This window comes from Neltuma alba, unplaced genomic scaffold (assembly GCF_004799145.2).
Source record: "Neltuma alba isolate B1F8T4 unplaced genomic scaffold, ASM479914v2 tig00011574_pilon, whole genome shotgun sequence".
Taxonomy (NCBI): Eukaryota; Viridiplantae; Streptophyta; class Magnoliopsida; order Fabales; family Fabaceae; genus Neltuma; species Neltuma alba.
Genome location: NW_021636228.1, coordinates 179,454 through 251,542, shown reverse-complemented (window position 1 = coordinate 251,542; position 72,089 = coordinate 179,454). Strand labels below are relative to the sequence as shown.

At 32.9% G+C, this 72,089-nt stretch overlaps 3 protein-coding genes and 1 pseudogene across 4 annotated transcripts; 3 read left to right on the top strand and 1 right to left on the bottom strand.

Annotated features, from left to right (window-relative positions):
• The first annotated feature begins 19,484 nt into the window (after window positions 1–19,484).
• On the top strand, window positions 19,485–28,228 carry LOC114715081 (probable disease resistance protein At4g27220). The gene is made up of 7 exons (XM_028899889.1): window positions 19,485–19,540; window positions 19,630–19,722; window positions 22,165–24,627; window positions 25,259–26,008; window positions 26,644–27,354; window positions 27,921–28,049; window positions 28,181–28,228. Exons 3-7 carry the CDS (start codon window positions 22,177–22,179, stop codon window positions 28,226–28,228), a joined length of 4,089 nt encoding a protein of 1,362 aa, XP_028755722.1. The 5' UTR covers window positions 19,485–19,540; window positions 19,630–19,722; window positions 22,165–22,176.
• LOC114715062 (probable disease resistance protein At1g61300) lies at window positions 28,159–31,403 on the top strand. Of its 2 annotated transcripts, XR_003737519.1 has the most exons (5): window positions 28,159–28,628; window positions 29,342–29,935; window positions 30,039–30,148; window positions 30,324–30,376; window positions 31,113–31,403. XR_003737519.1 is itself a non-coding variant. In XM_028899874.1 (4 exons), the coding sequence occupies exons 1-3, from the start codon at window positions 28,311–28,313 to the stop codon at window positions 30,336–30,338; spliced, it is 1,140 nt and encodes a 379-aa protein (XP_028755707.1). In that variant the 5' UTR covers window positions 28,160–28,310; the 3' UTR covers window positions 30,339–30,376; window positions 31,113–31,403. The 2 variants fall into 2 exon arrangements, 1 of the variants encoding a protein (XP_028755707.1); XM_028899874.1 differs by having other exon boundaries at window positions 28,160–28,628; window positions 29,342–30,148.
• Window positions 31,404–52,311: 20,908 nt separating this feature from the next.
• Window positions 52,312–62,785, top strand: LOC114715080 (uncharacterized). The gene is made up of 7 exons (XM_028899887.1): window positions 52,312–54,756; window positions 55,494–56,240; window positions 56,934–57,629; window positions 58,448–58,969; window positions 60,351–61,055; window positions 61,799–62,611; window positions 62,768–62,785. Exons 1-7 carry the CDS (start codon window positions 52,312–52,314, stop codon window positions 62,783–62,785), a joined length of 5,946 nt encoding a protein of 1,981 aa, XP_028755720.1.
• A 1,909-nt stretch (window positions 62,786–64,694) lies between these two features.
• On the bottom strand, window positions 64,695–67,563 carry LOC114715106 (SAP30-binding protein-like; annotated as a pseudogene).
• Between the last annotated feature and the right edge of the window lie 4,526 nt (window positions 67,564–72,089).

Sequence of the window (72,089 nt, the reverse complement as noted above, 5' to 3'; positions counted from 1 at the left end):
TTAAGCCCTCGAACACAAACTTGGTCATTATGCAATCACGGAGGGGTTCAAGAAATGAATTGCTGTAAAATGCTCAAATTGCAAATCATAATTTACTTCTTAAAACATCCGCAAATATGAACAACATTGGAATAATTTGTCTTGAATTGACGTTTATATCTAAAAATCTTGAATTGACTAGTGATTGAAGCATCAAACTGTTGAGAGTCTTCCTTTGCTTGAACAAAAAAAATGAAAATGGTTGCTGTCAAACATATACTGCCGGGCTTTTGTTATTAGAATGACATTGTTGTTATTTCTCAATGAAAACTTGTCATTAATAACTAAATTGTGAAAATTAGCATTAACTTATGTTTTAGTAAAAATTGGCATTATTTTCACAATTCAATTGCTATTGACAAGTCTAACATGAAAAATAATAAGTATTGAAAAGATATTCACAATAATTTACATTTTAACAGAAATGAACATTATTTTCACAATTTAATTGCCAATAACAACAAATCAAATATGAAAAATAACAAGTATTGAAAAACTATTCATAACAATTTAAGTTTAGCAGAAATTAATATTATCTCCATAATTTAATTATAAATCACAAGTTTAGCATGAGAAATAATAAATCTATTAAAAATTAAATACTAACTTAAGTTATTCACTAAGTTGCAAACTACCTTATGTGAATGTGAATGACACCTACTCATAGTTTAACTAATAAATTTATGTTATTTAGGACAAATTTGAGGTTTTTTTAATAATTAATCTAGAAATTTGTTCAATTGACAATTATGTCAGCAAAACTGATAAGGCCAAAGTTTGGCAAGATGCCAAAACTTGGTTATGATAATAAATTTGATTTGACGACTTCGAGATCATATGGAAGGCTATGGCTAAATCACAACTTAGTGAACAGCTTAAATTGATATTTAATTTTTAATTAAATTTATTATTTCTCATATTAAACTTATTATTTGTAATTAAATTATGAAAATGTTGTTAATTTTTGTTAAAACATAAGTTATTATAGATAACTTTTCAAACAAGTATTATTTTTCATACTATATTTATTATTTTTGAAGAATTTTTTAACATGAAATATCCTTCTTTTTTTTTTTAACACCTACCAAGGGCTCATGACAGGTGCAACTCGTCCTTGAGAACACTCAGATGGGTTCAGAAATCAGCACTGTACTTATTTTGTCTTTTCCCTTTATGCCCTCGCATGTGATATTTAATTATATAGCATGTGTTTTGCTCCTTTTTGAGAGAATTATTTAATGATAAATTTTAAGGTAAGAAAATATATCTGAAACTTGTTTTATAATTAATTTTTTAGGATTTTATTATAATTATTTTTTATTATTATTTCCTATTGCTTGTGTATTTTTTTTATTAATACATAAAAGACGACCACTTAAATTGATATTGGATTGATATCTATGCAAAATTTGAATTTAAATTTTCATAATTAGGTAGCATTATTTGATTTAAGAATTTTATGGTATTTCTAATTTAAATATATTCTATCAAATATAATTTTTCTGCTATTATGATAATATAAAATTATTATATTTGTAAATTTATATTTTAATCATTTTTTGTTATTTAATAAAAGTCATACTCATCTTGGTCATACAAACTAAACTTATTTATTCAACCATAATCTAAACAACTTTTCTACTTTATAAACTAATTCTTATAAAATTCAATCTAAACATAAATCACTTTACCCAATCTATTTTTTTAAAAAATTAGACTGAAAATAAGTTACTATTTCTACTGCTGATTTAAATAGAACCATCAAAAAAAGCTAAGCGTTAAATGTGAATTCGAAGGGGATTATAGATTTTTTTTTTTAAATTTAATTCACAGTAAAGAAAGGGGGCTATGAAGTTTACTTAAAGGGTTTTTTTTTTTTAATTTTAATATATGGATGTAATTTTAATATGAAATAATAAAAATTTTAAATATTAGGAAAAGATGAGTGATCCATTTACAAGTTCTTGAAATCAATATTCTTCAAGATTTAAAAAACCAGACCGAACACTAAACCAGTTGAGGTAGTGGTTTAAGGGTTGGTAGGTCAGACTGTCGTCAAAACAGAATTAAACCGTTAATTATTAAAATAATATAATTTAATTAAAATATATAAAACATTCATATTTAAATCTAAAAAAATAATATTTAACCTTGTTTAAGACATACTTTTTCAATCTTAAATATAATACCTATTTTATAGTGTAAAAGAACCAGAGGAAGTATAATATAAATTCTTTCTTCTTTTGACCTTTTTCCTATCTCCTTCACATGACCCACCCTTATTTTTTTTGGCCTCTTTTCATTTTCTCTTTTACTTTATGGCTTGAGTCTTTAACACTCTACAGGCGACACAACCTATTGTCCCAGACTTTTCTTCCTCCAGCATAGGGGTGTTCATGGGACGAGACAAGACGTCCCGTTTCCTCCTCTTTTTTTTTTAAAAAAATATAATTTTTATATGAATTTTTTTATGTTATAATGCTTATTTTTCATTGGACTTCTAAAGATAGAAACATTATTAAAATAAAGCATTATATAGAAAGCTCAATTATATAGTATAAAAAAGTGTCAAAATAATACCGTTAAAAAACACTATATAGTAGCTTTATGAATTATTTTATTGAGAAAGGAGATTTTGTTAATATTTTGATGTAATTTACTGCTTAATTCACTGGTTCCCTATCTAAACCGATCTGGTTTGGTTCGTTTTTTTTAACATTGATATTCTTGATGTAATTTACTAAGTCACCTGCTCATTATGGTAATTGTTTTATTAATTATAATTTTATAGGTAATTTTTGCAAGCAAAAGCATGGCTTTAAATGTGGAGATTATCACAGTGATAAGGAATGTTTTTCCAAAAGTGAGAAATCTTTATGTAGAAGGCTTTCAGAATCAAAGAATAACCTTTCCCTATAACTCTCTAGGAAGATTTCCCAAGCTGAAAAGGCTTCATGTGAAACATTGTCCCTTTGAGGAGATATTTCCCTCACGTGACCATATTCTTGATTTTAGGGTGAAAATCCCATCATTTTAGGAATCACGCATTGCCTATTTGGACCGTCTCAAGAGCATATGGAAAGATGATTCTCAGCTACCACCAATTCATCAAAATCTGACATACATGGACGTCAAAAGTTGTTGTAATAATTTGGTCAAGTTGACACCATCTTTTGCTTCATTTCAAAAATTGAGAATGTTGCTCGTATCCATATGTGATTGACTCATCCATTTAGTGACAAGTTCGACTGTTAAAAGTTTGGTGAGTCTTGTATTTTTGAAGACAAATGATTGCAAAAAGAAGGAAGAAATTGCTATGAATGAGACCGGTAAAGATTTAGAAGGTGGAATCACAATCAGCCAACTATAGAGAATCGAACTTACTGATATGGCAAGCTCGAAGATGTTTTTATTCACAAAGTTGCACCTTTGAATTTCCATAATTAAAAGCGATGCAAATAATTAGATGTCCTGAAATCAAGCTTTGTCCAGAAGTGTTGGAAACAACAAAATTGTCTAAAGTGAAAATAGAAGAGCATGAGATGGAATGAAAGGATAAAGGAGATCTTAACAAAACGGTAGAAATGCTATCCGCAATGAACGTATGATATATCCACACTAACGAATATTGTTTCAAAAAAATTTTATTTAGTTATTAAGGAAATAGATAATTGATTATATTGTGCTTATGCCAATGTCGTCTTTCTTCAAAATTACATCTATTTAGGCTAACCGATACTATGATTTGGTATTGCAGGATAGTGTTAATATGTGGAAGGTTGAGTCCATTATCCCTGTTATCATTTTCAGGTTGGTTAGTTTTATGATTTTTTTTTTTTGCTTATTGTCTATGTTTTTCTCTAGTAGTTATTATGAAATCAATAAAGCCTCATATATGAAGGGAGAGAGCACAAAAAAACTGGCATCTTTTTTTTTTCAATTATTTGTATCTTTTTGCTATATTTGTCTGTGCTTTTCTATCACTAAAAATTTTTTTTTTCACTATTTAATCCAATTTTTTCACTAATATGCTGCATATCTGCAGACTAGAATCATAAAAAACATAAAGTCTTTTTGACACATTGGCTACAATATGATTATGCTGCTATATATAATGACATGGATATACTCAAAATATAAACTTGCCTTTTTACTTTCCTTGCTTGATTAATGCAGGTATACGCTGTGGGCAGTGATGTTGACATTTGATGAAGAATGTGGACAGATGTTTGTGCAATGATGCTTTTGTTAAATTCTCAAATGATATATGTTTTAGCAGTTATATATGTTCAATTATATTTGATAATAAATGAGACTTTGCTTTTGTCATAAACAATATTCCAATAAATTGGGTGATCAACGGTTTAGACTTTGAGGGGTGTTTGGGAAACTCAAAACCATGGTTTCAGAAGCACTTTTCCGTAAAACGAGGTAATCTCTTCCACATATTTACTTTGTAATCTGTAAAAGCACTTATGAAACCATGAAATCTCCCCCTAAAGCGCGGTTGTAAAAAATATAATAAATGAAGTTTTTATTCAACAACTGTGTTGTTTCCATTAAATAATTGTCTAAGGTGCTTCCAGTTTGTATACTTGTATTCTTATTATTATTATTTTGGGTTTATATTAAATTTCACATTTGCCAAAATTAAGTTGTTAATCATAGATGAAGTATTGATGCCACTATATGTTAAAGGTTGATATGTTTTGCTGGCTACGCACGGAGGAAATTATGTTCAAGGACCAAAGTAACAAAATTTTTATCCCTTAATAATCATTATGAAGGGACATGGCCTTGTTTGTAAAATTAAGTAATGTATGAAGATCAAATCCTTGTGTTAAAAAATGGAAGTGTTGTATGTGTGCGCGCTTGTGTGTGTGTGTGAATTCTTGACGAAGTACGAGTGTTAAATAATGAAAGCTGTAATTATATTTTTTGTTTTTACAGTGTTAAATAATAGGATTGGTATGCTTGCCATTTTCCCTCAAAGTTAAATAATAGCGTTAGAATCTGATGAAGTGTGAAGCATGACCCGTTACCCTCTCCTCCGATTACTCACTGCGAATCCTCTACAAGAGAGAGCAAGGAGAAACACACACACACGCACATAACAACTTCTCACTTACTTAGGAGCAAGATTCACAAGATGAATTCTAAGCAATCAAAATGCTCTGTTTCTGAATGGAAAAACAGAGAAGAGCAGAGTAGGTAACTTCCTAGAGATGATGATCACTGATAAGAGGCTTGTTATGAATGGAAGTATTATTGCATTTGTACCTACAAAATAAAAGTATGGGGACCAAATTAAAAATCGAGGTAAAGTGCAAAGATTAAAATATTAATCTTCCAGAAACACAAACCGTACGAGAAAGTTGCTTCCCATTATTATGTTTAGAATAAGGTAGTCCAGGATTGCTCCGCCCACTCAGACTCTTTAGCTCATTTGGTTAATGTACATACTGAACACACACTTAAAGCTAGGAATATTTTGGATTTATTATTAGAGAACAGGTGATGTTTTTTTGGTAGTTACCTGTTACTTTTGTAAAGTTTCTTGATTGATTAATATATTCTTCCTTCCAAAAAAAAAACACAAAGGAAAGTCTCTTTAAAAAAAAAAAAAAAGGTAGTCCAAGTCAGTAGTAATTAAGCGTAGGTGGCAATCTTTATTTTAATTTATTAAAAAAAAACGTAATCTTTATTTTAGATTTATACGCATAGCAATAACTTAGTTTCCTGACTAATCGGCATTCAACACATATAAATCCAAGTCATCCCAATAATTTAAAATATTTTGAGACCCATCGTTGGCGCTCTGATCTTTCTGATTCGTTAGACTCAGAAGGTATGTGCCGTAGAAAGTAATTCTAGTTTGAGTAGTTAGTGCTGAGAATTTATGCGAAGTCTAACCAGAATCTCAAAATGAATTGGAAGTACTAATTCTAAGACTTAATGGAAGAACTCATTTTATTTTTATTTTGATTTTAAATATAAAATTTCAATTTATTTTTCTATCATATTTATCTTTTTTTAAAGATATTTAATGTAATAATAATAGTTATGACCAATACATTTGATTAGTAAGAATATTTTTGAAAAAACATTATTTATTTATTACAAATGACTAATATAACCAATTTTTTTAATACACTCAAATTAGTCATCTAACTCTTATACTAAGAACCAGACGTAATATATTCTAATATTTGTTTTAGGCTTAGGGGGTGTTTGGATAAGATCAAAATCATGGTTTCAGAAGTGCTTTTACGGTGTATGAAGCAAATATGTGGAGGAGATTGTCTCGATTTGTGAAAAAGTACTTCTGAAAAGTGATTTTAAGGGCATCCAAACACCCCCTACATGCACAAGCACAGTGACTACTTCTTTCTTTGACTAATAATCAGCATTCAACATGTATAGTACTACCTTCCATCTTTAATATAAGAGCTAGTTAGTTAATTTGAGTACGTAAATTGAAAAGGTTTGTTAAATTAGTTATTTATAATAAATAAGCATTGTCTTTGTTAAAGTGCCCTTACTAATCTAGTGTTAGCTTTAACATTTGCTGAAACTTTTAACATATATAATTATTATAAGGATTATTGTGGGGGGGAAAAAGGGACAAACTGGATTGAGGTTTTATATTTATGATCAAATTAAAAGTCAAACTAACTCTTATATTAAAGATCGGAGTAATAATAATTATGGTATTTTGAAGAGAATTGCAACGATGTTCTTCTTAAACATGGATAATTCAACTTTAATTTGGCGAAGATAGTCAAGAGAGCGGAGAATGTTCCAAACTATAGTATTTTTCAGGTACATGAATATCAAAAGGACAGAAATATTAATGTTGGGTCTTTATTTTGCTTTTCTAATTATTATTCATTCTACAATTATTGAATAACCGATGCATAAATATGATTTCAGAGGGTTTGGATTAGGTTTTTAAACGTTATTTTATGGTGTATAAACTATAAAGTAAGTATGTGAGATCAATTTTGTTTTGACTTATATGATTTTTTTTTTGTCAAAATGATTTTGGGGTTACCGAACTCCTCCTTATGCAGGAAGAGATAGAGATATCGATTTTCTCATGCAAAAGAGAAGAAAAATGGTAATCCTATGGACAGAGACGGGAAACAACAAAGAACAGCATGAAATCCAGGACATTCTAGGACAGCGAAGAAATCCATCCCATGGATCCCAATTGAAGGATCATATATGCCTCAAGATAGAACAAGGTTAGCCAACTGATTAGGCCCATGCGGTGTCAAACTTTACAGACATAAATGCTGCTAACAAACATGATCACTCAAACAATAGTAACATATTTATCGATGCTCCCTGCCAAAACAAATGCATCACAAAATTGGGGAAAAAAAAAGTAGCAAAATATACAAACCAATCAAAAAACTGGAAACAAATATCGATTATCCTGATAAAGGAACGATGCAATACACAAGACATCAAAATTGCTCCATCATTTCGCCTGATGGCGTGAAGATATATAATTAAAGTGAAGTTAGTTTCCCAATCATAACATAGGACATATTTTTCAAAATTCATTATTTGATACTTGGACCCAGATAATTATAACGTATACTTGATTCCACGATCAATATGTGAGATATTTATTATTATTATTATTATTATTATTATTATTATTATTATTATTATTATTATTATTATTATTTTGTAGATACTTAATTAGGAAATTAATAAAATACCCTAACCGTAGCTTGTAGTTATAGGGTAATTAATTTCAGTTTGTAAATTGTAATTTCTCTGATAGTGAGAAACACAATTAAGTCAATTGAAAACAGTCAAGAAGAAGAGAAACTCTATTTACTCTCATTTGTGATTCTTTGACGGTAATAGCTAATCTCAGTTGTTATCACTGTGCTTTTTGCCAGTCAAAAGAAGAGACTTGAACAATTACTTTCTTTTGACTCTTGTCCTATTTTGCAGTTCTTATCCCTTATCTCAGATCCCAAGATAACTTAGTCAAAGTTATGGCTAGAAGTATTTATGAAGTTTTCCACTGTATTCTTATAAGGGGTTCATATCGTTATCATCTGGATCAATTGCTTGTTTATATGAATCTATCTTACATTGAAGACCAAACCCGAAACATCCAGTTTCACTGAAGTTTCTTCACAGTAAGTCATGCTCCTTCACCATCAACCCAGGCCACTCTCTAGAAGTTACATCGCTTGTCAACCCTAAAGGTGACATGGCAAGAAATCTTTTCATTACGCCTGACTCCAAATTATCTCACTGTAATGCATAAACACAATAGTTTAATGCCAAACTAAACTAGATCGATCATAAGGATCTTAGTAAGCTTACGTTTCGAGAATACTGGGTTCGTCCAATTAGTTGCTTCAGCACCTAAGCATAATATTGAAAAAAATGAGCGATTACAGAATAAATGAGGCACACATTTCTCAATTTCATTTATTAGCCATCAAAGTTACACGCAGCATACTGAATTATACTCTTATTCATTGAGAAAAAAATCATAATACATCAATGGGCCTTGTCCATATATATAGACCTACACACCAAATGGGCTCAACTAAGTAGCTCCTAGGCCCAAACCGAAATAAACCAAACACTATAACAACTTAATACTCCCCCTCAAGTTTGGGGCTGAAAACATTGGAAGCTCCTAACTTGCTAAGCAACCGTATTGAGTCTCTTTTCCTACTGGCTTTGTTAATATGTCTGCTTCCTGATCAGCAGAACAAACATGCTGAAGCTTTACTATTCCTTCTGTCACTTTCTCACGAATAAAATGGCAATCGATCTCTATATGTTTTGTTCTCTCGTGGAACACTAGATTTGTGGCAATATGGATGGCTGATTGGCTGTCACAATATACATCAACTGGACCTTCTATAGGAATCCTTAAATCAGATAACAAACCTCTAACCCAAACAACTTCTGACACAGCTGAACCAAGGGCCCTATACTCAGCTTCAGCCGAGGACCTTGAGACTATTGCCTACTTCTTGGTTTTCCAGACAATGAGAGTGTCTCCTAACTTGAGAAGATAACCAGTGATCGACCTACGCATGGTCTCACACGATCCCCAATCTGAATCACAGAAGCATCTCAAGTTCAGGTCCCGTGTTGAACTTAGCTTAATCCCAAGTCCTGGTGACTGTTTGAGATATCTTAGGACTCCCACAGCTACTGCCCAGTGTGATTTCATTGGCTGCTGCATGAACTGACTCAAGACCTGCACAGGAAAAGAAATATCAGGTCTTGTCATTGTCAAGTAAATCAATTTACCAATCAGCCTCCTATACTTCCCTGGTTCATTGAGCAAATCTTCCTTTCGATGCCTCCCTTCTTCATAGGCCACTAACTTTAAATGTTGTGGCATGGGCAAAGTGAGTGGCTTACAACCACTCATTCCTGTTTCAGCAAGGAGATCTAGTATATATTTCCGTTGTGACAGCAAAATTCCCTTCTTGGACCTTGCTACTTCAATGCCCAAGAAGTATTTCATAACACCTAGATCCTTAATTCTGAAGTGACCATGTAAAAACTCTTTAACTTGATTAATTCTTTGTTCAGAATTCCCAGTGATTAATAAATCATCCACATATACTAGAATGATCACAAAACCATCATCATAATGTTTCATATACAAGGAGTAATCATACTTACTTTGCAGAAAACCCCCATTAAGCAAGGACAGTGATAACTTTTGGTTCCACTGTCTTGAGGCTTGTTTGAGCCCATACAAGGATTTTCTCAATTTACACACCACATCTCCCCCTTGGTTCTTAAAACCTTGGGGTATGGTCATGTAAACCTCTTCATCTAAGTCTCCCTGCAAGAAAGCATTATTCACATCCATTTGATACAAGGACCAATTGTTTACAGCAGCTAGTTTTAAAATAATTCTGACAGTGACCATCTTTACCACTGGTGAAAAAGTCTCATTATAATCTACTCCTTCGGTTTGATTATATCCCTTAGCAACCAATCTAGCCTTATATTTGTCAATAGTTCCATCAGGTTTATATTTCACTTTATAAACCTATTTACAACCAATTGGCTTCTTACCTTTAGGTAAAGGAACTATGTCCCAAGTCTTATTTTCTTCCAATGCATCAATTTCAGATTTATGCATCAATTTCAGATTTCATAGCATTAACCCAGTTATTGTCAGTTACAGCATCATCATAAGTAGTTGGCTCAATAACAGCATCAATGGAACAAAGATAACACATGTATGATGGAGAAATATTATCATAGGATATATAATTTTCAATGGGATATTTGCAATCAAATTTCTTATTTGTGAATTTTGACTGAGTCAAATTACAAACATAGTCTTTAGCCCAAATAGGTGGCCTCCTTTCCCTAATAGAATGCTTGCTAAACTGTGCTGAATCTCCATTTTCATTTCCTAAAGCCTGATCATTTGTGTTTAGTCTATTAGTGTTTTCAACACTGTGATGCTCTTCTTGGTGAGGTTCCCTCACAATCTGTGGAATCTGTAGAGAAGTATCACTATGGTCATCAAAATAAAACATTTGTTTGAAATATGCAGATACTCCCGCTTGATCACATCCACTCTTATTTTTAAAAGGAAAGACATCCTCAAGAAACCTCACATGTCTACTAACAAAAAGACTATTGTCCTTAAGACTTAATAAGGTAAAACCCTTTTTATTATCAGGATAGCCTAAGAAAACGCAGGGTATAAATCTGGGTTGCAGTTTATCTCTGTTAATAAGATCACTAGCATATCCCAAACAGCCAAAAATTCTCAAGTTCTCATAATCAGGTTGATGTCCATAAACTATTTCATATGGGGTTTGAAAACGTAAGACTCTACTAGGAGTTCTGTTAATAAGATAGGTGGCCATTTTCACACATTCCCCCCAATATTGAATTGGAATACCAGACTGTATTATTAATCCTCTAGAAACTTGCATCAGTATTCTATGCTTTCTTTCCACAATACCATTCTGTTCAGGTGTATAGGGGCAAGTAGTTTCATGTAGGATTCCCTTTTCCCTAAAGAAATCTCTTAATTCAAAATTAACAAATTCAGTTCCATTGTCACTCCTTACCCTCTTGACTGAAACACCAAAATGATTCAAAACATAAGCAAGAAAGCCTTTAACATGATACCTAGTTTCCGATTTATGTTTCATTAAAAATGTCCACGTAGCCCTTGAGAAATCATCTACCACAGTGAGAAAATACTGAAAACCTGAATGTGTGGGTACTCTATATGTAACATCCCATTTTTTTTTCTTTATCTTATTATAGGATTTAAGTTATATGGTTATGAGATTAGTTAATATTATTAGAATTAAATCTTATTGAATAACTTGAAAATTATAATTTCAGTAATATATAAATTATATATATAAGAAAAAAAAATATACATATTATATTATATTTTATTATTATATATAATATATTATATTATAAAAGTGGGTGGCACGTGGCCACCCACTGTTCGGTTGAAGGAAAGGGAGGGTTGATCCCATGCCCTTTCCCTTAATCTTAAAAAAAAAAAAAAAAGAGGTGGGAATTTGGAGTGAAATAGTGGGTCACGTGACCCACTATTTGAATGTGTTTTCCTCCGCCTCACCGTTTCATTTGAAGAGTCGCGCACGCCCACTTCCTTTTTCCTCCTCCCCTTTTTTTTTTTCTTTCGCTTCGTTCGCGACTCCTGGCTCGTCTTTCTTCCTCCGCCGCCGCGCAAGAGTGAGTGAGTGTGTGAGGGAGTTTGAGGGTGTGAGAAAGAAAGGGGTTTTACTTGGACACATATAAGATATCTAAGTAAGTCATCTTCATCCTAATTTTATTATTTAGCTCATTCTTTTTATTTTCTAAGTTATGGCAGAATGAATATTTTTAGGGCTTGTTAGATTTTTAATTTTTAAGGCTTCTAATTTAGTATAAGATATTTATAGAGCTTATGTGGTTAGAATAAGAGTGTTATGACTTAGATTTTAGTTGGATGGTTGATTTGAGGCAATGTAAATTAGGGATTGGTTGGGAAATGGTGATTTGTATTAATGATGATATTAATTTCAAAATTTATCTCTTAGTTGAGTTCATTTGAGGTTATATTGAGGACCCAATACTGAAACTTTGAGGATTGTTGTTGAAATAGTAATGTTGATGATTCTTGGAGAGACTTTAAGTAGTGGAAGTTGGGTGTTTAGAGTAAATTAAGGAAAATATTATAAGTTATTGATTCTAATGAATGGGAAATGATTAATGGAAGAAGGGAATAGAATTTTAATAATGATTGAAGACATAGTTGATATATGGTTATTTTTCTAAGAGTTAAAGTAAGCACTTTTTGGAGATTTTTGGATGATTTGAAGGAAATATTCTTATTAATGATGTGAAGGAGAGAAATAGAGTTGGGAAGTATTAGGAATTGTCACTTGGAGGAATAGATGAATTATTATTTTTCTAAAGATATTTTTTTTAAGCAAGCCAATTATGGGGATTTAGTTAATAAACTATTCTGATGCTATATTAATTAGTCTTTTTATATTAATATATGTTTATCAATTTATTATTGTAGAGTGAGCTTAGTTTGGGCTTTTGGGTTTGAATCCTCCTACTTTTAGTTCTTGTGTCAAGAACTTGAGGTAACCACTTTCTAATTTACCTTGTATGCTTGTTGATGTGATTATAAGCATGTTTGATATTATAAATGTTCTCAATATGTGTTATGGTGGTTTTTGTAGAAAAGTAATTTATATATCTATATCAAGATTTATGTTTTGATAAATTTATTAGTTAAGTGGGCATGAATTATTTCATCTTATGAATATCTTGTTGATGTTGAACAAATTTGATTATTGAATATGAGAATACTTTATGGATATGAAATTGTATGGAATTGGATGGTTGGATTGGGCTGTGTTGGTTGTGCTGAAATGTAGTTGTGGGAGGTCTGATTATTTATACCACGTGGTATAGCCGCCACTTGGCGCCCAGTGGTTGGCATTAACATTCTTAGGGCCCTCGGTATCACCCTTCCTTTGGCCGGGTCAAGGTCAGCCCAAGGGACATGACACCTTTCCATATTCCAAGGAAAGGGAACCCATGGTCCGATATGAGCTCTGTAACTTTTGGCCGAGTTACACCTCATTATTGGAGAGCTTGGTGCAGTCTTATAAAAGAGACGAATCCTGTTATGTGTGAATAGCCCATGGGTTCTGTCAGATGTTACAAGGAGGTTATAAGGATGGTTGATGAAGTTCTATGCATGCAAGTTACTTTTTGAATTATTATATATTGTTTTCTGTAAAGATGTTTAACTTATATGTTATTTGAAATTGTACTTTGCCCGCTTAACTATCTTGTAATCACTCCCTGGATACTTGTTGAATTGGAATTGTGGTTACTGGGTCAATTTGACCCACCCCGTGGTTATTTAACATTTTTCAGACGAGGGTTCAGGTGTTGGTCCCAAGGGGAAGGTGTCCGAGGTTTGAGTTTTCCTTTCCACTCAGTATAGCCTCTATTTTGATATACATGATTTGACTGATGTATATTGCCAAACTTTAAGGCCTTTTTGTTTTAGTTAACATTATCATAGCCTTTCCGCTACATTCTAGACTTGTACTATTGGACGGAGCCCTTTTTGGACATATGTGATTGTTATTTTGATTGCACTTGATAATGGGCAGTAATGGTAGTTGTTTTGGTGGACTTCAAATGCCCTAGCCCATTTACAATTGGTCTTAATTGTATTTGAGATTTCAGAGTATTGCTGATGGATTTGATATATACATAAAAAATCAAATGTTGATCCTTTCTTATTTGATTAACTATCTTTACCATTCTGGAACAGTAACTACTATTCTATTAAAGATTTGGTTTGTTATTGACTACGGTAGATTTCTATTTGATTAGGTTTGTCCTTCCTACCATGGTTAGCCTTTTAAAGCAATTATCCTTTTGAAAAGGTTTATTTACCATGAATTACGGGGGTTGTTACACTACAAGGCTCGCACACATCCATGTGTAATAGATCAAAACATTTATCAGTTTTAATACAACTGGAAGGGAAAGGCAGTTTAGTTTGTTTGGACTGAAAACAAATATCACATCCTTTATTGAAATGCATTGATTTATCTTTGACAATATCTAAATGTCTCATTACATTCACAGGAGCATGTCCCAATCGCTTATGTAAAAGCCACAGATCAGCATGTGTAGCAGAACAACACACATCACTAGTAATGTTCACACAAACATAATCTTTCTCTAATTCCAACAAATATAGTCCATGTACTACTCTATCAATCCCCCTCATCCTGCCATCCTGAAGGTCTTGCAACATGCATTTATCAGGGTAAAAGGACACAACACAGAACAATTCTTTGGTAATTCTGGATACTGAAATCAAATTGAATTGGAGCTCTGCAGCATATAGGACATCTTTTAATTCAATACCATTAGGAAACTTAATATCAGCTATGTGGGTCACAGAAAACCTATCTCCATTCGGGATTTTTATGTTTTTAATTGGTCCATTATAAACTTTGTAATTATCTAGTAACATTAAATCACTAACCATGTGAGTGGTAGCTCCTGAATCTAAAACCCATTTACTATGATTTATATCAGAGGAGACAAGAATGGGCAAACCTGTACCGCTGAGAGCATATGCACTTGATGCAGAGTCTTTCTTCAGAAGCTCCAGCAGGCGTTTGTATTGTTCAAGTGTAAAGCTGGGGGAAACAGTCGACACGTTTGTGAGAGCCTCTGCCTCCCGGTTCACTCCACTTTGTCTTCCCTTTGCTTCTGAATTCTGTTTTCCTTTAAACCCTTTGTAGTCAGCTGGGAATCCCACTATTTCCCAGCAATTCTCTTTAACGTGGCCCTTCTTGCCACAGTGCTCACATTCTGGTGGAGGGGCTCCTCTACCCCTTCCTCTTCCCCTTCCTCTGCCTCTAGCTGTCATCGCCATTCCTTCCATGGGGTTACCTCTCTCCATGTTTGCAATGTTCCTCTGTGACTCCACTTCAAGAATCATCGCGTAGGACTGGTTGACAGTCGGAAGGGGTTCCATTAGGAGTATTTGACTCCTTGAATTATCATAAACCTCATTCAGGCCCATCAGAAATTGTAACATTTTTTGCCTTTGCACAGCTTCACTATACAGTATAGAAGTATTGCACGTACAGGAGGGAATTGCTATAAGGTTACTCTGCTCTTCCCACAGCTCTTTGAGATGCGAATAATATGTAGATACCGAGAGATTGCCTTGACGCAAGGAATTAATCTCACGGTGTAAAGAAAATATTCTTGACCCAGATACCTTGTCGAATCGCTCTCGCAAGTCCTCCCAAGCCGTCTGTGCATCTTGTAGATATATGAGACTGTTCGCAAGGTCCTTGGAAACTGAGTTTAAAATCCAAGAAAACACCACGGCATTACACCTCTCCCAGTGTTCCTTGAGACGTGAATCTTGTTCAATCCTTTTGCACGATCCATCTATGAAGCCGGTCTTGTTCTTACCTCGAAGTGCAATTAACATTGCCTTGCTCCAAATCACATAATTCTCACTTCCCGTCAACACTTGAGTAATGATCGACGCGCCTTGCGTATCCGAAGGATGGAGGTAGAGCGGGCTCCCGAAATCGATTGTTCCTTCATCGGAGCCTTTTGCTTCTCCCACGGTTCTCGTCATCGTCAAATCAGAATTCATGGGACTCTAAACGCGATATGATTCTTGAATCAGGGATGATTGAAAGATTGCGTAGGTGTCTTCATCAATGGTTTACCAGTTCATTCTTGAATCGCAGTCAAAGATGAGGGATTTGGAAGAATACGGGTTCCGGTTGCTGGGCCCTTCTCAACCGGTATTAACGAATCTTGACTGACCCGAGCTCTGATACCATATTAGCTATCAGAGTTACACGCAGCATACTGAATTATACTCTTATTCATTGAGAAAAAATCATAATACATCAACGGGCCTTGTCCATATATATAGACCTACACACCAAATGGGCTCAACTAAGTAGCTCCTAGGCCCAAACTGAAATAAACCAAACACTATAACAACTTATTATCACTACTGGCAACATCGTCTTAATTAGATTTTTAAGATATAGATATTTTTCAATCATGTCCCTCCCAAAGAGAAATATAAATAATAGTCCATCACATAATGTGTACATCTGAAATTGATAGGAAAAACAGATATTCGATGATAAATAGATTTACTTAAAGAAACTAAATTGAGAAATAATCAGAATTGAGAAACACATTATGCATGAGATGAGAACTGAATTGAAAAATAAATAGGGAGGTGGATATTACATAGTGAATATATAATAGCAGCAATCTTGTACCATTGGACAATAACTTGCTTCTAGGTTGCTTCATTTATCGTAGGAACTAGAAGAGACATGAACTCGTAGAAGCAGTATGATTTCTAAAAACCCAATATTCATTTGAACCCAACCAGAAATAGGAAGTGGGTACAGAGCCAATCTTAGCAGCTAACACTAGTAAGAAGTTCACTACTTTCACCAACAGAGATGTTGAGGGCGAGTTTCTAGAATTTGCTTTCCCTTATTGGGTTCAAACACTTCTTTTCCAAAGCCTACATAAACATTCATATAACCATATTCACAAATCAGTCGATTTACAAGAGAAGTGTACCATTACAACGATGACGCAGAGGAAAGCACATATGAACATAAGGAAGGTTGAAATCGAAAGTGATATGGCGGAGTGCCGTGAATCTCACAAAAAGACTATAATGCCCCTGTTTTATGTTTGTACCTAAGGCTATTCATACCGGGAGAGGACAAAATGCAGGACAGCCTTGTTCTATCCTGGGACATACATTCATATTTTTTTAAAAAATTTTGTTATAGATTATTTTTGTTTATCTATTCTAACAACAACAAAAAATAAATATTAAGCATAAAAAAGTAAATAGAAGTCACATAAAAAATTAAAGTCAAAATGGTAATACAATTTTTTTCATTGAAAATTAAAAAAAAAAATCTCGCGAGACATTTCAGTCCCGTCCGATCTTGATTAGAACCTGGACAGCTTTGGGACAATATGAGACATGGGACGGGATTGTCCTGATGCCGTGCTATCCCGTGAGCATCCCTATTGATAGCTGAAAGTGTGAAATACAAACGAGACACGGGTCAAGAGCGTCTAAATTTCATCCTGTCCGGTGAACATTTCTATTAATAGTTGAAAGTGTGAAATACAGAAAACAAAAACTTTCCACTGCCGAGAATCAAAGTCTCTTGGGTGAGAGCCAAGTATCCTAATCAGCTAGACTACAACGGATTGAAGGTATAAACAATAGATAACTAAATTCTGATTATGATTACAAAGCATGTAAGTGGCTGGCCCATGCTAATGTGAGTCCAAGTTGTGCAATAGGAAGTCTTCTCCTAAACCTTATCCCTAACGTTTGGCTAACCCACACACTACTTTTGTCACTTTCAGTCTCCATAGTCCACGCGCCATTCTTTACTTCTTCTCTCAGAAAAGCCAAACTGAATGGAGGGAATGACAATAAAAAAGAATGAAGTCTTAACCTGAAGCTCTAGAGTCTTTGAGGTAAAAGTGGCTTCAGGATAAAAATATATTCAATCTTAATAATATTTATTATTTCAGAATTATTAAAACATAATCTTATAAGAAATCATTAGTAGGTAAAACTATGTTGTTAATCCTTGAACTTTATATAAATTTAAGTATGATCTCTTAACTTTGAAAATTATACTTTTAGTTTTTTAATTCTAAAATTGTTAACATAAAAATAATAACAATTAAAATAATCTTTCATATTGTATTAAGTTTAATTTTTAAAACAATCATAATTGTTAATGAAACACATCATTTAAGCCTAAAAATTTTAAGATTAAAAGACTAAATGCACACTTTTATCAACCCATATATGTTACCATAAACTTGGGTTAGCATATGTTAATATCATTAATTACTTGGTGGGGGGCCCAATAAATAAAAATCTACGACCAAATGAATTCATATATAATTAATTGACAATGGGATGACAGTGAAAACGAGGGTCGTGATCATCATCCTGCTCCCTTTTCAATCAATATTGTAATTTTTTGGGCCACTTCAATAATTCTCTTCGGCTACAATTCAAAGTTGGTCCCCCGCACAGCTAATTGGATCAATAAGAATTATATTATTATTATTATATGATATGATTAACACGTGGCTCGTTGTGGTCCTTCATACTTAAAAATATCTGCAATTCCCTCAGGAGGGTCTGAAGCTGCGTGGAAACCGTACAACAAGGTAGGGCCTCAAGCTTACTCTTCTTTTTTTTTTTAGTTTTTTTTTTGCCTTTAACTGATTTTTTAAATTTTACAAGTTTTCTGATTTTCTATCATTAAATTATGTTCCTGATCTCATAAAGGCATTCTTAGTTTTCTTTAATTTATCAGAACCTTGGCCGTTATATATAATTTTACAAATCAGACGTACTAAGTTAGTTGCTTCTCATTTTTCCCTTGATAAGTATATCAAGAGGTCACCATATAGAATGGCAATAGTTCATAAAAAGTTAATGTTAAAAGGAGATTTTTTTTAAAAACAAATAAGTACTAAATATGAGGAATCTAAACATGAGGAGTTTGAAAATTTGAGTAGCCATATTAACTTGTTGTATAAGGTTATAAATTGTCATGCATTATCCCAATAATGGAAACCCCACAGCATTGACCCAATTACATAGACTTGAATCCTATCTAAACCAGCGACTTTGCAGCCACTCCTCCCAACTAAAGCTTCAGATCTGCTTCTTCTTCTTTTCTTCTCCATCATTTCACATATCTCCTACTTTCTCCCTTCTGCTAATTTCTACTGCTTTCCCAGTTTTTTTTTCCACTTCATCATCCCTGCAGTTTCCTCTGTGTTATATATTCGTCTTTCTGATTCCCTTTTTTCTTTGTCTTTTCTCGAAAAAACAAAAAAAAATCCTAAATTTTTTGCTTTTTGCATTTTTTGTGCTGGCACTTCAATTCTCAGCTGTTGTGATATTTTTAACTTTATTTTGCTAGTTTTGTGATCTTTCTTCAAGGAGAAAAAGTCCCAAAAATAATTTTTTAAAAAAAGTGTTCTTTCAATTTGTGACGGCTCATATCTCCAAAAAAAAAAAACTCGTTATTCCCGATGATTTTATTTTTGGTGAGTTCGACTTTTTCATGTATTTTTATTGCTTCGTTAATGTTGTTTTTCCTGTTTGATTTCACAAATTCATCGTCTTTCTTGGAAAACTTTCAGATTTTATAGTTGTCTTGGATTTTGTGAAGCATCAGTTTCTTAAAGTTGTCCAAAGCACCGTTAAAAAAAAAAAAACAGAGAAATCTCTCATGCTTGATCTCCATATTGGAACACTGGGGGAAGCTGATTACTGTTGGGAATCTAAGGATTATATAGCTTGAAACTGCAAAGTTTCACATCGGCCACTACTGTAAGTTTGAAAATATGGATTTATGCTAAATCAGTCTCTGTTTAATTGATCTGCGTTTACAAAGTTTAATTGTATTTCAACTTTTGCAGCATATTTATGCGTTTCTGAATACAGGGAGCAGCAGCAAGAAGAAGAGCAAGAAGAAGAAGAAACGGGTTCCAGCCATAGTAAAGATACCTAAGGTGTGGCTCCCTCATTTGAATATTTGAATTTTTTTTCCCTCAAAGTTCTCATTGAATATAGGTGTGGCTCCCTCAGGTTTACATGTTGAAGATACTCTCTTGTGTGCTTTGTTTAAGCAAAATATAATGGGCTTTCTAACCAAAAATATATAAGGCTTTCCTTCTAAATATATATATATATAGGCTAAAGTATATATTTGATCCTTTAACTTCATGTAAGGTTTCATTTTGATCCTTTGACTTAAAAAGTATATTTTTAGTCCTTTAATCCTAAAATTGTTAATTTTAAATGGTGATATTTTTAAAACTCATGGTGGTTTTAAAAATTAAACTTAATATATTAATATTTAGTAATATTTTATCAATATTTAAGAGCTCAATATCATTATTTTTTGTTACCAATTTTAATGTTAGAGGACTAGAAATTTACTTTTTAAAGTTAAAAGACCAAAATGAAAAATTATGTAAAGTAAAATGACTAAAAATATACATAGGACTAAATAATTAATTTTTCGTAAAAAGTATCATTTTACTTCTTGGTTCCATTTTTAACACTGTTAAAAATATTTCCATAAAAATTCGATGGTTTTCATTAAAGAGAAATATTGTGGTCCAAAATGTGTAATTAATATTGTGGTGTGCAAAAATGTAATCTTAAAAATATAAAGACGGTTTGTTTTGCACAAATTTTAATTTTATAAGTTTATAAATTGTTTAAAAATAAAAACAATTCTTTCTAATTAAATGTAAAATAAATGGGACGTCATTACATTTTATTTTTCCTTTAAATACTTTCGTAAGTTTGTTTCGTGTTCGCTTAATGAATTCGTCTTAAGAAAACAATATATTAATTGCAAGTTATAAACACATCATCTCGTACTTAAATCAGGATTTCTTTTAACAGTTTCAACAAAATCCTTGAAATGTTTTATGAATTGGGAGCGTAAAATGGATTTCATGAAATTCTGATGAAAAATGTAGACGACATTATGAAATAGATGAGAACGAGAATTCAAGATTTAAATTTTGAAGATGAGAACTTGAGGATATGCCAGGGGAAGTCGAGAGATTAGAAAAGAGAGGTAACGGAAAACGGGAAAAGAAGATCAAGAGATAAATTGGAAAAAAAAAGAAAAACAAAGAATATAATTAAGATAATGAGAGAGAAAGATAAGAGATACGGGAAAGCGCTTTATTTTTATTTTTTTGGGCTAACGAAAAGCGGGGTTTAATGCTTACAAAGATTTTAATATTTTAAAAAATTTCATATAACCTTCTGTCTGCTTTTTTTTTGGCCAATAATTTCATAGGTTCCTAAAATTGCAATGCTGTTTTACAAAATATATAGTTTTAGCCAAAAAGAGCAGCTAGTGATTATACTTTTGGATTTCTCATTTTTATTCCCCAACACTCTGAGATCAGAAAAAAGATTGATTCCTCCAACGTTTTAGCCCAATTTTTCGACCTGAAGCACCAAGTAAAAAGTACGATCACTTACGCATAAGTTGCAATCAGTGTTTAGAGTATTTTTTCTAGGAAAACAATTGAAAAACAAATTTCAGAGGTTGTCACTCTCACTATAATACTTGTTATTATAGGCTGTTGAAATTGTTATTAGGACTTTTTGGTAATTATTTCTCTTCTGTGGGACTTGATTGTAATTCCTCTTTTTTCCTATTGTATCTTAAAATAATTTTTTATGCAATTTGACGATTAAAATATTTTCTTAATAGCACTCAACACCTCAAGGCAATTTTTAGTGTAATTTTATTCCTAAACTTGGTTTGGATAGAGAGGGGAAAAAAAAAGAAAAGAAAAAAAATGAGGGGAGATTACCTGATTAAACTATTTTTGTACTAACATGTATCTTAAAATAATTTTTTTAATGCAATTATTGTACAAGATATAAGCTATGTTGTAATTTTTTTTCAATATAAATAATTAAAATGAATCACATTTTAAGAAAGTTAGCATGTGTAACCGACTCACCTACTTTTTTTAATCCATGCGAATCATCTTAAAAACAATGTAGTCCTGACCCTGTGGGTTACTGATATGCTTGTGCCCAAATCCTCGAGCGTCTGGCCACTGTCTTGCGCCTCAAATCAATCTTTGAAAACATGCCTTTACTGAACTTATTACTCCTTTTATTGGCACTTTTTATTAATATCTGTTTTATTTTCATTTGTTCTCGTTGTCTTAGCTTCTTTCATAATTTCACAGCATTCCTTGCTTCTTCTGTGTTTCTTGATTTCTCAACTTGTTATTTTGTGTTGGAACACTAGGGAAAGCTTCTTACTGTTGGGATATCGGAGGTTTATAGACATTCAGATTGCAGAATTTCAAATTGGTTATTGTTAGTTCAATATATACATATTTATTCCGATACTTCTGCATGAACAACACAAGATTAATTGAGTTTTGGCTATATCTTTTTAACAGAGCACAAATGAAATGGATATTACTTGCGGAACATTGAGCAGTTTTGTTGACAAGTTCTGGGACCTAGTGCTGGACCCAACTTGCGAGCAGTTTCATCATCTGTTTTACTATCACAGAAACATTAAGCAGCTCAATGAACGACTTGTGGAACTCGTCGATGAAAGAAGCTCCATACAACATCAAATAGATGAGGCTACAAACAATGCAGAACAAATTGAAGACAAGGTTCTTCATTGGTTGTGCAAAGTAGATGAGATTTCAGAGCAAATTCAAAAGTTTCATGTAGAAGAGAGTCAGGCAAAAACAGAGTGTAGCGTAACTTCATGTCCCAACCCGTGGCTACGCTATAAATTAAGCAAAAGAGCAAAGGCAATGGCACAAGAAGTTGTTGAAATTTGTAGAAAGGGAAATTTCAATACAGTTTCATATCGCGTTCTTCCCCCGTCCATGCCAGAATTAGTCAACAGAGAAAGCAATGAAGGAATTGGTTCAAGAGTGCAGCTTGTGAATCGAATTATGGAGGAATTACGGAATCCAAGTGTTAATATGATCGGATTGTGTGGGCCTGGTGGTGTTGGCAAGACCACTATAGCTAAAGAGGTAGCAAAGAGCCAAAAGATGTTTTCAAAGGTGATCATGGCGACTGTTTCTGATGAGTTGAACGTTGAGAAGATTCAAGGCCAGATTGCTGAGAAGCTGGGTATGCAACTCAATGAAAAAACTGAAGAAGTAAGAGCTTGTCGTCTCTGTGAGAGGTTAAAGCTAGAGAAGAATATGCTCCTCATATTGGACGATCTTTGGGAGGAACTTGATTTGGGAAGCGTTGGAATTCCCTTTGTTGATGTTGAAAATTATAGCAAAAAGGACGGAGGTTGCAAAATTTTACTAACTTCAAGGAATGAAACGCTACTGTCACACCGCATGAAATGTCAAAAACTTATCAAAATAGGTGTTTTGTTAGAGAATGAAGCATTGGAGTTGTTCAAGAGGATTGCTGAACTTTCTGCTGATTCAAGCAATCTTGAGCTGATATCTATAGCCTCTGAGATTGTTCAAAAGTGTGGACGCTTGCCGCTAGCGATTGCTACAGCTGCTAAGGCATTGAGGGGAAAAAATCTGGATGAGTGGAAAGATTACCTTGCACGATGGAGAAATCATTTGAGGAGAAACAACACAGGAATTAAAGAGGTGGATTCTTCTTTGAAGTTGAGCTACGATCCTCTAAGCTTGGAGAATAAAACTATTTTCTTGCTCTCTGCCATGTTGTCCCATGATCCCTCAATTGATGACCTGCTCATGTACTCTCTGGGATTAGATATTCTTGAAGGCATAGAAAACATAGAAGAAGCCCACGTTGGAATATGTGCTATTGTAAGTAAGCTAAAATCATCAAACTTATTTCTTGATAGCTTTTCTGGTCGTCGTGTTACAATACATGACGTCTTTCGAGATGTTGCATTATCAATTGCTTCCAATGAATTAAATGTTTTCATTGTGAGGCATAGAAGCTTGAAAGAATGGCCAGACAAAAATAAGCTAGAAGGCTACAAGGGAATTTGCTTACAAGAGAGTGACATCAGTGAGCTTCCAGAAGAGCTGCATGGTCCAAGATTAGAATTTTTTCTACTAGACAGCACAAAGCGTGATTTGACCATATCCAACATGTTGTTCAAATCTTCAAGGGAGATGAAAGTGTTGGCTTTTACCAATGTGCATTTTTCATCACTACCATCACTTAGTTTCTTACAAAAACTAAAAACATTGTGTCTACACTCTTGCTTACTAGAAGATATAGCTGAGGTTAGAAGCTTGAAGAATTTAAAAGTCCTGAGTCTTGCCTACTCTGAAATTCAACGACTACCAGCTGAATTGGCACAACTGTCTTCTTTACAAATGCTGAATTTGGCCCACTGCTCTGAACTCAAAGTGATTCCCCCAAAGCTCCTATCTAGCTTGAAAAAATTGGAAGTTTTGTACATGGGAAATAGCTTTAATCGATGGAAAGTTGAAGGATCCAGTGAAGCTATTGAAAATGCAAGTCTTGAAGAGTTAAAGGATTTGCCGATCTCTTCACTAGATGTTCATATTCCTAATGTCTCTATGTTGCCGGAGAACTTGTTCTTAGATGTGCATTTGAAGAGATACAGAATACTCATTGGACAGCATTGGGAATGGCAAGGCAATTATGAAAGTTCAAAGATATTGAAAATTGAGCTTGAGAGTAGCATCCATTTGAACACTGGGGTTCGAAAGTTAATGAGGGGAGCTGAAGATTTGTATTTATATGGATCTAATGGGCTTGAAAATGTTCTTCGTGGTCATGATGGAAGAGCATTTCCACATTTAAGGCATCTTCAGATTGAAAGTAATGATACCGTTAGATACATTGTTTTGAACTCGGCACATCATGAAGCTGCAAAAAATAACGTATCTAATAAAATGTCGAAGTTACTTCTCAACCAGGTATGTTCAGATTATTTTATCTTCTTACAAAACTTCAAAATTATATGCAAAAGTCATTTTGACTTGAATTACTTGCTTTTCTCTTAGGCAATTATGGAAGTTTGCAATCAGCTAATAGAAGAGAAAAGCTAACTTCAAGTATTAAAATAAATAATGAAGCCTCAAATTATTTGTTTTACATCCTAAAAACACGTCAACTTGATATTTTTGAGTATTTTAAATATGAATTGTTTCTGTTACTGAAATAGTATTTATGAGCATTTTAGATGCTCTGAATAACGACCTTATTGGACAGGCATGCTAGAACTATCTGCTTTGCTCGTGTGTTTGCCGGATTGTTTTTCTTATTTTGATATAATTTTTTTAGAAATGAAATCTACAAAAATTACATTCACTGGAATTACTTCCTTTGGTATTAGGCTAGTTACTATAGCATTTTGCCGTTCTTTCACTTTTTTAATTACTTAATTTTGTATTTTGTGACCGTAAAATTTTGAGTTGAACTTTCAGCACCCGCTTGAAAAATATTGTGGTAGATAAGATTTTTATTTAGACATTTAAACAAACTTTCATGAAAAGTAAGCCTATGGATTATAAGTTATTTGTGTTTAATCATATTTTCTTTGAACAGGTGTTGCTTCCAAAATTAGAGAGGTTGGAATTGTCCAATTCAATCAATTTGATTCCAACGATATGGGACGACCAACTTTCACACACCTCATTTAGCAATTTGAAAACATTGATTGTGAAAAACTGTGGCTTTGTGAAATTAGTGCCCCTTTGTGTGCTAAAATCTTTATACAATTTGGAAGAACTGGAAGTCAGGAATTGTCACATGTTGGAGATGGTGCTTGATTTTGAAGATTTGAACGAATATAGAGAGACGGTGTCATCATCAACCCAGGTTGTGCCACTGAAGAAGTTAAAGCTATGTGGATTGCCAAAATTGAAGAATGTGTGGAGCAATCACTACCAAGGAAATGTCTTCTTCCCATGTCTAAGGAATGTCAATGTTTTTAGATGTGAAAGTCTCACAAGTATATTTCCTGCATCCATAGCCAAAGGCATGCTTTGTGATCTTGAAGAGCTTCGAATATATCATTGCGGTGCGGATGTAATTGTTGCAAAAGACCAAGTTTCAGAATCTGCTGTTGCTGCATTTGAGTTTCCTAGGCTGACTTCCCTTCAGCTTTATTCGCTTGAAAATTTGAAGAACTTTTATCCACAGAGACACACATTAGAATGGCCAAAACTTCAACGATTATCTATTAGGTATTGCGATGAGTTAGAGATATTTGAAAAGGAAGCCTCAAATTCATTTGAAATACATGAGGAAGGAAGCACACTAGACTCAAAATATCATCTACTATCCTATCACAAGGTACGTTTCTAAATTAGCTATTCATGTCTTCTTTGTTTTAAAAATAAGCTAATAAAAGAGCAAAACTAACTTGAAGCATTAAAATAAATAATGAAACATCAAATTATTTTGTTTTAGAACGTAAAAACACTTGAATTTGATATTTTTGAGTATACAAATATGTGAATTACTCCAATTACCAAAATATTTATTAGAATATAGTGCTGTTTAGCATTTTATGATTGGCTTTTAAAAAAAAATTCATTATAATTATTTTAATTAATAGATTTTGTAAATAATGTTCTGTTCTTTCTTTTTCAAAGAGGCGTGTCGTTGAATGAACGGAGGGGATAATATGGTCCCCCCCTCCCCTTAGACATTATAAGCTTTAATATAATATTTTATTTTCTAAAAAGAAGGGAGGTATAACGTCCGTATGTCATCATAACCAATTATCGTAATTCCAGATACTGAAAATTTATATTATTTATTTTAATTTATTATAGTTCATATTTGAAGTTCATAAAATATACGTATGTGAAAATTGTGGATGCATCAAATTTTAATTTGAGGACACCCTCATGAAAATCGCATATGGTTTTTGACGTACGTTTTAATTAATTGGTACAGTTAGTTACTATTTATGTATTGTGCAGGATATTCGTAATTTGGAGCAGTTGAGATTAGGCGGTAAAGGGGCTGAGATGATAGGGAGTGGCCAGTTTCCAACGTACCCCTTCCCCAAAGTAAAACTGCTTCATCTCTCTGTAAAGAAAGCCACAACTATATCGTACAAATCATTGTTGAAGAGCTTTTCAAAATTAGAGGAGTTAGTGTTGGGTGGTGACATTAAGGAGGCCTTTGGAGGGGACGAAGTTCCCTTTCCAATAAAATTGACTCTTCAGAATCTTTACAAGATGAAAAGCCTGGCACCATCCTTAGTTTCTTTACCAAATCTCACACATCTTACAGTGACAATTTCTTTTCAGTTGACCACTTTGATGACGTCATCAACTGCTCGAAGCTTGGCCCATCTCACACATCTCTCAATTGATCAGTGCTTTGAAACAAAGGAAATCATATCGAAGCAGGAAGGAGAGGATGATGAGGATAAGGAAATCTGTTTCAACAAATTGCAGTACTTGCAATTTCAAAGATGTCCAAGATTGAAGAGATTTTGCAGCCATAATTATACTTTCAGGTTTCCATTATTGGATACTCTAATCATAACCAAATGTCCAATATTTAAAATATTCTGTCCAGGAGTCATTGATACGCCATCTCTTAAAAACATTCAACTGTCACATGACTGGGGAAATCATCATGAAATTTGGGACACCAACCTTAACAAAACAATCAACCAACAGGTGCGTCCACCAGCTTGCTTAATTCTTTCTATTTCCATATTTTGCAGAAATGCTCATCTATAAAAGTTCCGTGTTTATGATATTTAATATAAACCTCCCTATGCATATTTTAGTTTAATTAAAGATTCTGCTAAACTTGTGACTATAATCTTTTTGCATCACTTCAATTACAAATTAAGCACCACAAAAAATTTGGTCATAATTAATAATTAATGGGATATATAGCAGAGTGTTTTAGTATTATATATTATTCTTTTTTTCCGTAGTTGAAATCGTTATTTCTCTTCCAATATTAATTATAAAAATTAATGAACTCAAAAATGTGTGACAATTGTTTGATTAGGAAGATAATGGGCAACAAAATTATTCGTAGTTTTCTTTCTTCTAGCGTATTTGACTTTGGGACTCAATAAAAAAATAAATTATTATTGCTACGCTACTGATTCAATATGAAGTTACGTGATATAAAAATAGGACATTGTTATTTATAAACATTTCTCAGTACAAAATATTAAATTATGTAGTTATAATTGAATAATATATCTTTGCCTATAATCGTTTTACAGCGATTTGTCGGTACAAGAAAGCTGGTGTTAGATGAGGATGATGTCAGCATGATAAGTAATGACCAATTTCCAGCGGACCGTTTCTCTCACGTGGAAATTCTTCGCATAGAAGGATTTGTTGGTGAAGGGGTAACATTTCCATACACATTGCTCGGAAGATTTCCGAAACTGAGTGAACTTCATGTGAAGGATAGTTTTTTTGAGGAGGTATTCCCATCACATAATGCACGCATTAGTGTTGATCAAATTCCACCGTTCAGGGAACTCTGCCTTGCCAATTTGACGGTGCTCAAGGTGTCCCAGTGTAATCGGCTCGTCTATTTAATAACAAATTCAACTGCCAAAAGCTTGGTGAATCTTGAAACATTGGAGATAAGTTTCTGCTATAAGATGGAAGAAATTGTAATGAAGCAGGACGGAGAAGATGATGAGGACAAGGAAATCTTTTTTAGCAAACTGAAGCTTTTGGAACTTGACTATTTACCAAGATTGAAGAGATTTAGTGGCCACAGTTGCACTTTCAGGTTCCCATTATTAGAATGTGTAACTATAGCACGGTGTCCTCGACTCACAATGTTCTGTCCAGGAGCCATTTATGCCCCGCGTCTGCAAAGCATTCGAGTATGTAGACACAAACATGATCATCATAAAGATATTTGGATGACCGATCTTAACAACACCATCCAACATCGGTTTATGACTCAGGAGGTACATCCAACATTTTGGCATTCTTATTTTCTACTTTTTAAATAATTCCTCATTATCTGCAAAATTTAGGATGAGGTAACTATTTAATACAAACATTGAAGTTGCTCTGTCGTCTCCCATAAATTATAAACTTTTCATGTTACAAGACTCTAATTGCAAGCAAATGGTGATAAATGAATGTCGTATCCTGCAAATAGTGTTGCAAGTTTGGTACTTTTTTACTAGAAAGAAAGGGAGCTATAAAATGATTCAGAGACTTTTTTATCTTATTTTAAAATATGGATGTGATTTTAGAGGGAAAATCAACAACAACAAACCTTCATATAAATATTAGAAAAAATTGACCGATTGTTTAAGAAAGACTTTATATACAATAAAAACGCAAAATTAGTATTTTAAAAAATATCTTGACCTAATTTATTACACTACCGTCTTATAGTAGTAATTTTATCAATAATCGTTTTATATGTAATGTTCACTGTCAAAAGCCTAGAGCAAAATGAGAATTCGAAGGCAATGATAGTTTTTTTTTTCTTTTCAAATTTAATTTAGAGGCAAAAAGAGTGCAAGAAAATTAATCTAAATTTTTTTCTAATTTTGATGTATGGATGTGATTTTTGAGGAAAATGATGAAGAATATAAATATTATTCGAAAACAATATCTTGATTTAATTTACTAAATAGCATACTAATTATTAATTTTCATTTTATAGGTAACTTCCATAACCCAAGACATGGTGTTAAATGCGGAGAATATCACAATGATAAGTGATGTCTTTCCTAAAGTGAGAAGTCTTTGTGTAGAAAGCTTCCAAGATGGAGTACTCTTTCCCTATAGATCCCTTGAAAAATTTCCCCAGTTGGATTATCTTGAGGTGGAGCAAAGTTCATTTGAGGAGATATTCCCCTCACAGGACCAGATTATTGATTTTATGGGGAAAATTCCTCCATTTGAGGGATTACGCATTTCCAATTTGGATAAGCTCAAGAGTATATGGAAGGACGATTCTCAACTACCACCAATTCGTCAAAACTTGACATACCTCGTGGTCAAAAATTGTTGTAACTTGGTCAAGTTGACACCATTCTCTGCTTCATTTGAAAATTTGAGAAACCTATCCGTATCTGAGTGCCATCAGCTCATTCATTTAGTGGCAAGTTCAATTGCCAAAAGCTTTGTGAGTCTTGAATGGTTGGTCATACATGATTGCAAAAAGATGGAGGAAATTGTAATGAATGACACCAATGAAGACGTAGAAGGTGGAATCATATTCAACCGATTGCATCGGATCGAACTTGTTGATATGGTAAGCTTGAAGATGTTTTCTTCACAAAGTCACACCTTGGAATTCCCAAAATTAGAAGAGATAAAAATAACTGGATGTCCTCAAATGAAGAAGTTTGGTCTAGGAGTGTTGAAAACACCAAAGTTGTCTAAAGTGAAAATAGAAGGACATGATATGGAATGGGAGGATGAAGGAGACGTTAACAAAACAATACAAATGCTATGCTCAGCAAAGGTATGATATATACACACCAACAAATGTTGTCTCCAAACATGTATAGTTAATGACCAAGCGCGACTAGAAAACTCACTATATCGTACTTTATGCCAATTACATTTCTTTTTTATTCTTTTCAGTGATAAAATTACATTTTTTTAAGACAAACTAATATTATGTCTCGGTATTGCAGGACAGCGTTAATTGATAGAAGGATAAGTCCATCATCCATGTTATCATTTTCAGGTTCGCGAGTTTTATGATTTTTCTTGCTTATTATATCGTACTGTCAATGATTTTATCTAGTAGCTATTATGATATCAATAAAAGCTCATATATGAAGGAATGAAGCATTAAAAAAAACTTGCATCTATTTTTGCCCCTACACGTCAATTTTTCTTTCCTTAAACTATTGGCATCTTTTTTGCTACATTTGTCTGTGCTTTCCTCTCACTAGAAATTAGAGTTGCTTGTTAAAATTTATTTCAATATTTTTTTCCAATAGTAATTACTATAATAATATCAAAAGCTGCTACATATATTAATTAGGGGTGCAACAGAGGATCCATCTTTGCGTGTGTGTGTGTGTGTGTTTTAATTTCTTTTACATGTCAATTTTCATTTGTTTGTGCACATTCCCTCTCTATTGTATTGGTTGATTTAGTGAACAACTTTTGCTTATTCTAAAGAGATTGACTATGATTGAGGAGAAAAGAAACAGCTGATATATTTAAAAAAGAAGAAGAAGATGATGATTTTGGTTATTTGATTCCCCCAACAGTTTTAACCCAATTTTCCCGCTAAAAGTGATATATGTTTACAGAATACTATCATTAAAAACATATTCACAAAAAAAAAACGTAATTTTTTATGCATTGACTACAAAATGATTTATATCTGATATTGATAACATGGATATACATAGAATATAAACATATATAACCTCAATAGTCTTTTAATTTTCCTTGCTTGATTAATGTAGGTGCCTTTGGTGATGATGTTGACATTTAATGATGAATGTGGACGGATGTTTGTGCATTGATGCTTTTGTTGAATTCTCTGTTATTTGATAAATGAGACTCTGTTTTTATCATAAGCAATATTCATACCAATAAATTGGGTGACGAATGACTTGACCCTGCAGGTCAAAACTCTACCCTTAAAGAGTGGTTTGTTTCATTGTGTATTATAACTCTAATAGATGGAAGACTCAGAAATTGGTGCGCTGTGATTGTGAAGCTTTCATTCAACAACCGTGTGGTTTGTTTCAATAAGATTGCTCATGATTGACCCTGGAGTTCTTGATAGATGCATGCAACAATATTCATTTTTGTGATCTGTATGTAAAGGTATAGAAGAACAATAATTGAAATAAAATGTATAGTTTATGTATATAATTTAAAATGAGTAATTAACTACGAGCAAGCTAGATAAGAGATAATTTATTTTTTACATCAATTTAGAGATAAGATTTAAATCACACCAATTCATTACGGTCCAAATTTTAAAAGTTAATGGTAAGAAATGAAGATAGGTTAATGTTGAGCTGTTAGCCAGAATGAATGAAATGCCCAGCACTTAAATTGATGCTAAAATCAGAAATCATGCACCATATTTTCTCACCTATTGACTCTCGATATTAGTTAACAAAATTAATCTTGATGCCCTTATTTTATCTTTCGGTGTTCATTTTGAAACCTTTATTAATATAATAGGGAGACTCTATTAAAAAAATTATTTGGTTGGAAAAAAGAAGCAGGCAGGGGAGGAGCTTCCCAAAAGAACAGAGAATTCTCAAAAAACACTACCACCTCTGTAACCACATGGGACTCCTCGTATCCAGGTATGCCACTTTGTGCCAACCAGTACGCAACTAAAATGCTACAAGTTAGTAGTGGTTTGTCCTGTATCCAACACAAAGCCCTCTGTTCAAATGAAAACCTTCAGGGACATCATTTTCAACGAAAATGTCGCTTATTATCATGTTGAGCGATTTATATACAAAAATGTCTATCATAAAGAAATATGCTGTCTCATATGTATTAAGAATTATCAAAAAAACAAAAACTAAAAACTAAAAAAAGTCTATGCATAGACCATTATAAAGAAAATCAATGGTGCATTTTGCACTGCCACAAGTATCTGGAATGCAGGTCCTAAGTTGAAATCTTGATTTAGTGTCCAACATTACAATAATGGTCATAGTATTAAACACATCTCATTATTTAGAATACATAAAGAAGCTCAAAGTTCTTCGTAATCTTACGCAAAATGCATGTATCTTGCCCCATAAAAGGCAGATGATTTTTCCAATCATCATCCATCTAAACAGGATTATTGTTATTCACTAAATTCTTGTGAGCAAAGATAAAAATATCAAGCAAGTTGCACATGTTGGTGCATTTGTTTAAATGAATACCTTGTCCCACTTAGTTTACATGCATGCAGAATCACTAAACGAGACATGAAGTCATAAGAGATTTGAGTGTAATATTACATTACACCTCCTCCAAAGCATCGCCAAATTGATTTAATCATATTCAATAACTATAATATGAAAATAACAAAATTAATGGGTAAGAAGAAGAAGCTTCAGAATTTAGAGAGCTCCAGCAAATTAAAAGCGGAGCTCTAGCGTGGGTAAAAGCAGAAAGGGAAAAATACATCAAACTACACAAGCAAAAAGGCTGTATTTTCTATTAGGGGAAGCGGAGCAAAACACACCAATTCAATTCAATAAATTAGCACATCTCTAAAATTTATGGAGAGTAATTTATTGATGATTGAAAAATTATTCTCAAGGAATTTACTTGTAGGTATCAAGAGCATTTAACTTTGGGTTTTTGTGGGAGAAATCTATCTAATGGATCTACAGACTTCTACTCTTCCTGAGCTGTTTCTCCCTGTTCTGCACCATCTGATCCAGCCACACCATCAACATGCACAGTGGGAGACGGCTCAGAAAACTGAGGAGTGTTAACTTGAATGCTAGGTGTCAAAACCTAAACAGATCATGATGATGCTCCGTCTAGCAACCTACAAAACCACATGCTAGAAAGTTTTTTTTAGGGGAAAAAACAGCGACCAGGAGTTAACATGATAATCAGAAGAAGAAAAGCAAAACAATATGAAAGTTCAAATTCTTCTGCAATAATGATTAATGAGTCACTCTAGAAAATCTGATTTCCTATTTTGAAGAAATTGAACACTGCTGGAAAATGGAAAAAAGAAGTTGGTTTGCAAGTCTATTGATAAAAGAAAAGAAAAGGTAAAAATTAAAAAAGAATATTCAAACAACCTTCAAACTTTCAAATAGAGAAATCTATACAACATGACTTACAATTGCATACAGAATGTTAGCGTCAAGAAAAAATGCCAATCACTTAATCAGCTTAGCCCACAAGCACACAAGTGGGTCATGGACTTGGAGGTTTTATACAACTTTTTTTTTTTGGGGCATCGAAGGTTTTATAGACTCTAATCCAGAACAGCTGATATTCAAACAACTTAGCCAGCTCTTCACTTAATTGCATTGATTTTAAAGTTAATAGCCAAGCCCAGAGCCTTTAGATCATGTTTAAGAATGGATGAGAATTTCAGACACTGCATGTTAAGTTCTTAATTAACTTTGATAATATACAATGTGCTTAATTTTCATACAGTATAAGATCTCAACAAGCAAGGACATCAACATTTTCTTGTAGAACTCCATTTTAGATTGCATTATTAATGTCAATAGCAAGCACAAACCTCAGTGAAGATGTTTTCTAGACTGGGCTAAACGTTTCATCAAATTCATCCCCTGGATTTTGCTGAAAACCTTTCACACCTAGTCTGGCTTGGTGCTTTATTTTGAGAGCCATCTGGCTTCTCCTTTAAGCTTAAACACCTTTTTACAATCAACCACATTGCCTTGTCCTGTGTAAGGTACAGGTAACCATGTTTTGTTTCTTAATCACAGCATTATATTCGGCCTCTTCCATAGCTTGTTTCCACTGGTCTGGCTTGAGAGCTTCTTTAATCCTGCATGGTTCTTTGGATTCATCTATTACTATAGCTGCACCAGCACAAGGTCATTACTATAGCTGGCCTGAGACAGTATCAACACTGGAGTGATCATGTGGAATTCTTGATCGTTCAAAGGGCTATTGAATTCTTCATTCGTGACGCAAAGACGAAGTAATTGGCTTGAGATAGACACACCTTTGGATGAACCAGTTCAGCAGGTACAACTTTTTTCTTTTGGTCTAGTTAAAAACCAACTAAACAGAAAATTGATATTTAATTCTATACTTACGCCATTGCCAGCTTTATTAATTCTTCCAAGGGAAAACTTCAGTTAAGTCCCTCAATGTGGACTTAATATATTTTCAGTCCCAAGGAAATCTGAAAATTCAATTCAGTACCTCTGACCCAAAATGAAATTAAAGAAACAAGTAAAAGGACCTTTTAGTCCCTAGAATAGGTACAATGCAAATGCACATATAAAAATTTATGACAAAAAATAGAAAAATAACAACCTACATATAAAAATTACAACAAAGAAAAAAAAATGTACAACTCTACATGTCAAAATTTACAACAAATAACAACTATACGTACGGTCATTTACAATAACAAATATCATATAAGAATTTATAACAAACAATAGAAAAATAGCAACTATACATATGAAAATTTACAACAAATGATAAAAACATAACAACTCTATGTATATGATATTTTCTACAAATTTTAAAGGCTAAATAGTCGTTGTCAAAGATTAATTCATCATGGTCAGTAAAATCGGAAAGAATTGGCATATAAATAGAAAGTAATTTAGTCTGTACATCGTTTCGGAAATGAAGTTGGCAATTGTACTTTGTTATGATAGGGGAAGATAAGCTAAGCATAACCAAATTAAAACAGCGTTCTCTGGATTGGTTGAATTCCCATTTCTAGTAATAAAACATCAAATAAATATATTTTGTGCAACGAATATATATATGTAGTTTTTTTTTTTTTCAAATTACAAATCCATAGGAATGTTTCCCTCTAGTTGCAAAGTCCCAGGAATGAGTAAATAATATGGGCTGTGATATCAGACTGAGACTGACGCTTTTGCCAGAACTGCCTCTACATCTCACAGTGCTGTGTACGGTGCAATTAGCCATGTTTTGTTTCTTGATCAGAGTATTACATTCTTTCCTCGCTGCAGACGACGCCAGCATTGTATTTGATGTTAATCTCGAGAAAATACTTTTGGAATATTTCGTTACCGTTTGACCCATGTAAGACCATAAAAAACTCGCATTTATTAGGGAGTAATTTCCCTATTTTTCTCAGACTTAACTTTGATCTCTAAGTTTTTTCCCCCCCCCCCTCACAAATTTGAAGAAAATGCCTTATTCTCGGATAAAATTCACTTAAAATAATCTTTAAACTAAATTCTACCTTTCTTTCTTGGTATAAATTCGCATTAATCTTAAAATGATTTTTTCCATTTTTGCCCAATTATTTGAGGCCTCCTGGTATTTTCCATATTTAAATTTGTCTAATTATATTTTATTTAGCCAAAATTCAATGATTATTTAAAAAATACGTTTTTGAGGTTTTTTTTCCATTTATACTTCAACTAAATCTCAAATATAATTTGGGTAATTATTATCTCCGAGGATTTTCCTATAATTAACCAGCAATAAAAAATTATGTTTTTCCCCCAACTCGCAACGGTAATTATGCCATGTTCCCTTAATATGTCTGCTATGTTATTTAACCCCTGGTTAACTTTTAATCATGCGTCTGGCATTTATTGCAAAGCCGAATGTTGCATGATATACTTATGTTCGTATTATCTTGGGGTCTGCATTAAACTACCCATATGCCAAAATTATGTTGTCATCACATATGAACTATGCACGCCACTAATGTTAAAAGTTGAAAAGTTTTGCTGACCCATTGATTACAGAGAAGGTTATGTTTAAGGACCAAATTAACAAAATTTTTAGCCCTTAAAGATCTCGAATATGTAAAATCATTATCAAGGGAGATGGCCTTGTTTGTGAAATTAAGTAATGTATGAAGACCAAACTGTCCTTATGTTTAAAAATGGAAGTGGTAGATATAAATTCTTGAGGAAGTATCCGTGTCAAATAATGGAAGCTAGAATTATATAAATTTTTATTGTCACTGTTAAGTGATAGAATTGCTATGATTGCCAATTTTCCTGAAATTTATTTCTAATAGGGGCGTTAATCCTTCTGTTAAAATCATGTGGTATGTGAAGCATGGGTGCATGACTTAGACCCCATCCTGACAATCCAAGGTAACTATGAAGTTGGATGCTTTTTGAGAGAGAGAGAGAGAGAGAGTCTACTACCTCCAGTTCTTAATATAAGATTTCGTTTGACTTTTATTTTGATCTTAAAATAAAACCCTAATTTATTTTGTCTTTCATATTTATATATTTTTTCTAAGGTAATCATTTTAATAATGATAGTTTTAGGCAATACACTTGATTAATAGAATATTTTAGAAAAGACAATATTTATTTATTACAAATAACTAATTTAACTTATTTTCTTAATCTTCTCAAATTAGTCAACTAGCTTTTATATTTAGGAGATGAGGTAGTGTAAAACAGTTTTTGGCTGACCTAGGAGCAGGATTCACAGGATATATTTCTCATAGGATGTTGATATTTCTCGTTCAAGTCCATCCATAACAAAAATACATCTGAATTTGATAGAAAAACAGAAATATTCGCTAACAGATAGATTTATTTAGTCACCAAAAAATGATAGATTTATTTAAAGAAGCAAATTGAGGAATAATCCAAACCGAGAAATGCCTAATGTATGAGGTGGGGGTGCTGCATTGAAAAATAAACAAAGAGATGGATCTGAGTGTATAAGTAGCTGGCACCCGCTCATGTGGATCAAAGTTGAGCAACATGAGATCTTTTCTTAGCCTAGAGGAAAATTAATTAAAATTTTTATAAAAAGAATACGTAAGATAAAATAATAATTAATTAAAAATTTTAATTTCAGTTTTTTAATTTTTAATTAGATTTATTAAAATTTATTTTCTCTCCTTTTCTTTTCAATTTTTTTGCTACCAAACGGACCCCAATCAATCAAATTAAATAATTAAATCGCTTTGAGTAATCCTTTTGCCTGCGGGATGCCTTGCTTTTTCTTGCTTTTTGCATATTTGACTACTCTCACAATCTCACACGTCTCTCCTGCCAGGCTGCTAATAAGGACACTGACAAGACAACCCTGAACCCGTACCCATGAGGACCCACGGGTGACGAAAGCTCATATTTGAAAACGACGTCGTTTAATTTGAGCATAGTTTTTCCTCTCCTTTGCCCTCTCGTATTCTCTCCTTGCATCTCCCTCGTGTTCCTAACCCCGCACGTTTAGACTTAAATGAACCATCTCCAGACCTCTTCATCTTCCGTTACAAGAAGCAATGGTGGTAACGGCATAAAATTGTGTTTTATCTGCAGCACTTGATGCTCTTAGAACAAGAGCATCACCTGGTGGGGAACTGGTTGCCATACGTCCTACTGCTACAGGCATTGTGGTGGAGGCTCCCCAGTACATTGATGAATTTTTTTTTCTTCTGAAAAAATGATTCATTTGTTCTCTTTCTTGTAGTGTTTTCAACCTCTTGATTAACGGACACTGAAGTTGAATCCACGTCAGTGTCGGAGTAAATGAATGATTATTCCTGATTGTACTGACTGAGCTAAGCTTAGGGTTTATTATTATCTCAATACCTTTTCCATTATCATGTCTAGCTAAAGGGCGTTGTAATGAAATGATAGCCACATTACCCGGCATAATGCCTATTTACTGTTAGAGCTCAAAAACCGTCGGTCAACTAGTAAAGGAGAGCCTTTTTTTTCGGTGGGGGACTGCTTTGTTCTTTTGGATATAGATGACATTTCTCTAATCGTCACTTCATTCTGTGTTTTAAGAAAGCCATAAAAAACGGAGCAATAACGAGAAGCGAAAACCAAGAATCCGAGAAGTCATGGACTGACAAGAGTCCAAGATGCTATTGCCAGGAACTGAATTCAACCTCGTCGAACCTCAACTAGCAGAGCGAAGATGCAAGGGAGAGGCAAACAGAGAGGGAGAGGAGGGCAGAGAAGGAAAAACTGCTCAGATTGGCATTGGGTCACTTAAATTCAAACAATATCGTTTTGATGGATGAGTTTTAAGTGCTCATTGATGCGCTGAGCACGTTATGCGAACCATTTTACTTTTATCATTTTTCTCGGCCGTGACCATTTGGGTTTGGTAGGCTAAAAATTTTGTAACAAAGAAATAAAATGTTGATCATGGATGGCACCTTTGATTGTAACATTTTCCTGAAACCCAATTTTCAGCTAAGGTTGATTTTCCAGCGTACAAGGCAAAATAGATTCTAGGTACGTAATCGATCAAATCACGTGAAGTTACCTTAGTAATAAGTCTTTGTTTTGTCATATGTTTATCCGCTTTGTCATTGTTGCGTCACTGAATCAAATTATTACAACTAAAAAAATTAGATTTGATCAGATTATCACCACCCAAAATAATTAATAATAAAATTTATGATAAATTATACTATTCCAAACTTTATAACTGCATTAAAAAATGGATAATCAAATTATCATCATTCATAAGGTCATAAATTTTATATTTTTGAAGGTGTTAACATTGTAAAAAATTTGTTATAAATGACATTAATAAAGTAGTAAAACATGATGAAAGTGTTGACAACTGTCATGCAATATTCCTTACGTACGATGCCCCACAACGGCAACAACGACAGCTTCCTCACGTCTCCTCAGTGTGGAACATAATAATAAAAGCCATTTCTTCTGCTTTCCCCCTCTCGCTGCTCTCACATGCAGCATGTCTCTCCTGCTGCTAAGAACACTGACCAGATAAAACCAACCCTAAGCCTGCCCCAGTCTCCCATGACTCATGAACCGCTTTCTCATTTTTACTTTATTTTTTGAATTAATAAATAAATAAATGGATGTCTACGTCATATACAACGTGATATGAATATATGGTATTGATATATATCCCCATATGCTGGTTAAAAAATATATATATCGCCTTTTCTATTCCTTTTCCCTGTTCTCATTGTTTTATATTAGAATATCTTTATTAATTATATATATTAGCTAGAACTATTATTTAATATAACTTTTAACATGTACAACTACTACGTGAATTAAAATAAAGTTTATTAGAGTTTTATATTTATAATCAAAAGTGATTGTTTTGGGAAGAATTGCACTGCTATTGCTTTGTATTTTATTTCTTATTCCTACCATCCTGTAAAGAGAATCATTAAGGCGTGGGGTCTATAAGCTTGTGACTTGATCCGCTAGCGCAGGTTCCTTGCGCTACAGGGAATTCACATCCATTTTTTTAAAACATGCTCTTATGTTAAGGATTAAAGATAGTATTATCTTGGGGTCTATGTTAAGCTACCCATATGCCAAAATTAAGTTGTTATCACATATGAAGTATGCACGCCACTAATGTTAAATTTTGAAACGTTTTGCTGACCCATTGATTACAGAGAAGTTTATGTTTAAGGACCAAATTAACAAAATTTTTAGCCCTTAACGATCTCGAATGTGTAAAGGGAAATGCCCTTGTTTGTGAAATTAAGTAATGCGTGAAGACCAAACTGTCCTTATGTTTACAAATGGAAGTGGTACATATAAATTCTTGAAGGAGTACCCGTGTTAAATAATGGAAGCTAGAATTATATAAATTTTTATTGTCACTGTTAAGTGATAGAATTGCTATGGCTGCCAATTTTCCTCAAATTTGTTTCTAATAGAGGCGTTGCTCCTTCTTTTAAGATCATGTGGTAACAGAATCTGATGAAGTGTGAAGCATGAGTGCATGACTTAGACCCCCACCTGACAATCCAAGGTAACTATGAAGTTGGATGCTTTTTGAGAGAGAGAGAGAGATATATATATATATATATATAACAGTTTTTAACTGACCAAAAACTGGATGAATTCTCAGTAATCAAAATGCTCTTGGTACTTCACGAATAAGGCAATTCTTAATTTTGTCACCGCTAAATTAGATTTTTAGGATATTGATATTTCTCGTTCAAGTCCATCCGTAACAAAAGTACATCTGAATTTGATAAAAAAACAGAAATATTCGATAATAGATAGATTTATTTACTGACAAAAGAAAAGGTAGATTGATTGAAAGAACCAAATTGAGAAATAATCCAAACTGAGAAATACCTAATGTATGAGGTGAGGGTGCTGAATTGAAAAATAAACAAAGAGACGGATCTGAGCATGTGAGTAGCTGGCACGTGCTCATGTGAATCAAAGTTGAGCAACACGAGGTCTTTTCTTAGCCTAGAGGAAAATTAATTAAAATTATTATAAAAAGAATACGTAGAATAAAATAATAATAATTAATTAAAATTTTTAATCTCATTTTTTATTTTTTAAATTAAATTTATTAAAATTTTCTCTCTCTTTTTTTTCCCTATTTTTTTGGTACCAAACGGACACGAAGCAATCAAATTAAATAATTAAATCGCTTTGAGTAATCCTTTTGCCTGTTGGATGCCTTGCTTTTTCTTGCCTTTTTCCATCTCCGACTACTCACACAATCTCATCTGTCTCTCCTGCCAGGCTGCCCCTAAGGACAGTGACAAAATATAGACAACCCTAAACCCGCACCCATGAGGACCCCTCAGTTACTAAAGCTCATCTTTGAAAATGACGTCGTTTAATTTGAGCATATTTTTTCCTCTTCTCTGCCCTCTCCTATTCTCTCTGCACCTCCCTCGTGTTCCTCATTCCGCACGCTTAGATAGAGCTGGTAAAACGGGCCAACCCGCGGGTTGCGGGTTGGCCCGTGGCGGGTTGTGGGTTGTCCGGTGCGGGCTCAAAAGGCCCGTTTTCTGGTGGGTTGGCATTTTGCCAACCCTAACCCGCCAAGGTGGGTTGGCGGGCCAACCCACCAAAATTTTTATTTTTATTTTTTTTGTTTTTTTTAAAATTTTCTTATTTTTTAAAATGTTAGGAATTATATATAATACAAAATAAAAATACTAAAAATGATATAAAATATTAGAAACATCCAAATAAAAATTACAACACAATAAAATACAAATAGTATATGATTGTCCAATTTTCCAACATGATAATACACAAGTTCACACATTTTTTTCAATGAAACCAATGAGCAATATTGAATAACCTTATTTATCTAATTATTTCTAATGACAATAAAGTTTGAAGTAAAAATTTGCTTTACTTTTGTCTTTGTTATCTATTTTTCTTAAAAAAAAAAATAGGTGGGTTAACCCGCGGGTTGGCCCGCGGGTTGGCGGGCCAACCCACCGCGGGTTAGGGTTATGGCGGTGCGGGCTCATATTTTTCAGGTGGTGGCGGGTTGGCCAAAAGCCAACCCTAACCCGCCTCTTTTGGCGGGTTGGCGGGTTCAACCTGCGGGTCCAACCCATATTACCGGCTCTACGCTTAGACCTAAATGAACCATCTTCAGACCTCTTCATCTTCCGTTACAAGAAGCAATGGTGGTAAAGGCATAACATTGTGTTTTATCTGCAGCACTTGATGCTCTTAGAACAAGAGCATCACCTGGTGGGGAACTGGTTGCCATGCGTCCTACTGCTACGGGCATTGTGGTGGAGGTTTCCCAGCACATTGATGACTTTTTATTCTTCTAAAAAAATGGTTCATTTGTTCTCTTTCTTGCAGTGTTTTCAACCTCTTGATTAAGGGACACTAAGTTGAATCCACGTCAGTCTTGGAGTAATGAATGACTATTCCTGATTTTACTGACTGAGCTTAGCTTATGGTTTATTGTAATCTCAACACTTCTTCCATCATCTTGTATAGCTAAAGGGTGTTGTAGTGAAATGTCAGTCACATCACCCTGCATCATGCTTAGTTATTGTTATTATAGTTCAAAAACCGACGCTCAACCAGTAAAACAGAACCCTCTTTTGGTGGAGGACTACTTTATGCTTTTGGAAAAAATTTGTCATAAATGACATTAATAGAGTAGTAAAACATGATGAAAGTGTTGACAACTGTTATAAATGTGTTTCTTATTTCACTCAATATTCCTTATGTACAATGCCCGACAACGTTAACAACAACAGCTCCCTCACGTCTCTCCACTGTGATCAGTGGAATAAAACCTGTTTCTTCTGCTTCCCCACTCTCACCGCTCTCACACTGGACATGTTTCTCCTGCCGCTAAGGACACTGTCCAGATAAAGCCAACCCTAAGCCCGCCTCACTCTCTCATGATTCACGAACCCCTTTATCATTTGTACTTTATTTTTTGAATTAAAGAAAAATAAACGGATGTCTACATTATATACAACGTGATATGAATACATCATGCCTTTTCCATTCCTTTTCCCTATTCTTATTATTCCTTTCACTGTTTCATACATGGGTTGTCTTTTTTAGAATATATCTGCTAATCATATGTATTAGATAAAACTATTATTTAATAGAATCTTTGATATACGTAACTACTACGTGAAGTACTTTGAATTAGGTTCAAATTAAAAGTCATTGTTCTGGGGAGAATTGCACTGCTATTGCTTTTTATTGTATTTCTCATTGGTCTCCATGAGAAGACATGCTCTTACATTAAAGACTAGAGGTAGTATGTCTTGGGGTCTATGTTAAATTACCCATATGCCAAAATTAAGTCGTTATCACATATGAAGTGCTCACGCCACTAATCTTAAAAGTCAAAAATTTTTGCCGACCTATTTATTACAGAGAACGTTATGTTTAAGGGCCAAAATTAACAAATTTTTTAGTCCTCAAAGATCTCGAATATGTAAAATCATTATGAAGGGAAATGGCCTTGTTTATGAAATTAAGCAAGGTACGAAGAGCAAACTGTCCATATGTTTAAAAATGGAAGTGGCAGATATAAATTCTTCAAGAAGTACCCGTGGTAAATAATGGAAGCTAAGAATTATATAAACTTTTATCGTCACTGTTAAATGATAGAATTGCTATGATTGCCAATTTTCCTCAAATTTATTTGCAATAGAGGCGTTGATCCTTCTGTTAAAATCATGTGGTAACAGCATCTGGTGAAGTGAGCCATGACTTTAGACCCCCGCCTGACAATCCAAGGTATGAAGTTCTGGTCCCAAAAAAAAAAAAAAAGTAACCATTAAGTTGGATGCTTTTTTTTTGGGGGGGGGGGGGGGTGTGTTAGATACCTACATAAAATAGCTTTTGACTGACTTAGGAGCAAAATTCACGGGATAAATTCCCAGTAATCAAAATTCCCAGTATTTCTCAATTTCACCTTCATAAAAATTGCCTTCCTCGCTTGGTACTACGCAAACAAGGAAATACCCAATGTATGAGGTGAGGGTGCTGAATTGAAAAATAAACACAGAGATGGATGACAGGATGAGTATACAAGTAGCTGGCACACGCTCATGTGAATCCAAGCTGGGCAACATGAGGTCTTTTCTTAGCCTGGAGGAAAATTAATTAAAATTTTTATTAAAAAATTTAAAATAAAATAGTAATAAAAATTAATTAAAAACTTTTAACTTTAATTTTTAATTTTCAAAATCAAACTTTTTAAATTGTTTTCCTCTTTCCTCAATTTTTATTTGTACCAAACAGATCCAAATGAAAGAATCAAATTAACAACATGTTTGGAAATCCCAAAAAAACCTTTTTAAAACTGTTGTTATGTAAATCTTGATAAAACTTTTCTAACTAATCAATTTTAAAATCATAATTTAATTTACACACAAATACCGCATAAATCGCGTTGAGTAATCATTTTGCCTGTGGGATGCCTTGCTTTTTCTTGCTTTTTCCTTCTCTGACTACTCTCACAGTCTCACATGTCCCTCCTGCCAGGCTGCCACTGAGGACACTGACAAAATAAAGACAACCCTAAACCTGCACCCTGACAAAATAAAATTGCTCAGATTAGCATTGGATCCCTTAAATTCAAACAATGTCGTTTTGAGGGATGAGTTTTAAGTGTTCATTAATGAACTGAGCACGTTATGCGAACTCCTCTCCTCTCTCATGATTCATGAACCATTTTACTTTTACTATTTTTCTCGGCCGTAATCATTTGAGTTTGGTATGCTAAAAATTTTGTAACAATGAAATAAAATGTTGATTTTTCATGGGTGCCACCTTTGACTGTAACATTTTCCTGGAACCCAATTTTCAGCGAAGGTCGATTTTCTAGCGTACAAGGCAAAATAGATTCTCGGTACGTAATCATCAAATCAGATGTTACTTGAACAAGTAACACAGTGTTGAGTCATTGGTTTTGCCATATGCTTATTCATTGTGTCACTGTTGAGTCACTGAACCAATACAGACGGATTGATGATCAACAAGTATCAGTGTCCATTCAATCAACTTTTTAACAACATTTATCTCAATAAAAATGCTTTCATGCAATGACTTATCGTAGGAACCAGCAGAAGCATGAACTCCAGGAATCACCAATCATAAAGCAGTTTAAAGGAAAAATATAGTTTTGAAATAAAGCACACAGGAAGTCTTCTCTCGGTCTTCCCCTAATGCTTGGCGGACCCACACGCTCCTTTTGTCACTTTCAGGCCCCACAAAGCCATTCTTTCCATCTCTCCCTCAAAAGCCGAATTGAAACGAAGGGAATAAGTAATAACAATGAAAAACAATGGAGTCTTCTCTTTCTTGGACCTTGCAAAACAATGAAGTCTTCGCCTCCTGTCTTGAATTGCATTGACTTGAATGCTATATAAACCAGAGACTTTGCAGTCACTCCTCCCAACTAAAGCTTGAGATCTGCTTCTTCTCCATAGTTTCACAAATCTCCTACTCCCTTCTGCTAATTTCTACTTTTACTTCATCATCTTTGCAGTTTCTATTGTGTTATATATTTCCACTTTCTGATTTCCTTTTTCCTTTCTCTTTTCTTGACCCAAAAAAAGAAAGAAAAAAAAATCCTGAATTTACTCATTTTGCAACTTTCGCTTGCACTTGAGTCTTCTTTCATAGTTTCACTTTTCATGTCACTCCCTGCTAGTTCCTTCTTTATTATTGCTTAATTTCTCAGCTTGCTCTGTAACGTCTTTTTGGCACTTTGTTTTGCTCGAATTTCCTGATTTCTGTTTTCTCACCATTATTTAAAGAATTCTTTTTTTAAAAAAAAAATCTGAATTTCCTCGTTTCGCTTTTTTTGCTGTCAATTCTCTGTTGTTGTGATCATTTTGAACTTTATTTTTTTTCAAGAAGAAAAAATCCCAAAAAAAATTAAAATACAGGCTCCTTCAATTTGCGACGGCTCATATATCTCTCAAAAAAAAAAAAAGGGACTAGTTTAGTTGATGTTGTTTTCCCTGTTTGATTTTGCAAGTTCATCATTGTTCTTTGAAAGCTTTTAGCTTTTATAGTTGTCTTCGATTCCCGTGAAGCATCTGCTTGCAAAAGTTGTTCAAAACACCATCAAAAAGAGGTCTCTTATGGTTTGATCTGTGTTGGAACACTGAGGAAAGCTGATTACTACTGAAAGATCTGAGGTTTATATGCCTTGAAATTGCGAAGTTTCACATCGGCTGCTGTAAGTTAGACAACATAGATTTATGCCAAAGTCAATCTGTGTTTAATATATCTGTACTTGCAAAGTTCAATTTGTGTTTCAACTTTTGTAGCATATTCTTATGTTTCTGAATATAGAGAGCAACCAAGAAAAAGAAAAAGAAACGATTCCAGCCATAGTGCAGATACTTAGGTTTGGCTCCCTTATTTTAATATTTGAATATTTTCTTCAAAACTTTCATTTGCGTGGCTCCACTTTGTAGTCACTCCTCCTAACTAAAGCTTCAGTTCTGCATCTTCTTCTTCATAGTTTCACAAATCTCCTACGTTCTCCCTTCTGCTAATTTCTACTATTTTCTCAGCTTCTTTTTTCATTTCATCGTCTCTGCAGTTTCCTTTGTCTTCTCTCGACCAAAAAAAAACAGGGAAAAAAAAATCCTCGATTTAAAGCTTTTTGCATGTTTTTTGCTGGCACTTCAATTCTCTATTGTTAATGCTATCAACACTATTAATGGCATTAACAATTCTTTTACTGAGTTTGTTACTACTCAAACACAAGGACGTCTGTTATAAATCGGTTCCTTATTTCATTCAATATTGCTTATGTACAATGCCCCACAACGTCAACAGCAACAGCTCCCTCACGTCTCTCCACTTTGATCATCTGAAATAAAAGCCATTTCTTATGCTTCCCCACTCCCACCGCCCTCACATGCGGCATGTCTCCCCTGCCGATAGGGACACTGACCCCATAAAGTCAAACCTAAACTTGCCCCGCTCTCTCATGATTCACCAACCACTTTATCATTTTTACTTTATTTCTTGAATTAAAGAAAAGTAAAGGGATGTCTGCATTATACACGACGTGATATGAACATATGATATTGATATCCCCATATATGATGCCTTTTCTATTCCATTTCCTTATTCTCACTGTTCCTTTCACTCCTTTCCTCCTCAGTTTTTGCTTCTCAATTTTAAATTTTTGAATTACTATTTTCTATATTTAATATAAAATTTAGTTGGCTAATTTAAAAATATTAAAAATTAATAAATTAATTTAAAGTATTTATATTTATTAATTTTTTAAAACTAATTTGCTTCATTTATAAATGATATATAATCTAATAATATGCATAAATATTTTAGAGAGATCATGTTATTTATGTTATAATCAAGAAATTTATAATTTTTCAATTTCTCAAAATTAATTTCTCCAACTTATAATGGATAAGATTATCATATGAGTAACTTAGCGCGATCGCATGAGTAGTTTTGTTTGTTTTGATCATTGTCAAACTTATTTCTATAAATTTTTTGTTTCTTGAGAAAATTATTTTCTCATTCAATTTTTAATTTAATATTTAATATTTTTCTCTCTTAATTAAATATTTAATTTTAGAGTAAAATACTCTGATTATCCTTTTAGTTTGCATCAATTACACAAATTTCCCTTCTATTTTGAAAATAAATAGTTTAATCTAATAAGCTAACACCGTTAGAAATATTTTAAAAAGATTATAAAAACATTATTTTTAATTGAAATTTATATTTATATTAAAATAAATTTTACTTACTGTTTATCCTTCATTATAATAAATTCCTAGATTATATTTTTACAGTTGCATAAATTTTATTCATTTAAGGCAAACATAAAAGACTTGATTAAAAATTTAACTAATTTTTTCAATAAATATATATATATATATACTTTGACTAAACATATTTATAAATTTTTGTAACAAAGATATGTTTAAAAATTTTGAATTATAAATTTAAATAATTTATAAAATCTTTTAAACTTATATTATTTAAACTCTACAATAAACAAAACTATGTATTTGAAATATGTTTTTACAATTTAAAAGAAATCAAAGTAAATAATCTCTAATGAATATGATAAAATATTAAAATTATAAAATTTTATGATTTAGATCAAAATAATAAATTTTGTAACATATTAGAAATTTAAAAACTATACGTATTAGAATTATTTTTTATTTTATAAGATATATTTTCTTGAAAAATATAAATGTCTAAATAATTATTAAGTTAAATTATTAAGTTAAAAAGGGACATTTTGATTAAAAAATAATTTAAAGTCAAACTTAATAGTTAACTAACGATTTCGGTGAATGGAAATTGAATATTAAATATAGGAGGGAGATTTGTGTAACATATATTTTAATTATAAGGAAATTTTATATACATTTTCAAAATAGAAGAGAGGTTTCTATAATTGAAATAAAATAGAAGGGTGATCAGTGTATTTTACTTTTAATTTTATTTGGTTAGCATTGTTAATAGTAGCTCATAGCACAAATGGTGCAAATTTCAGGAGTTGATAATTCTATTAGAGTAAAATTAAATAATTTAATTAAAAAATACATAGATACTAAATTAAAAATTTAAGAAAAATAAAACTATTTGTAAAAGGGTTTTTCCATTGTTTTTGAGGTCAAAAACATCATAAATGCTTCTTAAAATTCTAATGGAAAATTGAAAATATCACAACTTATTTTTCTTGTAATTACCCAGCTCTTCCACCATAAAGAACCCCCAAAGGGAAACGCACTTGCTTCAGGATCGCGTCCGATTCCGCCGGTGCCCTTTTGCTATTTAAATAGGTCCATCCTTAACATAACACTCAATTTAGAGGGATTAAAAAAATTAAATAAATTATTTTAAAATATTATTTTCTTATTTTTAAATTAATTTGTCTAATTTATAGACTGATATATAATCTAATAATATACATAAATATTTTAAAAAAGATAATGTAATATATGTCATAATTAAAGAATTTTGTTTTTAAATTTTTTTTATTTTTTTAAATTAGTTAATTAAGTTGAAAAGGAGTATCAACACTCTTTAGAAGAAAGGACACGCAAATAATTCTCCTAGACCGTACAACGTGTTTTCCCCCCTAATAATAATATGAACCGCAGTGTCCGGGTCATTCTACGTTGACTTGACTCCACTTTGTGGCCACTCCTCCCAACTAAAGCTTCAGATCTGCTTCTTCTTCTTCTCCTTCATAGTTTAACAAATCTCCTAATTTCTGCCTTCTGGTAATTTCTACGGAACCAGTGCTCATCTCATCATAAGCTCATCAGATCTGAATGGCCTATATCTCATTTGCATGGTCCAGATTTAAAATCTTTAATTAATTATTTTTAAATAGAAAAAACTATTTTTTGAAAAAATGATAGTTAAGAGATCATCACTATTTTAGATTCTATACATATTAAAATAATTATTTTAAATAAATAAAAATAAAAAAGAAATCAAATCTAAACTGCCCAAATGAGATATGGACAGTTCAGATCTGATTAGCCTATGGTGCTGAAACTAGTTCATAATTTCTACTGCTTTCTCAATTTCTTGTTTTACTCTATTATCTCTGCAGTTTCCTTTGTATTATATGTGTTTCTCGACCAAAAACATGAAAAAGAAAACTGAAAATAAAAAATCTCAACCAAAGACTTTGTAGCCACTCCTTCCAACTAAAGCTTCAGATCTTTTTCTTCTTCTTCTTCTCCTCCTCCATTCACAAGTCTCCTACTACTTTCTCCCTTCTACTAATTTCTACTACTTTCTCAGCTTCTTCTTTTACTTCATCATCCTTGCAGTTTCCACTTTCTGATTTCATTTTTCCTTACTTTCTGAATTTACTGCTTTTGCAACTTCTGTTGGCTCTTAAATCTTCTTTCATGGTTTCACTGTTCGCATCGCTCCTTGCTAATTCTTTCCTTCCTTAACGTCTTTTGTGCACTCTGGGCTTTGGTTGTATTTCCTGATTTCTGTTTTCTCTCTGTCTCACCCATATTAAAACAAAAGTTCTTAAGCAAATCCTGAATTTGCTCCTTTTGCCTTTTTTTTTCTGGCTCTTCTTTGTTGTGATCATTTTCAACGATATTTTTCTGGTTTTGTGATATTTCTTCAAGAAAAAAAATCGTAAAAATAATTTTGTTTTAAAAAAAACTGCTTTTTCATCATATTTGTGATATTTTGTTTCTTAGTTGATGTTGTTTTTCCTGTTTAATTTCACAAGTTCATCGTCTTTTTTCGTAAACTTTCACATTTTATAGTTGTCTTCTATTGTTGTGAAGCGTTTGTTTCTCAAGGTTGCTCAAAAACACCATAAAAAGAGAGGTCTCTCATGCTTGATATGGAACGCTGAGGAAAGCTGATTACTATTGGGAGATTGAGGTTTACATAGCCTTGAAATTGCAAAGTTTGACATTGGCCACTACTGTAAGTTTGAAAATAGAGATTTATGCCAAAGTTTGTCGGTGTTTAATTGATCTGTATTTACAAAGTTCAATTTGTTTTTCAACTTTTGCAGCATATTCTTGTGTTTCTGAATATAGACAGCAACCAACCAGAAGAAGAAGAAACCTGTTCCAACTTCCAACCATATTAAGGCAAGTTACTTATTTGGCTTCCCTAGTTTTACATGATGTCTAAACATACCCTCTGGTGTTTTTCTTTTTTTTGGGGTAAGATGGATGGGTTTCATTCCAATTTTCCCAAAATCATAGTTTTTCTAAAAGGAAAAATTAATCATTTTGGTCTTATAATTTTAACTTGATTATTGACTAAACTTTAACTCTGTAAAACTCAATCCATTAAGTATTAATTTTGTTGAAATTTTGACTAATTGTAACTTAGTTCTTGCAGCGTTTGCTATTCGAATCATTAATTAATTAGTCGCTGAGTTTGAAAAAATAGTGTTCACATGAATTAGACATTTAAATTTAATACATATTAATAACACAAGTTTGAAAATATATGTTATGAAATTATATTTTTGAATTAATTTTAAACAGCATTTTTATTGGAGAGAGAGAGATTTTGGCTCAACATGTGTAATTTAACAATCAAAGAATATTTTGGTATATGAAAATAAAATATTAAAAATATAAGGGAAGTTTGTTTTGTATAATTTTCAAAGCATTTTCGCTGTGCTTTGTTCTTGTCTTTCCCTTAAAAAATGTATTTTCGTAATAGCATTCAACAATCTCAAATAGCGCTATTGGATGATGTAGGTGCTATTTTGTAATTCACTTCAATGTAAATGGAATCAGTTTTGGTGCTCATTATTTTTATGAGTATCTTAAGTTTATCAGATCTGAACCATCTATATATCATTTGAACAATCCATATTTGAAATCTTTAATTAATTATTTTAAATAGAAAAGACTATTTTTTTAAAAATAAAGATAGTTAAGAAATTATCTTTAGTTTAAATTTCATCTATATTAAAATAATTATTTTAAATAAATAAAAAAAATCAAATCCTTACTATCCAAAATGAGATCTATATGGTCGAATCTGGCGAGTTCAAAACATTTTAAGCAAAACTGGCCCATATCTCCTTGCATGGAAGGGACTCGCCTAATTTTATTTATACATGCAAAGCAACAATATGTGCATGGATTTCCAAGTTGGGGGCCCCACATGCCCCTTTTGTCACCTTCACCTGATACGCTTGTGTTTCAAATCAACTTTAAAAGAGTGCCTTCGCTTTAATTGCCGAGGGTCTCATTCATTGACTCCTCTATGCACAAGAGACTTCGCGTTCTGCCCCTCCCAGAGCCTCATGTCTGCTTCTTCTTCAGCATTTGCTCAGAAATTTTTTTTTTTGGATTTTTTTTTTCTTCCTTTTCTGGGCATTTTTCACTAATTTCTGCTATGTTTTTGTTCGTTTTCGTCCGTCTTCTTTCATAACAACACAGCATTCCTTCTCCTTGTTTATTGATTTCTCAACTTGTTCTTAAACATTTCTTCTGCAAATTTTGTTTTCTGATTTTTATTTTTCTTTCTCTTTTTCACATTTAAAAATAAAAAAAATCCTAAGTTTTCTCCTCTTGCATTTTTTGCTGGCACTTTTCTTTTATTGTGATCATTTTTCTGATTTTTATTTTTCTTTCTCTTTTTTACATTTTCTATTGTTTTCTCAGTTTCTTCTTTCACTTCATTGTCTCTGCAGTTTCCTTTGTGTTTTCCTTTTCTTTTGTCTTTCTTCCACCCAAAAAAAAAAAAGAAAAGAAAAATCCTGAATTTACAGCCTTTTGCATGTTTTTTGCTGGCACTTCAATTCTCCATTGTTAATGCTATCAACACTATTAATGGCAATAACAACACTTCTACCGATTTTGCTAATACTTAAACACAAGGACAGCTGTTTTAAATCTGTTCCTTATTTCATTCAATATTCCTCACGTACAATGCCCCACAACGTCAACAACAACAGCTCCCTCACGTCTCCTCATTGTGAACATTGAAATAAAAGCCGTTTCCTCTGCTTCCCCAGTCTCACTGCTCTCACATGTGACATGTCTCTCCTGTCGCTAAGGACACTGACCAAATAAAGCCAACCTTAAACCTGCCCCACTCTCTTAAACCTACCCCACTCTCTTATGATTCACGAACCACTTTATCATTTTTACTCTATTTTTTGAATTAAACAGGTATAAAATATTTATAAATTTAATCCTATCCATAACTATATCTAATTATAAAATGCGCACTAATTATTTTTGCTATTTCTTTTCAACAGAGCACAAACTAAATGGATACTGTTACTTGCGGTTTGGTTGAGAAGTTCCGAGACGTAGTGCTCGACCTAACTTGGGAGCAGCTTCTTTATCTCATTCATTATCGCAGAAACATTGAGCACTTCAATGAACTACTTGAGGAACTCACCCTTAGAAGATGCTCCATACAACATGAAATAGATCGGGCTACAAACAATGTAGAACAAATTAAAGAGGAAGTTCGTCATTGGTTGGCCAAAGTAGATGAGATATCAGAGACAGGACGAAAGCTTCAAGAAAAGAGTCAGGTACAAACAGAGTGTAGCATAACTTCATGTCCCAACCCTTGGCTACGCTATAAACTAGGCAAAAAGGCAAAGGAGATTGCGAAAGAAGTTGTTGAAATTTGTGGGAAGGGAAACTTTCATGGAGTTTCATATCGTGTTCCTCCGCTGTCAACGGCAGAATTAACCAACAGAGACAGCAATGAAGGGATTGATTCAAGAGTACCAATTATGAATCAAATAATGGAGGCATTACGGAATCCAAGTGTTAATATGATCGGATTGTGTGGGCTTGGGGGTGTTGGCAAGACCACCATAGCCAGAGAGGTTGAAAAGAAGGTGAAGAATCAAAAGATGTTTGAAAAGGTGATCATGGCAACTGTTTCCATAGAATTGAACATTGAGAAGATTCAAGGCCAGATTGCTGATAAGCTGGCTATGCAACTCAGTGAAAGAACTGAAGATGTCAGAGCTTCTCGTTTGTGGGAGAGGTTGAACAAAGAGAAGAATATGCTCCTAATATTGGATGACCTTTGGGAGGAACTTGATTTGCGCAAAGTTGGAATTCCCTTTGTTGATGTTGAAAATTATAGCAGTAAGAATGAAGGCTGCAAAATTTTACTAACTTCAAGGAATAAAAGGCTGCTGTCAGATCTCATGAAATGTCAAGAAATTATCGAAGTGGGTGTTTTGTCAAAGAATGAAGCATGGGAGTTGTTCAAGAGGATTGCCGAATTTTCTATTGAATCAGGAAATCCTGATTTGAAACCTATAGCGGATGAGATTGTTCAAAAGTGCGGAGGCCTGCCACTAGCGATTGCTACAGCTGCCAAGGCATTAAGGGGAAAAAATCTAGATGAGTGGAAAGATTACCTGGCACGATGGAAAAATCATTTAAGGCGAAGTGACACAGGAATCAAAGAGGTGGATGCCTCTTTGAAATTGAGCTATGATCCTCTAAGCCAAGAGAAAAAAACTATTTTCTTACTTGCTGCCATGTTAACCCATGATCCCTCAATTGAAGACCTGCTCATGTACTCTGTGGGTTTAGATATTTTTCAAGGCATAGAGAACATGGAACAAGCCTATGTTGGAATCTCTGCTATTGTGAGTAAGCTAAAATCATTAAACTTATTTATGGATAGCATTTCTAGTCATCATGTTACAATCCATGACGTCTTTCGAGAAATTGCATTAAATACTGCATCCCGTGAATTACATGCATTCATTTTGAGGCATGAAAGCTCGAGAGAATGGCAAGACGAAGATGAGCTAGAACGCTACAAGGGAATTTCCTTGCAAGAAAGTGAGATCAGTGTTGACCTAAGAGAAGAGTTGCATGCTCCAACATTAGAATTCTTTCTACTGCACAACACAAAACGTGACTTGACCATACCCAACATGTTTTTCAAATCTTCGAAAAAGCTAAAACTGTTGGCATTTACCAATGTGCATTTTTCGTCACTACCATCACTCAGTTTCCTACTAAAACTAAAAACATTGTGTCTGCACTCTTGTTTTCTAGAAGATATAACTGAGGTCACAAGGTTGAAGAATTTAAAAGTGTTGAGTCTTGCTTCCTCTAAGGTTCAACAGTTACCAATTGAATTAGCAATGTTGACTTCTTTACAAATATTGAATTTGTCCCACTGCTTCGAACTCAAAGTGATTCCACCAAATGTCCTATCTAGCTTGAAAAAATTGGAGGTTTTGTTAATGGAAAGCAGCTTTGGCGAGTGGAAAGTTGAAGGATCTTGTGAAGTTGATGAAAATGCAAGTCTTGACGAATTAAAGGATTTGCCAATCTCTTCTCTTGATATTCGTATTCCTAATGTCTCTATGTGTCCGGAGCACTTGTTCTTAGATATGAATTTGAAGAGATGCCGAATACTCATTGGAAAACATTGGAACTGGCGGGGAGGCAGTCATGAAAGTTCAAAGATATTGAAAATTGAGCTTGAGGGTAATATCCATTTGAAGCCGGGGGTTCGAAAGTTGATGGAAGGAGTTGAAGATTTGTATTTATATGGATCTAATGGGCTTGAAAATGTTCTTCAGGGTAATGATGGAGGAGGGTTTCCACACTTAAGGCATCTTCAGATCAATGGTAACAATACTATTAGACTGAACTCAGGACATCATGAAGCTGTAACAAATAACATATCCAATAACACGTCCGTGTCACTTTTGAACAAGGTATGTTCAGATTATTTTATTTACATTTTTCTTATTTTATCTTCTTACAAAACTTTGCTTCAAACTTAAATGCAAAAATCATTTTCACTGGAATTGCTTTGCTATTAGGCCGTTAAGGAAGTTTGTAGCTTTCTATTTTTTAATTACTTGAAATTAGGTAATAAAAGAGAAAAGCTAACTCCGAGTATTAAAATAAATAGTGAAGCCTTAAATTATTCGTCAGCCTAAAAGCACGTTAATTTGATATTTTTGAGTATTTTAATATACGAATTGTTCCTGTCACTAAAATATCTATGAGAATTTAGCTTATGGTTTTGATCATTAACCATTGTAACAAAACTTTGGAACCCCTTTTCAACAATACAGTATTTTCATGTTGTTTTAATTATTCTTATTTTTTCTTATTTTAACTTTCCGTCAAAACTTTGCTATCAGGCTATTATGGCATTTTTCAAGTTTGCTCTTCTTATTTTGTTTCTTTTTTTTTTTTTGGTTGTAACGTATCTACAAAAATTGTATTCACTTGAATTACTTGCTTTGGTATTAGGCTTGCTACAATAGCATTTTACAGTTTTTTTCATTTTTCGATTACTTTTTTTTTTGGAACTTTCAGCAATCTCTTGAAAAATATTGTGGCGGTTGAGAGTTTTATCTAGACTTCTAAACAATCTTTCATGAAAAGTAAGCCTACGAACTAAAAGTGATTTTCATTTAATCATATTTTCTGTGAACTGTAGGTGTTGCTTCCAAAATTAGAGATATTGCGATTATCTAACTCAATCGGTTTGATTCCATTGATATGGGAGGACCAACTTTCACACAACTCATTTAGGAACTTGAAAACATTGTTTGTGAAAAGTTGTGGCTTTGTGAAATTGGTGCCCCTTCATGTGCTGAAATCTTTAAACAACTTGGAAGAACTAGAAGTTAGGGACTGTGACACGTTGGAGTTGGTGTTTGATTTTGAAGACTTGAATGATTATAAAGAGGCGGAGTCATCATCAGTGATTGTGCCACTGAAAAAGTTAACGCTTTATACATTGCAAAAATTGAAGAATGTATGGAGCAATCACTATAAAGGAGACGTCTCCTTCCCAAGTCTAAGGAGCGTGCATGTTTCCTGTTGTGAAAGCCTCGCTAGTCTGTTTCCTGCATCTATAGCCAAAGGCATGCTTTGTGATCTTGAAGAGCTTCGAATAAGAGATTGTGGTATAGAGGTGATTGTTGCAAAAGATCAAGTTTCAGAATCTGTTGCTCCTCTGTTAGAGTTTCCCAGGTTGACTTTCCTTGAGCTTTCTTCGCTTAAAAAGTTGAGGAATTTCTATCCGCAGAGACACACATTAGAATGGCCACATCTTTATCGATTATCTATTGAAGGTTGTGATGAGTTGGAGTTATTTGAAAAGGAAGCCTCAAGTTCATTAGAAATACACGAGGAAGGGAGCTCATTAGACTCAAAATATCCTGTACTGTTCCAATGCAAGGTACATCTCTAAATTAGCTATTCATGTGTTATTTATTTTAAAAACAATATAATAAAAGAGCAAAAAATTAACTTTAAGCGTTAAAATAAATAATGAAAGATATTTTGTCTCATAGTCTAAGAGCACGTTTGAATTTGATATTTTTGAGTACTCAAGTGTGTGAATTATTCCTGTCACTAAACCATTTATTAGAATATAAGGTAGTTTAGGATTAATTTGGTTATCCACTTAAGAAGTTAAAAAAGAATAATTCATAATAATTATTTTAATTAATAATAGATATTAGAACTTAATTAAATAATTTTCTATTTTTTCTTTTTTAAAAAAAGTAGGACTCCAATTCTCAGCTTTCCATCTTCATGGAAAAGAGGTGGGTCATTGAATCAAGGGAGGGGATTTTTTTTTTCCTTTTTTTCAAGCGATTATTAGCTTTAATTGGATAATCTTTTTTAAAACAAACGAAGGATGAAATAACGTTTGTATGTTATAATCAAACATACAAACTCCAGTCTAAAAATTTATATTCATTTTAATGTATCATAATTAATATTTGTAGTTACAAAATACATGTACGTCAAAATTGTGGATGCATCAAATTTAAATTTGAAGATATCCTCCTAAAAAAATGCACACGGCTGGATTTTGACGCATTGATTAGTTGTTACATTTAGTTATTATTTATTTATTGTGCAGGTCACTCATAATTTGGAGGAGTTGACATTACGGGGTAAAGGAGCTGAGATGATAGGAAGTGGCCAGCTTTCCATGTACCACTTCCCCAAAGTAAAACTGCTTCATCTACATGTCAGTTATAAAGCAACGACTATTTCGTACAAACTGTTGAAGAGCTTTCCAAACTTAGCAAAGCTGACACTGGGGGGTCACATTGAGAAGGCTTCTGGAGGGGATGATGTTCCTCTTCCAATAAAATTGACTCTCAACTATATTTCCAAAATCACAAGCTTGGTACCACTCTTAGTTTCTTCACCAAATCTCACACATCTCCACGTGGAATGTTGTTATGAGTTGACCACTTTGATGACGTCATCAGTTGCTCGAAGCTTGGTCCATCTCACAAGTCTCTCAATTAGAAGCTGCTCTAAAATAAAGGAAATTATATGGAAGCAGGAAGGAGTGGATGATGATGATGAGGAAGCCGCTTTCAGCAAGTTGCAGTATTTGAAACTTGAACACTTACCAAGATTGAAGAGATTTTGCGGCTACAATTATACTTTCAGGTTTCCATTATTGGATCAGGTGATCATAACAAAATGTCCGAAATTCAAAGTATTCTCTCCAGGGCTCATTGATACACCATCTCTTAAAAGCGTTCTACTGGAACATCATGAAATTTGGGACACCAATGTTAACAAAACATTCTACCAACAGGTACGTCTAGAATGCTCCCTTATTCCTATTTCCAGCTTTTACAAGAATCTGAATCTATAAATGTTCCATTGTTATGATATTTAATATAAATATACCTATACATGTTTCGGTTTTGAAGTTTCTACTAAAATTTTAGTTATCATTTTTTAATTACGTAACTTTAATTACAAAACATCCCAAAAACATCCCAAAACAATTACATCATAATTAATTAATGGGATACACAGCGAAATGTTTCAGTAAGAAATGAAATTTTTTCCCCATATATACTGTTATTTATGAGGGAAAAAATAAGAGAGAGAAATAGAGTAATAACGAGAAAAAATATGAAAGATAAGATAATATACCAAGTTGTCAGCCTTTTAATTAATGCAATGTATAAAATTAATCAGAGATAAAAAGGGTGAAAACATATTAAATGTTTAGACAAATTCAAGTTGGCTCTTATAAAAAAAAACTAAGACAATTCAAATTTCAAACTTTTATAAAAAGAACTAGGGGGAGTAGTTATAATTTTTTTTAATTACATAAGTTTAATTATAAAATATCCCAAACAATTACGTCATAATTTAATAATTAATGCGATACACAGCGAAATGTGTTGGCATTATTGTTTCTTGTCGTGGCTGATATAATTATTTCTTTTTCAAGATTAATTATGAAAAATAAATGAAATCAAAATGTTTCGCACTTCTTGTGAGCGCATTTGATCTTGGGACACAATAAAAAACAAAATAATATTACTGATTCAATAAGAAGTTGCGACATAATTACTAAATTAATATTACCATGCTTCTGACTCAATATCTGCTTTACAGAGATTTGTGGCATCAAGAGAGATGGTGTTAGATGAGGATGATATTAGCATGATAAGGAATGACCAATTTCCAGCCAACTGTCTTGCTCAAGTGGAAATTCTGCGCATAGAAGGATTTGATGATGAAGGGGCAACATTTCCGCATACATTGCTTGAAAGATTTCCGCGGCTGTCTGAGCTTCGTGTGAAGGATAGTTCTTTCGAGGAGATATTCCCATCGCCAATTGTCCATCAAATTCAACAACTTCATAATTTGAAAGTGTTGAAGGTGTTCCGATGTCATCAGCTCATCTATTTAATGACAAATTCAGCCGCCAAAAGTTTGGTGAATCTTGAAACATTGGAAATAGATGATTGTGAAAAGATGGAGAAAATTGTAAAGAATGAGAATAATGACGATATGGAAGGTGGAATCACGTTCAGTGCGTTGAGAAGATTAAAACTCAAGATTCTCCCAAGATTGAAAGCAGAAGAGCATAAAACGGATTTCAACACTGAAGACCCAGCAACAAATAATCACAAGGTATGTTCAAATCAATTTACAGTAAAATACACTAACTAGCCCTGTGTTTTATCGAAGTTATAGAAACCTTCCCTTTATTTTAAAAATACATATATAAAACTCCATTAAAATTAAAATGCATGTTGTACAAACCTCCATTGTATATTTGATTTGAAATTCCATTTTCATCTATCCAACCATAAGGTTACAGTTAAGTTTGACCTTAAACTTTTATTTTGACCAAAATACCCCTCCTTCACATAAAAGTTATTTAAACATTCATTTTTTTGCAAAAATAATTTTTAATACCACAAAAATAATTTTAATACATGTATTTTCAGACTTTTTAAAATGTAATAAAATTTGTTAATTTTAATTCTATTATCAAATTTTATAATTTTAATTGTTTGTCACGCATATTGAAATTAATTTTTTAGGTTTCTTTAAATGGCTAAAAAATATGTTGAATGCATATTCTTTTCGTCATATAAGATAGATTATCTAAGTTTGATAGATTATAGAAATTATTTAAATTTATAGTTTAAAATTTTTAAACAAATGAGAAATATTTATAACTTATTTGGTCAATTATATATTTATTTAAAGAATTAACCAAATTTCCGCTCACTAAATTACGTATTTTCATTCCTAATATGATAAAAACGTTGAACAAATAACTAGCTGCAAAAAGTGAAAAAAAATGAGGAAAAGAAAACATTTTAAATTTTTCAAAACTTTTTAGCCAAAATTTAAGAATTTAGTATTATGAAGGATAAATTAGTAAATCAAAAGTATTTTAATATAAATTTGAATTAGAAAAATATTTTTTTAGAATATTCTCAATAGATTTAACTATTTGGACTTAGGTTTATGTTTTCAAAATAGAAGGAAAATTTGTAATTAGGGCAAAATACAAGGAAGGATAGAATATTTTACTCATCAATTTATTACTGTTTTTTTAGACAAAAATTAATTTTTTTCTTATCTAGTATGTTCTTTCCTCACCAAGATTTTCTTATTTTATTAACTTCTTAATTTCAAACTTATGCTGTGAAAATTAATTTCATTGGAATTATTTACTCTGTTCAGTAAAAATATGTTCTTATTTTTTCTTGTCTCGATATATCAAAAAAATTATTTCACTTAAATTACTTACTTTGGTATTAGGCTAGCTATTGTAGCATTTTATAGTTCTCTTGTTTTTTAGTTAGTTATTTCTGTTTGGTGAACTTGAAATTTGAAGTCGAACTTTTATCAATCTCTTGAAGAATGCTGTGGTACACGAGATCTATACTTACACATTTAAACAATCTTTCATGAAACTAAGCCTCGCAAGTCAACAGTAACTTTGTTTTCGTTTTTTGCCAAAAGATATTCGTTTAATTATATTTTCTTTCAACAGGTGTCATTCCCACAGTTAGAGGTATTAAGATTAGAGTCTTTAGACAGTCTGATTCCACCGATATGGGATGACAAACTTTCACACAACTCGTTTAGCAACTTGAAAACATTGACTGTGTGGTGGTGTCGCTTTGTGAAATTGATACCCCTTCATGTGCTGAAATCTTTAAACAACTTGGAAGAACTGGGAGTCTCAAGGTGTGACATGCTAGAGACGGTGTTTGATTTTGAAGATTTAAATGATTATAAGGAGATGGTGTCATCATCAGTGAGTGTGCCATTGAAAAAGTTAAGGCTACAATATTTGCCAAAATTGAAGAATGTGTTGGGCAATAATGACTGCCAAGGAGAAATAAACTTAGTTTCTTCACTAGATGGTTCATGCCATCAAATAGAAGAACTTATGACGAAACAGAAAAAAGAGGATAATGAGGACAAGACAATCATTTTCAGCAAACTGGAGTTTTTGGAACTTGATGGATTACCAAGATTGAAGAGATTTTGCAACCAATATTATATTTTCAAGTTTCCATTATTACAATGTGCCATCGTAACAGAGTGCCCTCAACTCACAATATTCTGTTCTGGAGCCATTCATGCCCCGCTGCTTCAAAAGGTTCAAGTGACGACTCCATATGGACCTCACATAGATATTTGGATGACTGATCTTAATGTCACCATCCAACATCAGTTTACTATTCAAGAGGTTAGTCCAACATACTGATATTCTTGTTTTTCTCTTTTTAAATAATTCCTCATCATCTACAAAATTTAGGTTCAGATAAATATTTGACATAAATATTAAAGTTTGGACATTCCGTCGTCTACGCAAAAATTGTAAACTTTTCATCAAATTACAAGAACTTGATTCCACGCGAAAGCTGATAAGCAAATGATAATTAATGGATGTGGCAGACTGCAAATAGTGTGATAAGGTTTGTAGATCTCTGACTGGAAAGAAATGGGCCTATAAAGTGATTCAAAGAATTTTGTTTCTGTTTAAAGTGATTTTGAGGAGGGAAGGGAGGATTAATGATGAAAAATATAAGTATTAGAAAAAGATGACTGGTCAATTAAGAAAGATTTTATCTACAATAAATATAAGAAATTATTTTTAAAAAAATTCTGACCTGATTTATTAAACTGCCTTCTTATAATAATAATTTTACCAATAATCTTTGAAGCCTAGCCCTAAATGTGAATTGCAAGGAAATTATGGATTTTTTTTTTTCAATTTAACTTAGACGAAAGAAAGGGGCTATGAAGTTAATTTAAAGGATTTTTTAAATTTTAAGGTGTGGATGTTATTTGATTTGATGAAAATTTTAGATATTAGCAAAAGATGAGTGATCCATTGAAAAGTTTTGATTCTTGAAAACAATATCGTGATGTAATTTACTAAATCACCTACTCATTATGGTAATTGTTTTACTAATTATCATTTTATAGGTAATTTCCACAACCAAAAGCATGGCTTTAAATGCAGACAATATCATGATGATAAGGGATGTCTTTCCTACAGTGAGAACTCTTTATGTAGAAAGTTTCAAGGATGAAGGTGTAACCTTTCCCCATAGCTCCCTTGAAAGATTTCCCATGTTGGAAAAGCTTTATGTGGAGCATAGTTCCTTTGAGGAGATATTCCCCCCACAAGATGAGATTATCGATTTTATGGGGAAAATCCCACCATTTGAGGAATTATACATTGCCTATTTGGATCAACTCAAGAACATATGGAAGGACGACTCTCAGCTACCACCAATTCATCAAGACTTGATAAAATGCCTGGAAGTTGAAAGTTGTCATAACTTGGTCAAGTTGGCACCATCCTCTGCTTCATTTCAAAATTTGCGGAAGCTGTCTATATCTGGATGTCATCAACTTGTCTATTTGGTGACAAGTGCAACTGCTAAAAGCTTGGTGAGTCTTGAATGGTTGGGGATAAAAGATTGCAAAAAAATGGAGGAAATTGTATTGAATGAGAACAATGAAGGTGTAGAAGGTGGAATCACTCTCAACCAATTACAACGGATTGAACTTACTGATATGCCAAGCTTGAAGATGTTCTCTTCACAAAGTCAGACATTTGAATTCCCTAAATTAGAAGAGGTAGAAATAACTGGATGTCCTGAAATGAAGATGTTTTCTTTAGGATTGTTGGAAACACCAGAGTTGTCTAGAGTAAAAATAGAAGAGCATGAGATGAAGTGGAAGGATAAAGGGGACCTTAACAAAACAGTAGAAATGCTATCCTCAGCAAAGGTATGACATACCCATACTAACAAATATTTTTTCGGAAAATGTGTTGTTAATGGCCACGGAAATAGAAAATTGATTGTATCGTGCTCATGCCAACGACGTCTCTTTTCAAAATTGCCTTCTATTTTAGGCAGCTAATATTGTGATTTGTTATTGCAGGATAGTGTTAATATATAGAAGGATAGGTCCATCATCCATGTTATCATTCTTTCCAGGTTCGTTACTTTTATGATTTTTGGCTTATCGGCTTTTTTTTTTTCCTAGTGGTTATTATGATATCAATAAAAGCCTCATACATGAGGGGGACAGGCTTGAAAATAAAAAAACTTGCATCTCTTTTTTTCACCCTATACGCCAAATATTTTCTTTTTCTTAAATTATTTGTATGTTTTTGCTACATTTGTCTGTGCTTTACTATCACTAAAAGATATGAGTTGCTTGTTGATGTTTATTCCAATTTCTTTTCCAATAGCTAGTTACTGTAATATCAACAAGTGCACCATATTAAAGGGTGAAAAGGGAAGCCATCTTTTTGTGAGTGTGTGCGTGTCTTTTTTTTTTTTTTTTTTCTTTTTACTTTTTTATATTTGTTTCTGTACATTCTCTGTGTATAGTATCGGTTGAGTTAGTGAATTGCTTTTGCCTATTTTAAAGAGATCAACTGTGATTAAGAAGAAAAGAAATAGCTGGCGTATTTCAAAAAGGATGATTTTGATAATTTGTTTACCCCAATTAGTTAACCCATGTTTTCAACTAAATATGATATATATTTACAAAATAGAATGATAAAAATAGAGGGGCTGTTTGTTTCTTTGTTTTTTTTTTCCTCAATAGTTTGATAAAATTGTTTTTTAAAACAAGTTTTGAAAAAAAAATACAAAACAAAAATCTGTTTGGTTAATTGCTTAAAAAACTGCATTTGACATAAACATACTGAGACTGGAAAGTGAAGTTTCAATGAGAACTCAAGTTTTTAAATGAGAAAAAAGCCATCAAGCGGGGGGGAAAAAAAAAGTTTTTCCAATTTTTGCAAACAAAAACAAGAAAATAACTAAAAGTTGTTTTTGTTTTTGAGTTTTTAAAAATATTTCTGTTTTTTGGTTTTTAAAAACACTTAGTTAACAACAAATTACAAAACAAGCCTTTTTATTTTTTTTTAAAAACAAAAAACGGCTTTCAAAATAAGAAAACAAAGAAGGTATTTTGACGCATTGACTACAAAATGAATTATATTTGATAACATGAATATATGTAGAATACACTCAATAGCCTTGTTCGTTTCCTTGCTGGATTAATGCAGGCGGCTGATCCAAAGTGTGGACTACAAAATCATTGACTACAAGTTGATGAATATGGACAGACACTTGTGCAGTGATGCTTTTGTTGAATTCTCAATTATTTGATAAATGAGACTCTATTTTTATCATAAACAATTGGGTGATGCATGACAAAACTCTATCCATAGCATGGTTTGTTTCATTAATGTATGAAAGACTCAGAAATTGGTGTTATGATTGTGAAGCTTTCATTCAACATCTATGTGGTTTGCTTAATTGTGTTATAAAGATTATTAATTAGTTCAATGAGATTGGTCACAATTGACCATGGAGTTCTTGATAATTCTATGAACCAATATTCATTTTTATGATCTGTGAAGGCACAGAAGAACAATAAATGAAATTAGATATAAGATTGTGTAATTGACTAGGACTTAACTGCAAGCAAGCTAGATAAGATAAGTTATTTTTTCACACCAATTTAAAAATTTAAATCATGCCAATCTATCTATTACAGGTAAGCAATAATGAAAATAACTCTACTAGGTCAATATTAAACTGTTAGCTAGAATGAATGAAATATCTAGCATTTAAATTCACCATATTCTACTTTCTTGATATCAGTTAACAAAATTACTCCCTGATGCCCTTTATTTTATCTTTCGCTTTAATGAAAAAAAGTCATTTATCACACTGAACTAAAAACCCAAAACATCATTTTCAATGAAAAAAAGTCACTTATATACTCTCTCACATGTATTAAGAATTATCCAAAAAAATAAAAAAGAAAGCTTATACGTAGACCACTATAAAGCGAATCAGTGGTGCATTTTGTACCGTCGCAAGCAACTGAAATGACAATCCTACTCGAAATCCTGATTCAGCGTGCTCGTAAAGAAAGTTAAACAAAATAAAACCAACCATTTAGCTGACTGAAATCGTGCAGTGATAACCACAACACTATTCCTTTCCACCTTTCATGATATATAGAATGGTGACTTAGCAAAACTTACTGAATAGACAAACATTTTTGTCGACGGCAATCTAAAGGACTTCAAAATGGTTGGAGGTATTAGTTTGACAGACCAAAATGAGTGGAGCTCATCACCTTCTTTCCTTCCTTTCAGTTGACCTTCTCTCCTCTGCCTCTCGTCGTTTTTGCTGCCTGTCCAACATTACAACAATGGTCATAGTATCAAACACATCTCATTCTAGAATACATAAAGAAGCTCAAAGTTATTCACAATCTCACGCAAAATGCATGTACCCATCACCAGCATTAGCAGTAAAATTGCAGCGTGAGCGGGCACAGAATCCTGCCCCACAAAGGGCATAGGATTTTTCTGATCCCCATCCACCTAAACAGGATTATTATTCATTGAAATAGTGTAAAAATTTGAAGCAAATTGCACGTGTTGGTGCATTTGTTTAAATGAATACCTCGTCCCATTTTGATTTTTTGTCCAGCCTACCATCACGATTGGTGGCCTCAGCAGTAGGAGGCATCAAAGGCAAACCACCTGAAGAGAGAAGAGAGAAAATCAGCATAAAATAGAAAATACGTAGTAAGAATGACCTTTGCCATACCATAGATAGACTAGGTTGCTTTATACCTGCAACAGGTACATTGATCCTTGGAACACCAGTTACAATTCCTGGTTGTGCTCCCCTAGAGACAAATTCAACTTTCTGGGCCTTCTTCTCCAGCTCTTTCTGGTCACTTCCACGTCTCATATCTGCCTATGTGACAGTTAGGGGTGGTAAAGCAACATCAGTATCAAGTACTTAAAGGGAGCTTGACTGCAAGACCAATCCGTCCCTATGACTTGATGGTGCTGAGAAAATATGAACAAATAACAAAATATGGCAAGACAAATAAGTTGGTTCAATTCACAATGAAAACTTAACTTCCAAAATCATGACCAACATATTCATAAAAAATATAGAAAGAACCCCAAAGCAGATATAACTAGCCATACACAGCTATGTATAGATTTTGTTTGTCCATTTCAACGTAAATAATATTATCAAAAGGATTTTTGAAGAGAAAAAGCACAATCCAACGGCAAAACATAATTTCAATATCAGGTTAGAAGACAAACAAGTTCTTTAATACTAGATATCAAGTCCGTTGTTAGTATAGTGAACAATAATAGCGTAAACAGCCCAAATACCAGCGACCAACATATCTAGAACATGACATTAATGTTTGCAAGAACACACAAGAAGTATCATATAATTGACAAAATCAGGTAAAATATGAGCATAAAATAAAAAAGTACAAGGAAGCACAAGAAAGTAGATGCAGAGAAGAAACAATTAAGCACCTATTTGGTCGTAGTAGTCACTTGGGTCAAATCTATGAGGGTCCAATACATCCTTATCAAAGCAAGATCCTATTTGGTCAATATCTTGACACCTCACAGCATGCAACAGGAAGTCAGGGTTCCAATAGTCCTTCCTATTGCGAACTACTGCATTAAAACTTTTTCCAGCCTTCTTATACTCAAGAAATTTATTTATCTTTCTCTGCTATAATAATAAAAATCATAGCACGTTGTCATGAAAGAACATCAAATGTGCAAAAGCTAAAAATAGTTTTATACAATTTTCTACTTTATCAAAAATTGAGGAAAATTATTTTTTAATTTAAACTATTACTTAAAATTGCTAAATTGCCAATGTACTAATTAAGGAGTAAAGTGAAGATCATTCAACTTCCCGTGTACAGAACGTCAAGAAGGGGGGAAGAAAATATAATAATATAAGGTGTATTCAATAAAACAGAGATGTTTAGTGGTCAAAAAACTTGATACAGAGAAGTATTGGCAAATTATCACTTTTTTCATAATTCAATGATTTAATCACAGAATTAGTAATATCTGAAATGATATGTCTTGAATTCATATTAAAAGGAACATGTTAATGAATCAAACCATAAATCACCACTTAGTAATTAAACAAGAGCAGCTGCCGAATTCATCGAATAATACCCCGCAAGATGAGTGATTTCCGCATTTTTACACCTTAAATTCAGTTTGGATGGGTAGATTCTCACACTAAAACACTTAATCAAAAATTTCAATGCCAAAATTCTAAACATAGATCACTATATTCAAGTGCTTCTACAGGACCTTAGAATTATGTATGTACGTGTAGTTTACATTACATATATGCACAATCACTAAACAGGACTAGAAGTCGTAAGAGATTAGAGTGTAATATTGCATTACAACTCTTCCAAAGTATCGCCAAATTGGTTTAATCATATTCACTAACTAACATATGAAAGTGATAAAATTAATGGATAAGAAGCTTAAGAATTTAAAGAGACATAGCAAATTAAAAGCGGAGCTCTAGTGTGGCACAAAGCAGAAAGGGAAAAAGACATCAAAATACACAAGCACACTAGCTGTTTTTCTTTTAGGGGGAGGGAGCAAACCACACCAATTCAATTCAATATATTGGCAGATATCTAAAATTTATCGAGAATAATTTATTGATTATTGCAAAATTAATCTAAAGGAATTTACTTGTAGGCACTCAGAGCATTTAACTTTGGGTGGTGGTGGGAGAAATCTATCCAATGGATCTACAAACTTCTGCTCTTCCTGAGCTGTCTCTTCATGTTCTGCACCATCTGATCCAGCCACAGCATCAACTTGCATGGTATGAGATGGCTCAGGAAACTATGGAGTGTCAACTTGACTGCTAGGTGTCAAAACCTGAACAAATCCTGATGATGCTCCATCTAGCAAATCACTTACAAAACCACATTCAAGGAAGTTCTTCAGAGGGGGAAAAACAGTGGACCAGGAGGCAAAATGATAAACAGAAAAACAAAATAAAACAATAGGATTATTCCCATCTAATATACTTCATGGAAAAGTGAACTAAAACCACCCCAACGTAATGTCCGAGCCTCTTTTTCAATAATCTTATTCTTAAATACCCAACCAAAGTCCAAAAGATTGGCATATTCTCAAATTAATAGTCCCAGACAAACTCTCATGCACTTCAATTATCCAGAACTAAACAGTTAAACAATCAAATATTGGCAAAAAAAATTGCATATAAAAGGTCAGTTGAATAATCATCCTTGATTAAATACATTTCATGCAGAAGTTAATTTTTACTGTTTTATATGTTTATTACCTTATCAATATGACAGTTCAGATTCATTAGCTCATATTCATAATTATCTTACCAGAACTGTCTGTACAAGTTCCAGAAAGAACAGACTTTTTGGCCAAATGAGAGAACAGATTACTGGTCAAAATTTTAAATTCTTCTGTTCCAAAAAGAAATCAATGACATTGTGAAGCTCTTGAGATATTCTTCTTTACCACCAACAGATTAATCAAGTAATATTCATTCTCTGAGAATAACCTATAGTGGGATGAGGTGTCCAAAGAAAGGATACAATAAATTTAGCAGAACATACTTTAAGCAAAAGGGAAAATACCATTTGTTGTTTGAAGTTCTTCCTCAAACAAGGGTCGACCATTACCATCAAGCCCTCCATCCTGATATCAAAACCAAATATAAGTTAACTTATAACCTAAAATAAAGAAGGAGAAAATGGTTTCCTAATAGAAGATAACCTGCCTGGAAAATATGGCAAGGCCAGGGTGCCTAAGGAAACGTCAGGGTCTTAAACATTTTGGGCAATTTTCAAGTTTAAGAGACATGACTCCATCAATGGAAGAAAATAATGATAAAGGAACGTATAGAAGACAAATATAGTATACCAAAATTGCCATGTCATCAGTCCTATTTAAATGCATTTCTAAAAAAAACAGAGGGGTTGGTTCAAGTGAGAGAGAGTAACTCCGGCTCAGGTGACATTGCTATTTCATCATGACCACAGTCTACAATGGTAATTGTCCCTCTCCTACTCCTCCTAGATTCAACAGACACTACTTGTTGATCCTGCTGTGAAACCAACATATCAACCAAAGGCTGTGGTGGCATTGAAGTCCCAAATTTACTCTTCTCCAGGGTCATCCCATCATTTTCAACCGGTACAGTAGCCTCATTAGCAGAATCAAGGATCCTTATCATCTCAGCATCACTCTCTAGATTTTCCTCTGCAATCCTCACATCCCCACCATCCTATTCTTGTTGCTCTTCTCCCTCCATTCCTCCTTCAACATCGTCCATCTCGTCATCTTCCTCATCGTTGTACATGGACAGCAAAGCAATACCCTAGTATTGCTTCTTCTTGGATGCCATGATGCTAGGGGCTCCTGTGACTAATCCAAAAGGTTGATCAAATAGAAAAGTATCATAGATAGAAGGAATCGAGTGCAAATTCCAATAAAATACTAAGTGTTAATGCATTGAAGGTGGAAAAGAACAAAATCTTCAAATTTAAATTTTAGTAAAGACAGAATCATTGTTGCTTGGGTTCTCTCATTCCAGCCCTCCTTTTTGCAGCTCACATTCAGCCTAAAATGACGTCAACCATATAGAGAGAAGAATCTTGACACCAGTCAGTGCAATAATGATTAATAAGCCACTCTAGAAAATCTAATTTCCTATTTTGAAGAATTTGTTGAAGAAATCGAGTATTGTGCTGCAAAATGGAGAAGGGAGTTAGTTTTAATTTGCAAGTAAATTGATAAAGGAAAAGAAAAGGTAGACAGAATATTCAAACAAAAGTTGAACTTTCAAATATGGTAATCTATACAGCATGACTGGCAATCTTAACTTGGTAGGCTCAAGACAATAGACACTCTAAACCAGAACCAACTGATATTCAAACAACTTACTCAGCTCTTCGCTCAATTGCATTGATTTTAAAGGTAATGTCACAAGCATCGAGCCTTTAGATGTGTGGCCGCGACCATGTTTAAAACATGGATGAGAATTTTAGATATTACTGGTCAAGTTCCTTATTTAAGTTTGATAATATACATATGCTTAACTATTATAGACTATAAGATCTCAACAAGCAAGAAAATCAACGTTCAAAGCGTTGCCAACACAATAGCTTCCAAAAATACGGTTTAAAATTCAAATTCTTCCTACAATTATTGTTCCAATAAATGCGAAGAGAAAAATAAAACGGGGAAATCACCCAAAAAAAATACTTAAGAAGGTTGAATGCTAACAAATCGTTTAAACTTTTGAATTCTCTAAGCTCAAGATGCTTCCAGGTTTTTTACTTTTCAGACTACAACGACTCACAGCACAACTTAAGCAAAACGATCTAAAACATCATATCGAAGAACGGCAACAAGAACGGAGAGGGAAAACCTGTGACAAGAACCTGCTGGTGAATCAGTTCGGATAACCCGTCGACGAGACATTTCCGGAGAGGGAGAAGAAAAGAAGCCGCTGTCATCGAGACTCGAGATGGCCACGAGAGAAGAATGACAAAGAAACTGATAGAGTTGAACAGACAGACTCGATTTTTCCACTGCTTGAACGGCTACGATCTACCGTAAATTAAACGACGTAGTTAAACTGATAAACTTTCTTAATTATGACTTTAATTTAATTTATAATTATAATAAGAAGGAAAAATTGTCGAAAAAGCGTCAATTACAAAATTTATTGCTTGAAAACTGACTGAGAACTCATGTCCTTGAGGCGCATTTAAAAAAAAAAAACTTATGTCAAGTTTTTTATATCTATTATGTCAAATTCTCTAATCATACATAGTCATATGTTTTTTTTTATTTCATGTGAAGAACTTGATATAATCAATATAAGAAAATTAATATAAGTATTATCCTAAACATTAACTTTCCCCATTTTTTATTTATAATATTTAATATTTAGTTAATGTATTGTTAATTTTAGATTAAAAGCTATTTTCATCTCTGAACTGTGTCAAATTTTTGCCCTAAAATATTTATAAAAGAGTATCTACAGCTATAAATTACAATAATGTAAAGCAATTGACTTTTTTTATTTATTATTGAAATATAGCGCATCATGTTTAAGGCGTCCAGCATGTTTATATTTCAATAGAAAAATGTAACACCTTAATCATGCTTAAGTGTTACATAGCTATTAGTTTGTGCTGATGACCATCAGCCAAAGAAAATCTATCAGATATGTACTAATAATTAACCAATGGTAATGTAACATGTTTCACCAATCTATTCTATCAATATATTTAAACGTAAATATATTTGCTCTCCATAATTGTTTTAAAAAATTAATATTCCAACCCATGAATTGTATGGGGAGAAATTTTTAAACATCCCGGCGAAGTTCATGAACTTTCGTTGAAAGAGATCAAGCTGGCGAGTGCCAATATCCAAACCCAAAGATCATTAAAAAATTACATTTATCTTAATTTGTACCCCTCATATATTTAATGTAGGACCTAATTTGAAAGTTGATATTGGTTCTATATTTAAGACATATTTCATATGTTTCTCACTTTTTTTCAAATTAACTTTATTGATATTTTCTCAACAATAATTATGTAGGAGTACCGGAAGGGAAAAATTAAAGAAGATTATTAGAATATTTTAGGAAAAAAAAGTACTATCTCCAGTCCTAATTATAAGAGCTAGTTTGATTTTTAGTTTGGTCCTAAATAGAAGACTCCAATCCACTTTATTTTTCATATTTATTTATTTTTTCCAAACTACCTTTACTTATATTCCATTAACTATAATTAAATACTACCATAATAATTCAAATAAATACTATTACACATGGAGAAATTCTACTTCCTCTCTCCGCTTCTCATTTTAACTATTGAATTAAAATTTGACTGGGTTATTTTCAATATTTTTATAAATATATTGATAAACTTTTAAAATTAATAAATAACTCAAATTGTTAGATTTTAAACATAACTGTTTAAATCACTGAAAAATATTTAAAAGATTAATTTATATCTGGAAAACAAACTAAGAAAGAAAATAATAGACAAATGAAATTTTAGTCATTAAAAAATTATTTTAAATTTATAAACTGGTGCCTTATGACTGTGAAAAAAATCATTTTAAATCCATGAATAATTTATTCTTAAAAAAAATCTACAAACCACATAAAAAATTGTTAGATGAACTTTGTGAACTTGTAAATTCTCCAGAAACGATAACTATCAAATACTATAATATAGTATATTTCATTAATTCGAAGGACTAAATAGTGCTCAGTACACAGAATACTTCTTTTGCAACAGTTAGTAGCTGAAGCCAAGGGCCAGTTTGCCATCGAATCATTCAATATTG

Coding starts and splice junctions, on each gene's coding strand:
- LOC114715080 (XM_028899887.1), top strand. CDS start 52,312: ATGGATACTGTTACTTGCGGTTTGGTTGAGAAGTTCCGAGACGTAGTG. Junction 58,970..60,350: donor CAGCAACAAATAATCACAAG/GTATGTTCAAAT, acceptor TTCTTTCAACAG/GTGTCATTCCCACAGTTAGA. Junction 61,056..61,798: donor ATCAGTTTACTATTCAAGAG/GTTAGTCCAACA, acceptor ATCATTTTATAG/GTAATTTCCACAACCAAAAG.
- LOC114715062 (XM_028899874.1), top strand. CDS start 28,311: ATGGAAGAAATTGTAATGAAGCAGGACGGAGAAGATGATGAGGACAAG. Junction 28,629..29,341: donor ATCGGTTTATGACTCAGGAG/GTACATCCAACA, acceptor TTCATTTTATAG/GTAACTTCCATAACCCAAGA.
- LOC114715081 (XM_028899889.1), top strand. CDS start 22,177: ATGGATATTACTTGCGGAACATTGAGCAGTTTTGTTGACAAGTTCTGG. Junction 27,355..27,920: donor ACAAAACAATCAACCAACAG/GTGCGTCCACCA, acceptor ATCGTTTTACAG/CGATTTGTCGGTACAAGAAA. Junction 28,050..28,180: donor AAGGATTTGTTGGTGAAGGG/GTAACATTTCCA, acceptor TCCACCGTTCAG/GGAACTCTGCCTTGCCAATT.